This window comes from Haliotis rufescens, unplaced genomic scaffold, assembly GCF_023055435.1.
Source record: "Haliotis rufescens isolate VD_foot unplaced genomic scaffold, xgHalRufe1.0.p SCAF_14, whole genome shotgun sequence".
NCBI lineage: Eukaryota > Metazoa > Mollusca > Gastropoda > Lepetellida > Haliotidae > Haliotis > Haliotis rufescens.
The window spans coordinates 5,162,340-5,234,428 of NW_025963824.1; the positions used below are offsets into that span (position 1 = coordinate 5,162,340).

At 40.0% G+C, this 72,089-nt stretch overlaps 2 protein-coding genes across 2 annotated transcripts; one reads left to right on the top strand and one right to left on the bottom strand.

Moving 5' to 3' along the window:
* The first annotated feature begins 23,629 nt into the window (after positions 1-23,629).
* Positions 23,630-25,924, top strand: LOC125379299. The gene is made up of 3 exons (XM_048395574.1): positions 23,630-23,951; positions 24,213-24,460; positions 25,871-25,924. The coding sequence occupies exons 1-3, from the start codon at positions 23,630-23,632 to the stop codon at positions 25,922-25,924; spliced, it is 624 nt and encodes a 207-aa protein (XP_048251531.1).
* Positions 25,925-34,406: 8,482 nt separating this feature from the next.
* LOC125379300 lies at positions 34,407-39,713 on the bottom strand. Its single transcript, XM_048395575.1, has 6 exons — positions 39,690-39,713; positions 36,306-36,371; positions 35,897-35,963; positions 35,676-35,741; positions 35,438-35,518; positions 34,407-35,214 (listed from the first exon to the last, which is right to left on the bottom strand). Exons 1-6 carry the CDS (start codon positions 39,711-39,713, stop codon positions 35,003-35,005), a joined length of 516 nt encoding a protein of 171 aa, XP_048251532.1. The 3' UTR covers positions 34,407-35,002.
* Between the last annotated feature and the right edge of the window lie 32,376 nt (positions 39,714-72,089).

The following is a 72,089-nucleotide window of genomic DNA, read 5'->3' on the forward strand; positions in this document are numbered from 1 at the left end:
TGTAATTTATTGATACCTACTTGGGCGTCCCACTTCTGTTGCATAAGATCTCGGATGTAAGATCGAATCATGGGTTTAAAATCAGTGTATGGGATCAGAAGTGGTGTCACAGATTTGTTGAGTGCTGCTTTTGCAGCAGCATCAGCCATTGTGTTACCAATGATACCAACATGGCTTGGTAAACCAACAAAAGACGATGTCATATTGGCCAGTAGCAAGATCATTAAATAATTCGAGAATTTCGATTAAAAGTGGATGTTTAGGTGACATATTTTTAATCGCCTGAAGGCATGAAAGAGAATCTGAAAACAGTATGAATTGTTTATGTTTAGCTTGATTACTGATATATTTAAGTGCTATAAAAATGGCGTTTGCTTCTGCAGTGAATATGGAACTGTTATCAGGTAAACGTGAAGATATTGTTCTGGATCCAATGACGGTGGCACTAGCAACTGCGCCACCATCCTTGGATCCATCTGTAAAGATAGATTTATAAGTGTCATAATTGTATCTTAATTGACTGTATTCTTGTTGATAAATTAATTCGTTAGTGTCTGATTTCTTTAGTTTTGTTAATGTAAGGTCAACCTCTGGCCGTGCCATTTGCCAAGGAGGTGATGAAAACAGTTGAGTTGGAGCTATATCTTGCAGTTGAATATTGGAAGCAAACAGGGCAGACTGGATTCTGATTCCGAGTGGTGGAACAAGAGATGACTTTTTATTGTAAATATCTTGGTAAAGAGGATTGAAGACGCAATTAAAAGCTGGATTGGACTGATTAGAATATAATTTAGTGACATATTGTAAAGATAATTTTAGACGGCGTTGTTTAAGAGAACGTTCATCCGCTTCTACATATAGACTGTGAATTGGAGACGTCCTGAAGGCACCAAGGCAAAGCCTCAGGCCCTGATGATGTATCGTATCAAGTTTTTTTAAATTACTTTTACAGGCTCCACCATAGACGATGGAGCCATAATCCAGTTTTGAACGGATGAGTGACCTGTATAAGTGTAAGAGGGTTGTTTGATCCCCTCCCCACTTGGAATTAGAAACAACTTTCAATAGATCGAGTGCCTTCAGGCATTTAGCTTTTAGGTATTGAATATGCGGGAGGAAAAGTAAGTGGCTATCAAAAATAAGTCCCAAGAACTTGGCCTCCTTAACAACTTTGATAGGAGTGCCATTCAGAAATAGTTCAGGGTCCTTATGTGGCATATTTTTTCTGCAGAAATGTATACAATTAGTTTTGGATTTGGAAAATTTAAACCCGTTTTCTAGACACCACTTGTTAATTTTATTTAGACATAATTGTAATTGCCTTTCAATTGTGTGCATATTTTTACCACGACAAGATAGATTAAAATCATCCACAAAAAGTGATCCATCAACTGAATCAGTTAAAACTTTTGACAAACTGTTAATTTTTATACTGAATAAAGTGACAGACAAAATACTGCCTTGTGGGACACCCTGATCCTGATTATAATGATCAGACAGGGTTGTACCCACTCGGACTTGAAATTGCCTGTCTGTTAAAAACTGGGACATAAAATGAGGCAGACGGCCTCTTAATCCAAAATCATGAAGATCTTTTAAAATACCATGTTTCCATGTTGTATCTTAAGCTTTTTCTAAATCGAAAAAGATCGATACAGCATGTTGTCTATTTACAATGGAATTTTTAATGAACGATTCTAAACGCATTAAATGATCGATTGTACTTCTGTTTTTCCGGAAACCACATTGTATATTGGTAAGAAGATTATTTGTTTCCAAGTACCACACTAATCGATTATTTACCATGCATTCCATAGTTTTGCAAACACAGCTAGTTAGTGAGATAGGTCGGTAATTTGATGCATCAGAATGATCCCGCCCAGGTTTGGGTATTGGTATAACAATGGTATCATGCCATGAAGTTGGAAACGTCCCAGATGTCCAAATGTCATCGAATATAGTCAACAAAGTTTCAAGGCATGATTCGTGCAAGTGTTTCAGTAGCTGATAATGAATATTATCAGCGCCTGCTGCTGTATCATGAGCTTGCCCTAAGGCAGTAAATAGCTCATGTAGTGAAAATACCTCATTGTAATCTTCACCATTATCAGATGTAAAATTTACTTTTTTCTTTTCCTGTTGGAGCTGATATTTTTGAAATTCAGGAGCGTAATTAGATGAAGAAGAATGATGAGATAAAGTTTCCCCAATGCAATTGGCAATGGCAGATTTATCAGTTAACAAAGTATCGCCATCCTTCAGATGGTTAACTGTAGAATTTAAACCCTTGCCTTTGATCTTTTTAATCATATTCCATACCTTGGACATAGGGGTACGAGAGTTAATTTTGGAGACATAGGTCCGCCAGGATTGACGTTTATTTTGCTTAAATAGACGTCTTGCCTTGGCATTTGAAATTTTAACAGTATTTAAATTATGGACAGTGGGATGTTTACGGAAGTACTTCTCCGCCTTCTTACGACATTTCCTAGCTTGTTTGCAATTAGCATCAAACCATGGTTTACGAACACGTGGGTTGACAGAGGACTTAGGTATTGATTCATTAGGAATTTCATTCAGTTGATCTGAAAAAAACTGAATTGGGTCAGTAACATTCTGAAAAGACGTAGGTAGTAATTTATCTTTGCATAAAGATTGAAATAAAAGCCAATCAGCCTTCACAAAATTCCATCGAGGTGGAGGTGGATCATCAGCGGGATTAATGGGTTTAAGCACCGTGGGGAAATGGTCACTTCCACATAGGTCAACATGGACGGACCATGAGAATTCATTTAACAAAACTGAATCCGTCAAAGACAGATCTAAAGATGAATAGGTACCAGTAGCAGGGTGTAAGTAAGTGTCGGAGACATCATTAAAAATGCAAAGATCGTCATTGGAAACAAAATCCTCGATCACTTTTCCCTTTTGATTAATAGGTGAACTTCCCCATAGAGGAATATGCCCATTTAGATCACCCATGATGACACAGGGCTTTGGGAGCTGGTCGTATAGTTTTATGTAGATCATTTCGCTTAAGACTTGAAGAAGGAGGAATGTATAAGGAGCAAAGTGTGAAGGCAATATGCAGTGTTAGTCTAACTGCAACTGCTTGCAGAGTCGAGTCAAGCAGAACAGGACTGTGAACAACGCCCCGCCGCACTAAAATAGAAGCACCTCCAGTAGCTTTATCTCCTGGAGGAGAGAAGGAATGATATGAACTATATTGCTTTAAATCAAACTTATCTGTATTTTTAAGGTACGTCCATTTAAATCACTTGTTAATAACTGCAGTTCATGAAAATTATGCCTAAGTCCTCTGCAATTCCATTGCATTATATTAGACAATTGAGTCATGGTGGCTCAATTGGAGATCGCTCGCGTGAATGGGAGGAGGAACTACTCCCCTGCCTGTCCTGTGAGGACAGAGTAACCACCATGTCCAGAGGCCCAAAGGAGTTCTGTAAAGGAACCTCTGAAGGTGAAGGGACGATTGGCAGTTGTTTTTTCTTCAATTTCTTTTTTTCTTTAGTCGACAAATGAACAACGACTGGTTGTTTGACTGACGTATGTGATGGTTTCTCAGACTGAATCTCAGTCTGAGATCCTGATCTGGATAGACTGATGGTAGGAATAGGCTGAGTGATTGGAATAGTATCAACTGGTTGATCTGACGTGACCCATGTCAAGTCAGTCTGACACGAAATAGTAGATGTTGTAACAGAGCGGGAGACTGCAGCGGAGTAGGACATAGTTGAGGGGGTAGTGGTCTGAATTTTGAATAGTTTTTTTGCATCCAGATAGGATATGTTTTTTTCACATTTGATTTTCATTATTTTGGATTCCATTTGCCACACAGGGCAAGATTTGGATGAAGCAACATGGGGGCCTGAACAATTTGCACACTTCAGATCATGATTACAGTCAATGCTCTCATGGCTGTCACCACAACGATGACATACCACAGAGTTATGACAGGATTTTGAACCATACCGAAATGTTGGCACTTGTAGCATCGGAGCGGATTGGGGACATACACATCCACTCCGATGTTCATATAACCTGCTTTTATTGACTGTGGAAGGGAAGTTTGGGCAAACGTCATGAGATAGGTATTGGTGTTCCTGATGACACCGTCTTTCTTAATCGTGAAACGTTTTACAGCGGTTACAGCTTGGTCTTCCAATTCAGTAGCAATTTCATCCTCAGACATGTCGGACAGACAACGAGCCCTGTCACGAACAATGCCTCGACAAGAGTTTAAGGTTCTGTGCACAGACACAGCAACCTCAATATTGGCAAATGTAGAAATAGACAACAGATTGAAAGATTGCTGTCTCCGTGCACACTCCACCAGAAGCGAACCACTACAGAGACGGGTGACGTTCTTGACCTCACCACGAATCCCGGACACAGCCTTAGAAATGGCAAAAGGATTTAATTAGATAGGCAGGTTATCAGCAGCCTCAATAACCAGGAATCTAGCCTAGGTATCAATATTTTGAGAAATACTTCCAGACGAAATATCAATGTCTTCTAATCGTCTCTTTTTTTCATTGCGAAAAGAACCAGATTGTTGTTGAGCCATGATGAAAGAATATAATTCAGCACCCCTGTTCCCCACCCGCCATCGAGTGTCAACAAGGACAGTGTTATATTGCACCGGATATCCAGGATGCAAACACCAGGGATACAGGGATGCTATACTCCAGCAAATATGACTTGAATAGCTATATTTATCTACCAGATGTAGTGCCAGGCAGGTTCAGTCCATGACAAGAAACTGGAGACATACAGACTACAGAGGTCAACATCACCAGATTGGCCCATGAGCCACCGCCTTCTGGCGTAAGACTCTAGGCAATTTATTCCATCAAAAATTGGTAATTCATACAAAGTATGCTTGGCCAAGTCCAAAATATACATTATAATACAACACAGGAGTGCATATACAATATTACGCACAGGGCCTGGCATGACCAGCCGATTGATAAGACCGGGCCCATCTTACCACCCGTCTAGGCGAAGTAAGGGTCGAAGTAGTGTGTTGGGCAAACACAGTTCTAGGAACCAGTGCCCTCAACTACCAGACTCCCGTCCTCCGCCGACACAGGGACGCAACCCACGGCAAACGGGCTGCCCACTTTGGTCGCCTCTTACGACCAGCAATGGGGTGCTGTGGAAATATTCTACCCCGGTTCCACACGGGGGAAGAGCTATTAGCGCTACCCAGCACTCACCACGAGGAGGTTGCTCTTCACGAGTGCCGATAAGAACAGAGAAAAGAGTTATTCCATTATTGATGTAATCAGTGCTCTGGGTCAACGGGGAATCTCTTTCCGTGGTAATTGGTCAAAATCTGACCTAAAGGAAGATGGCAACTTTTCTTTCTTTGTTGATTCGAAAAGTATATTTGATCCTGACCTAGCTGAACATCTCAAACATGCAAAGGCTAATGCAAAATACACTTCACCATGGATCCTAAATGAGATCATTTCACTTTGTTAGTCAGAAATCCGTCAGAAAATACTCATGAACATTCCTAAATTCTGGAGCATCATGGCAGACGAAACTCAGGATGGTCTACTACAGAACAAGTGAGCCTCTGTGTCCGTTAAGTCAACAAAGATGTTGAAGTAAGGGAAGAATTTCTTGGTTTTGTGACTGTCAAAAGGATGGATGCAGAATAAATTGCAACTTCAATCCTTACAGCTGTGAGAGGCTGGGGAATGGACATGAACAATCTTGTTGGACAGGGTTATGACGGGACGGCTGTGATGAGTTCTACCAAGAATGGTGTTCAGGCAAAAATAGCAGCAGAATATCCAGATGCTGTGTATGTTCATTGCCGTTCACATGTTCTAAATCTTGCACTGTCTTCTGTATGTAAATCCGCCCCTTCAGTAAGGAACCTCTTTGATCAGGCAACAAAACTTACTTGGTTTCTGTCAGGAAGCGCTAAAAGAAAAGCAGCTTTTGTAAATATTGAAGAAGAAAATGATGACGACCAAAAGGCCGAAATGATTCAAATATTGACAAACACAGAAGATGATAAATTTGAGATCGATCCATCTGTCTTAGAACTGAAGAAAGGATCGAGAAGAAGGGGTGTTCCTACGTTTTGTGCTACACGTTGGACCGCCAGAGTATCTACACTATCTGCACTAATAGCAAAGTATCAGACTGTTATGGATGCATTGGAGCAGATTCAAGCTTCAAGATCTGGTGATGCCAAATCTGATGCTTATTCATACATTCGCATGATGACAGACCCACAGTTTATTGTTGCTTTGGTTGTGACCCAATTTGTTCTCAGTTTCTGCAGCTCTGTTACTATGTCTTTGCAAGTAGCATCGTGTGACCTTGGTACAGCATATTATGACGTTGCTTTGTCAAGAGATTGCATTTCAAATGCTCGCACAGATGATGCATGGTCTCGGGTTTGGAGGAGGATTGAAAACATTGCTGAGATAGTTGAAGTACCAGTCACCAAACCACGTTCCTGTGGAGTACAAAGGAGTGTGGAGTGGAAACGAATCCAATTTTAGGTCAACTTTGCATTCAAAGTACATATGATGACGACCAATCTTAACGTTAGTACTGTTTGTGTTCCTAATTGAACTTATAAGCAAGTTATGGGTGCCAATTGAACACTTTCAGCATCATTCACCAAGTTTATTACACTTTGCAACTTTATTACAAAACGGGTTGTTTTGTGCATTTCACTTTGTGATAAGACTCTCAACCCATTTTGTAGTAATTATTACACTTTGAATCGATTCCAATGTGAGGCCAACTTTGCAGCCAAAGTAGATATGATGACGACCAATCTTAACGTAAAGACCGTTTGTGTTTCTTATTGAACTTATAAGCAAGTTATGGGTGCCAGTTGAACACTTTCAGCATCATTCACCAAGTTAATTACACTTTGCAACTTTATTACAAAAGGGGTTGTTATGTGCATTTCACTTTGTAATAAGACTCTCAACCCGTTTTGTAATAATTATTACACTTTGCAACTTAATTACAAAACGGGTTGTTACAAAGCTTTCGGGTCATTATACCAACATGCTGTGGGAACTGCTCCTTCAAGAAAACAATTGTGTCTAATCCTTTATTCATCTGATTCTTAGTCAGAGCATCTAAAGAGCTTTGCACAAATTTGCAAGAATCTCGGAAGACCAGATCATTATCCACAGTGAAAGACAGAAACTGTTCAGAATTATGGGGTATGATCTGAATACTTCTCTCTCCAAATTCCCGCGCTGCTTCAAGAATGAGATGCGTATCGTAACGCTCTGAATTGTGCAACATCAGATACACTCTCTTTTGAAACTGGAAATTTAGATTACACTTGTTGTGTAATACTTGTCTAAAAGCACCGCTGAGATGGTCATGATCTAACACCCTGTCTTTCCCTAACTCTTTTCCACAAAAATCACACTGAGTTGTGTTTGCTATTGTTACCCTATCCTGATGAGATAATTGCATGGGAACAACATTGGCAAAGATCTCCTTAATTTCATCATATTCTCTTAAAATGTCTTGAATAAAGTGTTCTGCTGCATCTGAACCTACATAGGTTTGAACAGATATCGAATACCGCTCCTCTGTACAAACAACTTTGTAAGCATAGGCGCCAGGAACATGTCTGTTCAAATGCGCAAGCATGATTTTCCACTGGTAACAGCAAACTTTCAAAATCGGCCAAGGCACTCGTGAAGAGCAACCTCCTCGTGGTGAGTGCTGGGTAGCGCTAATAGCTCTTCCCCCGTGTGGAACCGGGGTAGAATATTTCCACAGCACCCCATTGCTGGTCGTAAGAGGCGACCAAAGTGGGCAGCCCGTTTGTCGTGGGTTGCGTCCCTGTGTCGGCGGAGGACGGGAGTCTGGTAGTTGAGGGCACTGGTTCCTGGAACTGTGTTCCTTTGCCCAACACACTACTTCGACCCTTACTTCGCCTAGACGGGTGGTAAGATGGGCCCGGTCTTATCAATCGGCTGGTCATGCCAGGCCCTGTGCGTAATATTGTGTATGCACTACTGTGTTGTATTTTGATGTATATTTTGGTCTTGGCCGTGAATAACTTGTGTGACTTCTCCATTTTGGATTGAATAAATTGCCTAGAGTCTTACGCCAGAAGGCGGTGGCTCATGGGCCAATCTGGTGATGTTGACCTCTGTATTCTGTATGTCTCCAGTTTCTTGTCATGGACTGAACCTTCCTGGCACTACATCTGGTAGATAAATATAGCTATTCACGTCATATTTGCTGGAGTATACCATCTCTGTATCCCTGGTGTTTGCATCCTGGATATCCGGTGCAATATAACACCGTCCTTGTTGACACTCGATGGGGGGTGGGGAACAGAGGTGCTGAATCATTTTCTTTTCACCATGGCTCACCCACAATCTGGTTCATCTCGTAATGAAAAAAAGAGACGTCTAGAGGAAATTGAAATTTCAACTGGAAATCTTTCGCAAACTATTGATTCCTGGGCAAAATTCCTGGTGATTGAGGCTACTGATAACTTACCTATCAAATTGAATCCTTTTGCTGTTTCTAAGGCTGTGTCCGGGATTTGCGGTGAAGTCAAGAACGTCACCCGTCTCCGTAGTGGTTCGCTTCTTGTGGAGTGTGCACGGAGACAGCAATCTCTCAATCTTTTATCTATATCTACATTTGCCAATCTTGAGGTTGCTGTGTCTGTGCACAGAACATTAAATTCTTGTCGAGGCATTGTTCGTGACAGGGCTCGTTGTCTGTCCGACATGTCTGAAGAAGCAATCGCTACGGAGTTGGAAGACCAGGCTGTTACTGCAGTTAAACGTTTTACTTTCAAGAAGGACGGTGTCATCACCAATACAAACACGTATCTAATGACGTTTGCTCGTACAACCCTTCCCCAGTCAATTAAAGCAGGTTACTTCCACATCGGAGTGGATGTGTATGTCCCCAATCCGCTCCGATGCTACAAGTGTCAGCGTTTTGGTCATGGCTCCAAATCCTGTCGAAACTCGGTTGTTTGTCATCGTTGCGGTGCCAACCATGAGAGCACTGACTGCGAAGATGATTTGAAATGTGCAAACTGTTCTGGCCCCCATGTTGCTTCATCTAAATCTTGCCCTGTATGGCAGATTGAATCTAAAATAATGAAACTGAAATGTGAAAGGAACATACCCTACCTGGATGCAAAGAAACTATTGAAAGATCAGACCACAACTACTTCAACTATTTCTTACTCCGCTGCAGTCTCACGCCCCGTAACAACATCATCTATTTCGTGTCAGACTGACTTGACATGGGTCAAGTCAGAACAACCTGTTGCTACTATTCCAAATTCCACTATTTCCACACCTATTCCTGCCATCAGTCAATCAAGTTCAGGATCTCAGACTGAGATTCAGTCTGAGACACAATCCCAAACGTCTGGGAAACAACCTGCAAATCTGAAAAAAAAAGAGAAAAAGAAATTGAGTAGAAAACAGCCACCTATTGTCCCTTCACCTTCAGAGGTTCCTTTACAGAACTCCTTTGGGCCTCTGGACATGGAGGTTACTCTGTCCTCACCGGACAGGCGGAGGAGTAGTTCCTCCTCACATTCACGCGAGCGATCTCCAATTGAGCCACCATGACTCAATTGTCCAACATAATACAGTGGAATTGCAGAGGACTTAGGCATAATTTTAATGAGATACAATTATTAATAGAGGATTTTCAACCGTCAGCATTGTGTCTTCAGGAAACATACCTGAAAACTACAGATCAGTTCACCTTACGACAGTACAATGACTATCATTCATTTTCTCCTCCAGGAGATAAAGCAACGGGAGGCTCTTCTATCTTGGTGCGACAGGGGATAATACATAGTCCTGTCCCTCTTAATACCAATCTTCAAACTGTTGCTGTTCGTCTGACTCTGCACATTGCTTTTACGCTGTGCTCTTTGTATATCCCTCCTTCTTCTGATCTTCGACAGTCTGATCTTCAAAATCTGTATGACCAGCTCCCAAAGCCCTGCATCATCATGGGTGATCTGAACGGACACAACCCACTTTGGGGAAGTGCAAATACAAGTTCTAAAGGAAAAATCATTGAGGAATTTATTTCTGACAACAACCTGTGTATTTTTAATGATGATTCTGCCACATATTTACATCCAGCCACTGGAACTTATTCTGCCCTCGATCTGTCACTCACAGACTCAAACTTGTATAATGAATTTGCATGGTCAGTCCATGATGACCTGTGCGGGAGTGATCATTTTCCCACAGTACTTAAAACTGTTAATCCTACTGATGAGCCACCATCATGCAGATGGAACTTTACCAAGGCTAATTGGTCCTTATTTGAGGTACTGTGTACTGACACATTAAAACATCACATTTTCCAGAATATTCCAGATCCGATACAGTTGTTTTCGGATTTACTTAATGACATTGCTGACCAAACCATTCCTAAGTCCTCTGCGATTCCCCATATTCGTAAACCATGGTTTACAATTGACTGCAAACAGGCCAGAAAGCGTAGGAAGAGAGCAGAAAAATATTTTCGCCGACATCCTACAGTCCATAATTTGGATAAGGTTAAAATTACAAATGCCAAGGCACGACGTGCTTTTAAACAAAACAAGCGACAATCTTGGAGGAACTATGTCTCCAAGATAAATTCCCGTACACCCATGTCCAAGGTGTGGAACATGGTTCAGAAAATAAAAGGCAAAGGCTCCAAATCTTCCGTTCATCATCTTAAGGATGGTGATCAGTTATTAACTAATAAAACTGACATTGCAAATAAGCTTGGAGAAACGTTAGCAAAACATTCTTCAACATCAAATTATGTCCCGGAGTTTCAAAAAATTAAGAAACAACAGGAAAAGATCAAAGTAAATTTCACTTCTGATAATGGTGAAGACTATAATGAAGTCTTCTCATTTCATGAGCTACACACAGCCCTTGAGCAAGCTCATGACACAGCAACGGGTGCTGACAACATACATTATCAGCTTTTAAAACATTTACCTAAATCCTGTCTGGAGACACTTTTAGATATATTTGATCAAATATGGATATCTGGGAATTTTCCTCCTTCATGGCATAATGCTATTGTAGTTCCAATACCAAAGCCTGGCCGGGATCATACAGATCCCTCTAACTATAGACCTATATCCTTAACAAGTTGCGTGTGTAAAACCATGGAACGAATGGTGAATAATAGATTAATTTGGTATCTGGAAACCAATAATCTAATTACAAATATCCAATGTGGTTTCCGAAAAAATCGAAGTACTATCGACCATTTAGTACGCTTAGAATCCTTTGTGAAAAATGCTATTGTAAACAAACAGCATGTAGTGTCAGTCTTTTTCGATCTTGAAAAGGCCTATGATACTACTTGGAAGCACGGCATTCTAAAGGATTTACATGATTTTGGTTTGAGAGGCCGTTTGCCTCATTTTATATCACAGTTTTTAACTGACAGACAATTTCAAGTCCGAGTGGGTTCAACCCTGTCTGACCATTATACTCAGGATCAGGGTGTCCCACAAGGCAGTATTTTGTCTGTAACATTATTTAGTATCAAGATAAACAGTCTGTCAAAAGTTTTGAATGATTCCGTTGATGGGTCGTTATTTGTGGACGATTTTAACATTTCTTGTCGCGGGAAAAACATGAACACTATTGAAAGACAATTGCAGTTGTGTCTCAATAAAATCCAAAAATGGTCGCTTGCTAACGGCTTTAAATTTTCTAAAACAAAAACTAATTGTATACACTTCTGCAGGAAATATAGACAGCACAAGGACCCAGAACTATTTCTATCTGACACACCCATAAAGGTAGTTGAGGAGACTAAGTTCTTGGGGCTTATTTTTGACCGCCACCTGACATTCTTGCCACATATAAAATATCTCAAGGCAAAATGCCTAAAAGCATTAGACTTATTGAAAGTCGTCTCAAACTCTAAGTGGGGCGGGGATCAGACAACCCTTCTCCATTTATACAGATCTTTGATCCGCTCAAAATTAGACTACGGTTCCATCATTTATGGTGGAGCCTGTAAAAGTAACTTACAAAAACTGGACTCAATTCATCACCAGGGCTTGAGGCTCTGTCTTGGAGCTTTCAGGACCTCGCCTGTTGACAGTCTCTATGTGGAGGCTGATGAGCCTTCATTAAAACAACGCCGTTTAAAACTTGCTTTACAATATATCACAAAATTAAAATCAAATCCGTCTAATCCAGCCTATGATTGCATATTTAATCCTCCCTACGAGGACTTATTCCATACAAAACCGAAGCTTGTTCCTCCACTAGGGATTAGAATAAAAACTCATGTAACAGCAGCAAATATTGATCTTGATTTTGTTGCACCGTACCGTTTACTGTCTACCCCTCCTTGGCAACTAGTCCACCCCGTTGTAGACCTCACACTTACTAATTTTAAAAAATCAGACACAAATCCGTTAGTCTTTCAGCAAGAATATCTCCAGTTGAGATCAAAGTACGATTCTCACCGCTCCATTTTCACTGATGGATCCAAGGATGGTGGCAAAGTTGCCAGTGCTACCATCGTTGGATCAAAAACTATTTCTTCCAGATTACCAAACAATTGTTCTATCTTTACTGCTGAGGCCAAGGCTATTCAAACAGCTTTGGAATATATTCAGACACAAAATATCTGCAAAAACTTCATCATCCTCTCTGATTCTTTGTCATGCCTACAGGCATTAAAAAATGTCCGCTCAAATCATCCACTCACTCTTGATATTTTAGAATTACACAATACTCTTGCCACTGGCCAATACGACATCGTCTATTGCTGGTTACCCAGTCATGTTGGAATCACGGGTAACACTATGGCTGATGCTGCAGCAAAAGCAGCTCTCAACAAATCTGTGACCCCACTTCTTATACCATACAGCGACTACAAACCATTAATTAGATGCTATATCAAAGTCCTTATGCAAAAGAAGTGGGACACCCAAGTAGGTACAAATAAATTACATGCAATAAAACCAACTATCGGTTACACCTACTTGGGTTGTCAGTCCAGATTTGAGGAGGTCATTTTACGACGATGTCGTATTGGCCATAGCAGATACACTAACGAATATTTGTTGAAAGGTGAAGATCCTCCATTTTGCATCCCTTGTGATGAGAGAATCACGGTCAAGCATGTCCTGCTTGACTGCATTGATTTTTCCATCACAAGGGATAAATATTTCAAAATTACATCCATAAAGGATCTTTTTAATCAAATCAGTGCTCCTTTAATAATCGGTTTTTTAAAAGAAATAGAATTAATAGATAAATTTTGATTATAATATGTACAGTATAAAGTAAATGATTTTTAATTTGGTGGAATGAAATCATAACTGAGATTGTTAGTGGCTGTATCTTCACAGGGGGTTGAAGTATCGTAAAATAATTGTCCCCCTGGGAAGGTACGTAAGTCCAGTATCATTCAAGATATCATTTCCTTTCTCTGTGATTTTAATCGTAGTATTTTTGTTGATTTTAACTCTTTGGCTAATCTGTCTGATAATCGCCAGTGCCCAGAGGGATGGTGTAAATCCTGCTGGGGTACCATGTAGGTAGCAGAAGTACCGTAAGTCCCCATGGTCCCTAGTATGGTGGCCTAACTTTGGTTGCTGGCGATCTACAGCCCGTTTTTATATTGTATTGTTTGAATTGTATCTGATTATTTTATTGCTCTAAAACTAGTTTTAAAATTATAATCTGTGATATATTGCTGGTTGTTGTACTGTCCTTCGATGACAGCTTTTAATATATAATATCAATGCCTAACTTGTTCAAGTCACGATATGGCTGAAATACTGCCGATGTGACTTTAAATATTAACTCACTCAAAATCGGCCAAAATAAGAAATTTAGCCCTTTCTGTTTGAGCTTCTGATCGTAAACCAAACTGATAGACTGCTTTCTCGGGTTGAGGCATATTGACACGTTGGGCCAAAACAATACCCCTTGTGCTTATTCAACCTTTCTTGTGAGCTGTATGTCCACAAACATTTTCTACAAATATGATACTGGTTACTACGTTTTTTCTCAGGTTTTTTGACAAAAAAATTCAACTTAGTGATCAAACAAAAATGGGTGTCTGGTTTCGTTTCTACATCCATAAGTTCATGACCCTCTTAGCCTAAGAATCCTTCAAAATCTTCGGGCTCGTTCTCTTGTGAAAACATCAACAAATTAATATGTCTGTCTGGTTCTATGTTGGATACGTTGCTTATGTAAAGTGGATAGAGAGTCTTATCTTCGAAGCCATACACATTGATACTCAACTGATTGACTTGTTCAAACCGTGGGATTTGTTTGAGTGTCATCAGAAAAGTAAACCCATCCAAATTCAATCTGTTCAGGCACTCGTGAAGAGCAACCTCCTCGTGGTGAGTGCTGGGTAACGCTAATCGCTCTTCCCCCGTGTGGAACCGGGGTAGAATATTTCCACAGCACCCCATTGCTGGTCGTAAGAGGCGACCAAAGTGGGCAGCCCGTTTGCCGTGGGTTGCGTCCCTGTGTCGGCGGAGGACGGGAGTCTGGTAGTTGAGGGCACTGGTTCCAGGAACAGTGTTCCTTTGCCCAACACACTACTTCGACCCTTACTTCGCCTAGACGGGTGGTAGGATGGGCCCGGTCCTATCAATCGGCTGGTCATGCCATGCCCTGTGCATAAATGATATTTGCACAAAATATATTTTTGAATTGTCCCTCACTTTAGGTCTTGGCCCAGTTTGGTTATAAACTTCATTTTGGACTATGTCAAATGTTAAATTTGATTGTGAAATATTTACTTTGCCTAGAGTCGTATGCCAGAAGGCGGTGGCTCATGGGCCAATCTGGTGGATTGATTACTTTTTAGTTAGTCTGCCTGAGTATACCATCTCAGTATCCTTGGTGCTGCCAGTTGGAGATCCACTGGTATGTAGCATTGTCCTTGTGATACTCCATGGTGGGTGGGGAGCTGGGATGGTGAACCTTATTTCATTAACCATGGCTCAACCCAAAAAACACAAAAGAGCATTGGATGAGTGTTTGTCTTCTGATGAGGACTGTAATTCACACAGATCACCTGATAAGTGGAGTAGATTTTTGGTTGTATCTTCAACTGATGGGGAAGCACTAAAGTTAAATCCATTTGCAACATCAAAAGCAATTTTTGGCATCGCCGGTGATGTACAGGCTGTCAAAAAGATCAGATCGGGCTTTCTTCTGATTGAATGTAAAACGGCGAAGCAATCTGCAACTCTTCTCGCCACAAAGCACCTTGTGAATTCTGAAGTCTCTATTTCACCTCATAAATCTCTAAACAGCAGCAAAGGCATTATTAGAGACTGGGACCGCTGGCTCTCTGATATGAGTGAATCCGAACTCGTTACAGAATTACAAAGTCAAGGTGTAACACATGTTAAGCGTTTTACATTTAAGAGAAATGGAGAAAATGTTAAAACAAATACATACCTGCTTTCATTTTCACAGCCAAAGCACCCAAAATCTATCAAAGCTGGCTATTGTAATATCGAGGTGGAACAATATATACCGAATCCACTTCGGTGTTACAACTGTCAAAAATTTGGCCATGGTGCCCAATCATGCAGAAATCGTATGACATGTTTCCGATGTGGTGAAGCTGCACATGAAGGTTCAGACTGTGTGTCACCTCCAAAATGTGTGAATTGCTCTGAGGACCATACGTCTTCTTCAAAATCATGTCCAATCTGGAAGCATGAGTATGAAATAAACAAACTCAAAATTCAAAAGAGTATTACTTACCATGAAGCTAAACTTTTGATTAATGCAACCTCCCCTCCAAAAGCTGGTATGTCATACTCTGCAGTTGTTTCTCGCCCAATTGCCAAATCAGTTAAGTCTGTGGCATGTCAGACTGACATCACCTGGGCAAAGACAGAGAGGTACACAGTTACGACATCAACTTCAACTGTAGATGAGGTTATTGCATCAACTGAATCTCAGACTGATCCTCCTCCAAGAATTTCATCTCCCATTGTGAAAAATGCAAGTAAAAAAGTTGACTACTCAAAACAGTCAGATCGAGTGCCCAAGGGTTCGCGTGACCCTGTGCAGGTTTTTAATAAATATCAGATTCTGGAAGACATGGATGTCTCCCCCCATCCCCGAGCTCGCAACAGAAGCAAGTCACCTCGAGCTGGGAAAAGTAGATCTCCAGTGCTTCCACCTCCAATAACATGACCAATTATAACTCCCTAATTCAGTGGAATTGCAGAGGTCTAAGGACAAATTTTAATGAAATTCAATTACTGGTACAGGATTTCAAGCCATCAGCAATTTGTCTTCAAGAGACATATCTCAAGCAAACAAATACTTTTGACTTTCGTCAGTACAGATCATATCATTCATTTTCTCCTCCAGGTGCTAAAGCCACTGGAGGATCCTCCATTCTGGTGCGACAGGATGTGATTCACAGTCCTGTGTGCCTGGATACCAATCTCCAAGCTATTGCAATACGTCTTACTTTGCACATTGCATTTACTCTGTGTTCCCTATATATTCCTCCCTCCTCTAATCTGAATCGTTCTGAACTACAATCACTATATGATCAACTTCCTAAACCTTGTATCATAATGGGTGATCTGAATGGTCAGAATCCCTTATGGGGAAGTGTCAATCTAAATTCTAAAGGGAAACTCCTTGAGGATTTTATCTCGGATAATAACATATGTATTTTTAATGATGGTTCTAATACTTATTTACATCCTGCTAGTGGGACGTATTCTGCGTTAGATCTGTCACTATCAGATTCTGACTTGTTAAATGAATTTACTTGGTCGGTCCATGACGATTTGTGTGGAAGCGACCATTTCCCTACAATTCTGAAAACTATTAACCCAACTGATGTTCTGCCCTCATTACGGTGGAATTTTAATAAGGCCAACTGGTCTTTATTTCAAAATCTCTGTACTGACAAGTTAACACCCGAAATTTTCAGGGATGCTCCTGACCCTATTAAGTTGTTCTCTGAACAACTGAATGAAATTGCTGATGAAACGATACCAAAGTCCTCTGCAAATCCACACATACGAAAACCATGGTTTGATAATACATGCAAACAAGCTAGAAAGATAAGGAAAAAGGCTGAAAATTATTTTCGCCGACACCCTACTGTTCATAATTTGAATCATGTTAAAATTACAAATGCAAAAGCACGACGTACTTTTAAACAGAATAAACGCGTGTCATGGAGAAATTATGTCTCCAGGATCAATTCCCGAACACCTATGTCCAAGGTGTGGAATATGATTCAGAGGATAAAAGGAAAAGGTTCCAAATATAGTGTTCACCACCTCAAAGATGGTGATCGTCTACTGACAAATAAAACTGATATCGCAAAACTCACTAAACATTCTTCATCAGCGAATTATGCTGAAAAATTTCAGAAATACCAGAGTCGAGAGGAAAAGAAATATATTAATTTTACCTCAGACAATGGTGAAGATTATAACGAAGTGTTTTCACTCCATGAGCTACATACTGCCCTCGGCCAAGCTCATGATACTGCGACAGGAGATGACAATATACACTATCAACTACTGAAGCATTTGCCTCAGTCATGTCTTGAGACACTTTTAGACATTTTTGATCAGATTTGGACTTCAGGAAATTTTCCATCCTCTTGGCATAATGCCATAGTCATCCCTATACCAAAGCCTGGCCGGGATCATACAGATCCTTCAAATTATCGACCTATATCTTTAACTAGCTGTGTCTGTAAAACCATGGAACGTATGGTAAACATTAGATTGGTTTGGTACTTGGAAACCAACAATTTAATCACTAACATTCAATGTGGTTTCCGTAAAAACAGAAGTACCATCGACCATTTAGTACGTTTGGATTCGTTTATAAAAAATGCCATTGTAAATAAACAGCACGCGGTATCAATCTTTTTTGACTTGGAAAAGGCATATGATACCACATGGAAACATGGTATTTTAAAAGATTTACATGCTTTTGGTTTGAGAGGCCGTTTGCCTCAATTTGTATCTCAGTTTTTAACTGACAGGCAATTTCAGGTCCGCGTGGGCTCAACCCTGTCTGATCATTATAATCAGGACCAGGGTGTCCCACAGGGCAGTATATTGTCTGTCACTCTGTTTAGTATTAAGATTAACAGTTTAGCAACTGTATTAAATGACTCAATTGATGGGTCATTATTTGTTGATGATTTTAACATTTCGTGTCGTGGCAAAAATATGCGCACTATTGAAAGACAATTGCAGCTTTGCTTAAATAAAATTCAGAATTGGTGTGAAAAAAATGGTTTCAAATTTTCAAAATCCAAGACAAATTGTATTCATTTTTGTCGAAGTTATAAACCTCATAAAGATCCTGAATTGTTTCTTGACTGTACTCCAATCAAGGTTGTAGAGGAGGCCAAATTTTTGGGACTTGTTTTTGACCATCATTTGACCTATTTGCCTCATATTAAGTATCTGAAGAATAAATGCCTGAAGGCTTTAGATCTACTGAAAGTCGTATCAAATTCTAAGTGGGGAGGGGATCAGAGAACCCTCCTCCACTTATACAGATCTCTTATTCGCTCCAAATTAGATTATGGCTCGATTGTATATGGTGGAGCCTGTAAGAGTAATCTCGAAAAATTAGATACAGTCCACCATCAAGGCCTGAGACTCTGTCTTGGCGCCTTCAGGACATCTCCTATTGCTAGCCTTTATGTCGAAGCTGATGAGCCTTCTCTTCACCATCGACATATAAAATTGTCTCTTCAGTATATTGCAAAACTGCGTTCAAATCTATCAAATCCTGCTTATGATACAGTTTTTCATCCACAATATGAAGAACTGTTTCAGAAGAAACCCAAACATATTCCACCTCTTGGGATTCGGATGAAATCCCATATTACTGCTGCCAGGATAGAACTTGATACCGTATCTCCACACAGACTTTTATCATCTCCTCCATGGCAATTGGTTCGACCGACAGTGGATCTAACGCTTGCTAATAACAAAAAATCAGAAACTAATGACTTACACTATCAACAGGATTACCTACAGTTGAGAAGCAATTATGATTCTCACCGTTCTATTTTCACCGACGGATCCAAGGACGGTGGCAATGTTTCTAGTGCCACTGTTGTTGGATCTACAACTATCTCTTCCCGATTACCCGACAATAGCTCTATCTTCACAGCCGAATCTAAGGCAATACTCACAGCTTTGGAATACATTCAACAGCAGTCCATCCACAAACAATTTATAATATTTTCTGATTCGCTGTCCTGTCTTCAGGCGATTAAAAACATGTCTTCGGGTCATCCATTCATCTTGGATATATTAGAAATGTACAATGACCTTGCCACTGGCCAATACGACATTGTCTTCTGTTGGTTGCCCAGCCATGTCGGCATTGTGGGTAACACACTGGCTGATACTGCTGCAAAGGCAGCACTCAACAAATCTGTGACCCCACTTCTTATTCCATACAGTGATATTAAACCTGTTATTAGATGTTACATCAGGGACCTTATGCAAAAGAAGTGGGACACCCAAGTGGGTGTAAATAAGCTACATGCCCTAAAACAAACCATCGGTTACACTTACTTGGGTTGTCAGTCCAGATTTGAAGAGGTCATTATGCGACGATGTCGTATTGGCCATTCTCGTTATACACACGAATATTTGTTAAAAGCTGAAGATCCTCCATTCTGTATCCCTTGTGATGAGAGAATCACCGTCAAGCATGTTTTGCTTGATTGTGTCGATTTCTCTCTCACTAGGGATAAATATTATCATTCATCTTCATTAAAGGATCTTTTTAATAATGTCAGTACTCATTTAATTCTTGGTTTTTTAAAAGAAATTGAGTTAATAGATAAATTTTGATTGTATGTATTGTAAAAATAAATGCTTTTAATTTGGTAGAATGATTCGATAACTGTGATTGTTTGTGGCTGTACCTTCAAAGGGGGTTGAAGTATCGTAAAATGATTGTCCTCCTGAGAGGGTGCGTAAGTCCCACTTCCTTCAAAGTATGTTTCATTTTCCTGGATTTTAATCGTAGTATGCTTGTTATTTTTAAATATTTTGGCTTCAACTGTCTAACTATCACCAGTAGCCAGAGGGATGGTGTAAATCCTGCTTGGGTCCCATGCAGGAAGCAGATGTACCGTAAGTCCCCATGGTCCCTAGTATGGTGTCCTAACTTTGGTTGCTGGTGATCTCTAGCCCATTTTTATAATGTATTGTTCAGAGTAGTCACATTTTTATGATAACATGCTAGTTTTAAATCTATATCTGTGATAGACTAGTACTTTTACTGTCCTTTGTTGACAGATTTTAATATCTATGTGAATGTATTATTCCTGTATAACTTGATTTAGTCACTATATGGCTGAAATATTGCCGATGTGACTTTAAATCTTAACTCACTCACTCACTCAATCTGTTCACAAAAGGTTGATAATGCTTCACTCGTGTTGGATGATGTGGAGCGGGTAACAGTTTGGCTAAAATACTATAGACAAAACACATCTCATCTTTGTTGTCTACATTCTCAACGCTTTTAGTTTTGTGTGCAATTTCTTTGGGAAGAGGGATGTATGTACCGCCTTTAAAAGGCTTAAATTTAACGATGATCACTTTCATCATTGCAATGTCTACCACGTTTAAATAGAATGTTCCCCCGGGTAATTATCTAGTGAATGCAATATCTTGTGCATGGCTTCGAGGTATTGATCAGCCAAATTGGTTCCTTGTGTAGCTATGACCATTGTGCTTCGAAAGTAGGCCTCATGAAAATTAGCTGTTTCATCCTAAGTAGGTTTAACCATTCTTATGTGAAGGCACAATCCCAATTTCACTGACTGTTTCTCTCTGAGTTCTGCCTTGATCACATCAATAATGACAGCTTGTTGATTCACCATAAAATGTAAAGCATCTGTAGCACCCTGCCCTTTAAACTCATACTCTCTCACATCTCCTCATAAAGATTCACTGGTACATGGGCGAGCATGATCAGAAGTGTCACCAACAGGTTCAGGATTGGAAGGAGTACCTGGTGGGGAGGGAATGGGAGGCAATGAAGGGTTGGATGGTTGTACAGATATTGTGGCCGTTTTTTTCCTACTTAACTTCCCTTTGCCACCACCACCCCATATCATGTCCTGTTCTATTCTTATGCAGTCGCAATGCTTTTGAATCTGGAAACATTGTCTGACAAGTCAGACAGGATACATCATTTTGTGAAATCACGTTTATGAAGTAAGGTTCGGGATAAGAAGGAGAAACATCAGGGGCAGGAATGGGCGGTGGTGGGAGGTAGGGGGAAGGAATGGGAGGTGTTGATGGGGTGGAAGGAGGTATGGATACTGTAGCCATGTTTTTCCTACTTAGCTTGCCTTTGCTGCAGCCCCCAATATCATGTCCTGTTCTAGTCTCATGCAACTGCAATGCTTTTGAATTTGGGAAAACTCCATGACAAATCTGACAAGAAAAATCATATTGTGAAGTCCTGTTTAGACAATGTGGTAAGTGTGATTGAAAAGCAAAGTGTTGAAAGCACAGTGAACATTGGCAAACGAAACGATTGTCTACTTTTTGACAGCTTTTCACATGACGTTTTAAACTATCTTTTCAGGAAAAATATTTTCGACAATACTGACATGAAAATTGCGCCCGAACTTTCCCACATATGTGTTGATGTCTTGTTAAATTTCTTTTATTACCAAAACAAGTGTGACAATTTTCACAGTAGGAGTCTCTACTCGTGGTGTACATAGACATATTAGGTATTCACCAACTAAGTGTATATGTGTTGGTAGTTACCTGAAAACAAACAAAAGAACATCTTCTAAGCATTAAATTAAATTGGTTACTAACAGTTTTAAATATTATGTCGCGATATTAAGTTTTAAATAATATGTCAAGTGTATAAGTTTTAAATAATCTAACAAATGTATAAGTGTAAGTATGCAGTAAAAGTTGAGTACTTTCTCTTTTGCTGAAGATTTCTAGCCTAAGGATGCAAGTTAATGGTTAACGTTTCCTGTACACTTTTGGTTGATGTTGCCTTGGCAATTCCTCAGTAGGAAATGGTGAAAATATATAAAGTGAACAGACTTCTTATTCAAAAACTATACATTTTGGAGTTCTATAGAAATATAAGTTCAAACTTAAGTGCAAACAGCTGCACACAATGAACATGAGTGGTTTGGCTGCTATTCAAAACAGTTTCAGATTGCTTCAAGACAGATGTATAATAGGGTAGTACTAAGAACTGCTGAATCACCTTGACCGAGTACACAAGCTATACAATATTTATGAGAAAATGTTTAACATGGGTTGGTACTGAAAACGTGACACTTTAAAAGCACAGGTGTTCCATTATGAAAGTCTACATAAAAGGGATACACTTAATGAAAGAGCTGTATAGAGAGTGTGTTACTAAAAACTCGATATTGATTAAAAATGAGAGAGTAACAAGAGGTGACTTTGTGGATTCGTCCTTGTGAAGTCAATAGGGCGGCTGTCTGGTCAAACAGGAGAGTATCTAGAAAACGTACTAATTAAAAATCGTATACCATCACTCACAAGCAAAGTATTGTGAGTCAGAAGTAAAATGTATACACCATTTGGGTGTAAAAGTTGACACCATTTGAAAAGAACAAGGCAACATAATGAAGTAGTTTTTCCCGTGAGAAAGTGACAACATGCTGAATCACCTTACTTGAAGTGTGAGTTTAAATATAACGTGTTAGTTGTTCATTTCGGGAGAAGACACTTTACTCGAAAATGTCTGACGTTTGAGTGGGCTGCTGGCCATTGGCTGTCCATCAACTTGTTCCGTGATGATGCTTGGGTGCATCTTTCAAACTTACAACAGCAAAAAGGAAAGGAAAACCATTTCCTTGAAGAGCAGTGTATTTAGAAAACTGATTGAAGATCGCGAACAAATTCCATCTGCTTTGGAGGACTATGAGATGGCATGCGAACTCCAAGACATTCCGGGTATTCCTCAGACGGGAAGTGACATGGCCCACCCACCTCCTCCCTCTTATCCTGCTGCTGTTGCTGCAGGCGGATTGATGACTGCCGGAACAACCGGAACGATGGCTGCTCGAACGATGTCTTCCGAAATAAAGGCGCCTACCGGAAATATGCCTGCCGGAACGATGCCTGCTGGTAAAACGCTGACAATAGGAAAAACAATCCGGTAACTAACCAACTGAAGCAGACTTATACTGAAGGTAAGTTAGTTTGATATAATACTAAAAAGTGTACATGGTGTGCTTAAATGTTGTGGTTACAACAGTTTAACATTCAGAACAAAGCATGCGCAGTAGTTTATTATGATTTTAGCACTGTATTTGCATTTTCATGTCATAAACTTTCGTTCAGTAGTGTATTTAATAATGGTGACTAATTTGCGAGCAGTAGTGTACAGTCATTTGGGAATCAGTTTTAGTACTGCACACTCAGGTATGATATTATTATCCCCCGCCACGAAGTGGAAGGGGGATATAGGAATGGGTGCCATCTGTCCGTCCTTCCGTCCGTCACATTTCGTTTCCGGAGCAGAGTGACAGAGCTCGCTGCCTGTCCGACATGTCCGAAGACGATATAGCCAAGGAACTTGACCAACAGTCCGTCACAGCTGTCAAACGATTCACTGTAAAGAGGGATGGTGTGGTCCAACTGACCAACACCTACCTCTTCACTTTCGCCCGAACTACTATCCCTGAATCTATCAAAGCTGGTTATTGTAACATCGGAGTGGAGGTGTATATCCCAAATCCACTCCGGTGCTACACCTGCCAAGCGTTTGGACATGGATCCAAGTCCTGCCATGCCTCCGCTGTTTGTTACCGATGCGGTGACAAACACGAGGCCACTGACTGCAGGAAGGATGTGAAGTGTGCAAACTGCGGTGGGAACCATATGGCTTCTGCAAAATCCTGTCCTGTGTGGAAACGCAAGTCCCAAATTATTAAAGTCAAGACAGAACAAAATGTCTCGTACCACGAAGCTAAGAAGAGGGTTGTGGGTCTTCCCTCAACCACTTCCACTCTCTCTTACTCTGCTGCTGTCTCCCGTCCTCCTGTCACTACTGCCTCTATCGACTGCCAGACTGATCTCACATGGGTCAAGTCTGTTCAGCCACTTCCGACTGCTTCACTCCATAAACCAGCTGTGACACCCTCGTCTGTGACTCCTCCCAAAAACAAAACTGTAAAAAATGTTGAGTCTCAGACTCCTAAACCAACACATGAACCCGAAACAGAACCAGAACCAGAAATTACCAAACTTACAAACAGGGAAAAGAAATTATTGAAAAAGAAGCAGCAAAAACAGCTGCAAACACCAAAGGCCACCTCTCCTTTAGAGGTCCCAGTACCAGTAGAGGTCCATAACTCCTTTGGTCCTCTGGACATGGAGGTAACTCCATCTCCACATGATACCGATAGGAGTACTACAAAGTCTTCCTCACGTTCGCGTGATATTTCTCCTGTGGAAGCCCCACCATGAATCCACAACACATTGTACAATGGAATTGCAGAGGTCTTAGGAAGAATTTTAATGAAATACAACTTTTGATCCAAGATTTTAAACCATCAGCTTTTTGTCTCTAAGAAACATATCTGAAACACACAGATTTATTTGATATCCGTCAGTACAGTTCTTACCACTCGTTTTCCCCTCCTGGTGATAAAGCTACAGGAGGTTCTTCTATCCTGGTGAAGCAGAGCATAATCCATAGCCCTGTTCCACTCAACACTACTCTTCAAGCTGTTGCTGTCCGTGTTACTTTGAACATAGTGTTTACACTGTGTTCACTGTATCTTCCACCTTCCTCAACTATCCGTCAATCAGATCTTCAGACTTTGTACGATCAGCTCCCGAAGCCCTGTATCATCATGGACGATTTAAACGGTCATAATCCCCTATGGGGGAGTACTGACATAAATAATAAGGGAAAAGTCCTTGAAGATTTTATCTCAAACAATGATTTATGTATCTTCAATGATGGTAATACCACATATCTTCATCCTGCCACTGGCACATACTCTGCCCTTGACCTTTCACTGACAGATTCAAACATTTTAAATGAATTCGAATGGTCGGTCCATGATGACCTTTGTGGAAGTGACCATTTTCCAACAATACTTACAACTATAAATCCGTCTGACGAACCACCTTCAACAAGGTGGAACTTTACAAGGGCCGATTGGTCTTTATTCCAAACACTATGTTCTGAAAAACTAAAACCCGAAAGTTTCAGGAATGTTCCTGATCCTATACAACTTTTTTCAGATATATTGAATGCTATTGGAGACGAAAGCATTCCTAAGTCCTCTGCAAACCCTCATATACGTAAACCATGGTTTGATAATAATTGTAAACAAGCTAGGAAAAATAGGAAGAAAGCTGAAAAATATTTTCGACGACATCCAACTGTCCACAATTTGAATAATGTTAAAATCACAGGCGCTAAAGCGAGACGTACCTTTAAACAGAATAAACGTGAATCCTGGAAGAACTATGTTTCAAAAATTAATTCCCGCACACCTATGTCCAAGGTGTGGAACATGGTTCAAAAGATTAAGGGCAAAGGATCTAAATCTGGAGTTCACCATCTTAAAGATGGTAATACCCTTTTAACTACTAAATCCGAAATTGCCAACAAACTTGGTGACACTTTGGCAAATCATTCCTCATCATCAAACTATAATCCTCAATTTCAGAGGTTTCAAAAACAGCAGGAAATGAAAAAAGTCAATTTTAACTCTGATAATGGTGAGGACTATAATGAAACATTTTCACTCCATGAATTATATACTGCCCTAGGGCAATCTCATGACACTGCAGCAGGAGCCGACAACATCCACTATCAGCTCCTGAAACACTTGCCCGATTCATGTTTGGAAACGTTACTTAGTATATTTGATGAAATATGGACAACCGGAAATTTCCCTTCTTCGTGGCACAATGCTATTATTCCAAAGCCAGGACGGGATCATACAGATCCATCCAACTACCGTCCAATATCATTAACTAGCTGTGTTTGTAAAACCATAGAGCGCATGGTCAACAATCGATTAGTCTGGTACCTGGAGACCAATAACCTCCTGAGTGACATCCAGTGTGGTTTCCGAAAAAACAGAAGTACCATTGACCATTTGGTGCGTTTAGAATCGTTTATAAAAAATTCCATTGTCAACAAACAACATACTGTATCAATCTTTTTCGATCTAGAGAAAGCATATGATACAACGTGGAAACATGGTATTTTAAAAGATTTGCATGAATTTGGATTGAGGGGCAGATTACCTCAGTTCATATCTCAATTTTTAAACAACAGACAATTTCAAGTACGAGTGGGCTCTACCCTGTCTGATCATTTTGATCAAGATCAGGGCGTCCCTCAAGGCAGCATACTATCAGTCACCCTTTTCAGCATCAAAATAAATAGTCTCACTAAAGTATTAAACAATAGCATTGATGGTTCACTTTTTGTGGACGATTTCAACATTTCTTGTCTTGGTAAGAATATGAATACAATAGAAAGACAGCTACAGCTCTGCCCATTTTTGAATTTTGTTAAGACAAACGAAAACGGCTTTAAATTTTCTAAATCCAAAACAAACTGTATTCACTTTTGTTGTAAATACAAACCTCACAAGGATCCAGATTTATTTTTAGATGGTACTCCTATCAAGGTAGTAGAGGAGGCCAAATTCCTGGGCCTCATATTTGACCGCCATCTCACATTCTTACCACACATTAAATATCTCAAGGCAACGTGCCTGAAGGCTCTCGACTTGTTGAAAGTCGTTTCAAATTCCGAGTGGGGAGGGGATCAGACCACCCTCCTTCACTTGTACAGATCATTAATACGCTCCAAACTGGACTATGGTTCCATTGTCTATGGTGGAGCCTGCAAAAGCAATTTAGAAAAATTGGACACTATACACCATCAAGGCCTAAGACTTTGTCTTGGAGCTTTTAGGACCTCTCCCGTGGACAGTTTGTATGTGGAGGCCGACGAACCTTCACTCGAACTGCGCCGCATTAAACTTTCACTGCAATATATCACTAAATTGCACTCAAATAAATCTAATCCAGCGTTCAATTGTGTTTTTCACCCTCAATATGAAAACCTGTTTCGAAATCTATCAAAATTGGTTCCACCACTTGGGATCAGAATTCAACCACACATCACTGCAGCTAAAATAGACTTAAATATTATATCACCCCATCGTCTTCTGTCTTCTCCTCCATGGCAGATGGTGAAGCCAGAAGTAGACCTCACTCTAACCAATCTAAAAAAGTCGGCTACCAATCCTTTGGTATATCAACAATCATATAACCAATTACGCACCGAATATAATTCTCACAGGTCCATTTTTACAGACGGGTCAAAGGATGGTGGCAAAGCTGCAAGTGGCACCGTCGTTGGATCCAGAACTGTCTCCTCAAGAATCCCAGATTTTAGTTCAATTTTTACTGCTGAGGCCAAAGCTATCCTAACAGCTTTGACCTATATTAAACAACAAAACCAATCTAAAAATTTCATCATCTTCTCTGATTCGTTTTCTTGCCTTCAGGCACTTAAAAGTGTCTCACCATATCACCCTATTATCCTTGACATTTTAGATCTCTATAATGATCTTTCCACTGGCCAATGTGACATCGTCTTTTGCTGGTTGCCAAGTCATGTAGGCATAACAGGTAACTCAAAAGCCGATGCTGCTGCTAAAGCAGCTCTTGACAAACCGTTATCTCCACTTCGTATCCCGTACAGTGATTTCAAACCTACCATCAAATCTTATACTCGGGATCTTATGCAAAAGAGGTGGGACACCCAAGTAGGAAGCAATAAACTCCACGAATTGAAACCAACAATCGTTCATACCTACTTGGGTTGTCAGTCAAGACATGACGAGGTCGTTTTACGACGGTGTCGTATTGGCCACAGTCGGTTTACACACGAATATCTGCTTAAGACAGATGAGGACGAACCTCCTAAGTGTATCCCTTGTGATGAAAGGTTCACCGTTAAGCATATATTGCTTGACTGTATGGACTTTGCAATCGCAAGGGATTCACATTATCAAAGTGTAAATCTAAAAGATCTCTTTTCCCGTATCAGCGGGCATCTCATCATAAATTACTTGAAAGAAATTGGTCTGTATAATAAATTTTAAATATGTATGTGAATAATTAAATGCTTGTTTTTAAATTTGGTGTGATGCTATTAGCAACTGACATTATTAAAGGCTCTGTCCAGGAGGTTAACGTAGCGTAAAAATATTGTCCCCCTGTGTGACACGTAATCCTATAGTAATTAATGTAACTATCATCAACCAGTGTTTTAAGCCAACTCATTGATGAGTATTTTTTAATATTGGCTAGTATTGTGCACAACCACCAGTGGCTAAAGTGATGACGTAAATCCTGCTAGGGTATCATGCAGGAAGCAGAAGTACTGTAAGTCCCCATGATCCCCAGCGAGGTGGCCTAGCTTTGGTTACTGGTGGCCTATAGCCTGTTTTTTAAACTGTATTAATGATATTGTAATGCTCATATGTTTCATCAATTGTTTATAAATATAGTATGCTCCAATATGTTTGATAAAGTGTTTTTAAATATGTCATTGCATAAATGACTTAATTGTATATATATTAGCTTGGTCTCGTCGCTATATGGCTGAGATAATGCCGATGCGACGTTAAATTTTAACTCACTCACTCACTCCGGAGCAGAACACAAAAACCGTGAGAGATATCTTAACCAGACTTGGCACAAAGATAGGTCTAGTGGTGAACTGGTGCCTTTTGATAGTTTGGGATTTTTGAAAACATTATTTTTTTAGTTTCCATGGCAACGATTTTCACTTAGACTGAAAATGGTAGTAACCCTCGTTTCCGGAGCAGATCTTGAGAACCGTACAATATTTCCTCACCAAACTTGGCACATAGATAGGTCTAGTGGTGAACTGGTGCCTTTTGATAGTTTGGGATTTTTGAAAACATTATTTTTTTAGTTTCCATGGCAACGACTTTCACTTAGACTGAAAATGGTAGTAATCCTCGTTTCCGGAGCAGATCTTGAGAACCGTACAATATTTCTTCACCAAACTTGGCACATAGATAGGTCTAGTGGTGAACTGGTGCCTTTTGCAATATTCCTTCACCAAACTTGGCACATAGATAGGTCTAGTGGTGAACTGGTGCCTTTTGATAGTTCGGGATTTTTGAAAACATTATTATTTTAGTTTCCATGGCAACGACTTTCACTTAGACTGAAAATGGTAGTAATCCTCGTTTCCGGAGCAGATCTTGAAAACCGTTCAATATTTCTTCACCAAACTTGGCACATAATAGGTCTGGTGGTGAACTGGTGCCTTTTGATAGTTCGGGATTTTTGAAAACATTATTTTTTTAGTTTCCATGGCAACGACTTTCACTTAGACTGAAAATGGTGGTAATCCTCGTTTCCGGAGCAGATCTTGAAAACCGTACAATATTTCTTCACCAAACTTGGCACATAGATAGGGTGGACTGGTGCCTTCTGATAGTGTGGGATTTTTGAAAACATTATTTTTCGAGTAACCATGGCAACGACTTTGACTTAGACTGAAAATAGTGGTAGTCCTCGATTCCGGAGCAGATCTTGAAAACCATGCCTTTTGATAGTTTGGGAGTTTTTATGAATGTTTCCTTAGCAAGAGCATAACTCATTTACATATTCTACAGAAACAACTACACAGGGTTGTCTGAGAACTGTTACCATAATAACCTAATTGAGATGTACACAACTTGACAAAGGGACTTTGACAAGGTATATGGTGAATTATTGTGAAAACACAATTTACAAGTGGCACCCGAACCAGCCTATTTCATCACAGTGCTGTCTGAGAACTGTTACCATAATAACCTAATTGAGATGTATACCACTTCACAAAGGGACTTTGACAAGGTATATAATGAATTATTGTGAAAACACAATTTACAAGTGGCACCCGAACCAGCCTACTTCATCACAGTGCATGGTAGTAACATGAACAGTGGCACCCGAACCAGCCTACTTCCTCGCAGTGGGTGCCGGTAACATGAACAGGGGCACCCGAAGCAGCCTACTTCCTCGCAGTGGGTGCCGGTAACATGAACAGCAAGAAAAACATGGTGATTATATTTATTGTTGTATGGTGTGGCCTTTTCCTAGCCTGTGGTTCCTGTAGACTGTTACACACAATCCATTACTGCACTTATTCCTGTCAAAAAGCTTAATTCACCTTTGTAGTCTATCTTTTAATGACAAACCTAGCATGAACAATATACTTCCTAATTATCCCTAATATGCTTCATACACATTTGAATACATATTTTGGTTAATCACCTGAACCCGTATCTTCCTTTTTATGGCTAAAAGGCTGCATATGATTAACTCTGCATGTTTCTTCCTTTTTATGTGTACTATTTTTCACAACTGAGTACACAAGAGTTGCTGACATTAGTAGCGGTGTCATACTTCTCCAATGCATTAGCATATCATGAATATATTTCATGTACAAGTATATATTCACAAAATAAATGTATATGTTCTGAAGTGTTTTTGCATCTGTAAAGATAAATGGGGAATGCAGTTTTTATTTGAGAGCTACATGGCTTATGTTGTAAACGTGATACACCTACATGTGTGCTTGGAGTATTATGACATCCATATCTCAAGAATGCCTTTCCAAACTATTGATAATATTTTCTACCATTTTCAGTTGTCATTTGTGGATCCCTATACCACAAAAATGAATCCTTCTGTTACTTACCTTTTTCTGGTTGAGGAAGTCATGGATGATATGTCATTGATAATTGTAATTGTTTTTCAGTATATTTTCTGCATGTTCATGTGACGCAGGCATTGGATTATTCAGCTTAAAATTAGCTGTCCTATAAAGGAAATGATTACGTTACCGGTTTACTATTAATATTAATGATTCATCTTTGTTGTAGAATCTTCCTGTAATCCAATACAAAGGGATATGAATATTAGCTGTGTAATATTTCACCTTCATTTATTTTCACTTTCCAATAAAGGACATGATTACGTTCCAGGTTTACTATTAATGATTCATTTTGTTGTAGAATCTTCCTGTAATCCAATACAGTGAATATGAATACACCAACAAAGCGCCCCTCACAAGGAACCAACCTCTCTCCTCTGGGCACACCATCAAAACTTACCAGATACCAATCTGCCCAGATTCTCCCCAACATTAAATCGTTAGTATCTGGCACTTTGGAAGAGGTGGACATTACTTTGTCTGCAGCTCAGTTCAAGCTATCACAGAACAATATGAGTGATGCTCAACAACACCTTGGAAGATGTTATTCTCATGTTTCAAAGGCTAGGAAGCAGTTCGCTTCTGAAATGCAGTCTGCTGAGGACAAAATATCCAACTTACAACATCGAGTTGATATCCTCACACAGAGGATCACTGGTTTGGAGAGAAACCAGAATTTTCTGAGGAAGAAACTGGCAGAAAAGACAACTCTTGATACACCATTCTCCATTGCTGATGATGGGGATGACATGGCTCTGCTGTCGATGGATGAGGGAACCCCTGCTCCTGAGACCCCTAAGAAGGAAGAAACTAAGACTGCATCTGCAGCATCCACTGCATGCAGCAGAAAAACAGCTGAATCTCCTTCCTCTCTTGCTGAATCTCCTTCCTCTCTTGCTGAATCTCCTTCCTCTCTTGCTGAATAGAAGCAGATAATGGCTTATCAACATTGACTTTTTGTCATTTTCATGTTGTCATCCATTATGGTAGAGTAGAAGCTGAAAACGACTGTTATCAACACTTGACATTTTGTCATTTTCATGTTGTCATCCATTATGGTAGAGTAGAAGCTGATGATGACTGTTGACTACCCTGAACACTTATCATTGCTTTTAAGTTGCCTTTCAAAAGGATCAGTAGGACTTTGTTATTTTATACAATTTGACTTTTGTGTGTTTAGAATTATAAATCATTTGCAATGTGTTTAAACGATTGAGGATAGACACACCAGTTCTCTATCACCATAATCCATTGCAATAATTATTATTTTCTATTTAGGCCAGACCAAACTAGTTCCTTGTCTTACGACACCCACCCGTCCTAGTTTTGAAAACCCAAGTTCATAATTTTTTAGGTTTTTTTTAATTGATGTGACTGTAATTACACTATTGCAAAATTTGAATCACTGCTCGTGAACACTAGACCAAATTTGTCTTTCTTTTTCTCCTCCTTCATCTAGACATTTCCCAAAACATTGTCACTAACACAAGTAATTGATTTGATCTGGCCTTACCTTCATATGCAGATATTCATTGCTGATGTTCAACACATTATGTAATGATGGTGGTGAGAATTATTTCATAGTGGCATGGTACATGTAGATCTATGTAACACTGATCGTGGATGATGATTCAAAATGCATGCGCAAAAAAAATAAACTTATTAGTGTAAATGAGTACAGTGTATTTCACGACTGGATGTTATACATGTAGATTCTACATATGGAAACAAACTGTTGTTATATTCTAGTTTCTCGGAAGAAACATGATCCGATTGCCGACAGTGCATAACAAAGCTGAACAAGCCTTGTAACCAAATGTGTGACAAAGGCTGTGATTGTTTAATATCTGATGACATGTCAAAGTTATGAAAACCCTGGACACTGCCGGCTCTCTGTATGCACCTCATGTACATTATGTGTACAACTAAACAGTTATGGTAATTTATTAAAATCCAACAAGCACAAATGTAGATTTGAGTGGATGGGAGATATATTTTATTCTATAATCAGTAATAATTATGTACAAGGAAACATGTTGTGAAATAGTTGAAAGTGGCACTTACAACCATGCAACTGGTATGTGTACATGCACTAATGAACACGTTATTTTTTACTATTTAAATGTTTTTACTGTCCTGTTCCATTGTTTTCAGTTGTGAGGAACATTGTACAGAATATATATAGAAGGTGGAGGACGAACAGTAACAACAATTTCATACATGAGTGGGATAACATGAGTAACAGAAGGATAATACTGTAACAACATGATGGATAGAAAACACATTGGTGGACACTGTAACAACATGAGGGACAGAGAACACATAGGTGGAAGCCAATGGCTTACATGTAACCTATCCTGTTTAATTGGCTTCATTCGCTCGTCACTCCGAAGACCCGGGTTCGAATCCCCACATGGGTACAATGTGTGAAACCCATTTCTGGTGTCCCCCGCCGTGATATTGCTGGAATATTGCTAAAAGCGGCGTAAAACCATACTCACTCACTCTTTAATTGGCTTCATGTCCCATTGGCTTCCACCTATGTGTTCTCTGTCCATAATGTTGTTACAGTATTATCCTTCTGTTGTCATTACTTACTCATGTTATCCCACTCATGTATGCAATTGTAACTGTTAATCCTCCAGCACTATATATATTCTGTACAATGTTCCTCATTATGTCTTGCTTGACAACGGTATAAGGATCTGAACTGAAACATCGCCTTTACAGTTTTAAAGAAGTTGTTGTCCATAAATTGTGTCTACTTTGTCATCCGCCACTGGAAACTGTGTATTAAAATGACTATACTGTCTTATGTATCACCATAACGATCGAGCTGTTAGTAATAAACACTGAATCGATAGAATGGAAGTCTCGTGTTGTTTGTGTGAATGTTATGCGGTATATAGAATCGCAGTACGCAGTCAAACACGGTCTTTGGGGTGTGGTGGAAACCACCCGAGAACCGCAAAGTCGTTTGACCCATGCAACGACGTTGGTGTACGTTGCAGTTGTTTTGGCGCCGGAAGAGACGTTCGCACGTGGGACACTGGTAGCGTTTACAATAGATGTTCATATTGGAAATGTTTTACCTGAACAGTCAGTTTTTTACCTCTGAATGTGATATATGACTGAGATTTTAGTGATTTTCGACATCACTTTTATTCTATTGGTTGATATCTGATTATGAAAAAGACATTTCTCGCCGCGAATAGCTGCAAAATTCCTGATGGGGCGTTAAGCAATATTCACTCACTCACTCATATTGGTAATGAGGGATAGGTGATTTTCGAATTGATTTAAGTACATGTGTTCCTGATACAACCCTCTAGATTTATACACGGGTTGAGCTATCCCCGTCACGTCTAGAGTGAACACGCTCACATTCACACGGAAACAGGCTTCAAAGTGACACAGGAGAGAAGGGGGGAGACCCACGTACTCTTCGGGACGAACTTGATACAAAGACTGGAGATGATGGTCCCGAGAGTATGCGACCCACTGATAGTAAAGAGCTTTGGTAGGTTTTTCTAGTGATCGTCGAGCGGATGGATCTCCATACAGAGCCAGACACCGGAAAGAGCAAAGGTGATCATCATAAAGTTTCTTAGTTATTCTGTTATAATCTAATGCTATAATAGCTTTGTGGTGTTTCAGATAATCGGGGAGAGCAACAGGGGGATGGCCTAAAGAAAAATTCATTCTGTACGCATAAAACTGTACATTCGTGATTAAAACGGGTTCCCATTTGGCTTTGGGGCGTTGTTTCAATAGATAAGACATCACATCTAAACTTTCCAGTCTCTGACGCAACCGTTCGAGATCCCTCAGCTCGGTGATATAGAGAGGAGTAGTAAAGAGCGGATCGACAGCGTAAGGGTGGAAATAGCGATAGCGTCCCGTCTCCACGTGACGCAGGATGACACCGAACGCTAGATTGAACCTAAAACTATAACTTAACGATTGATAGATTTCCCTAGCGCATTCCATCAACGCACCTATCGAAAAGTTGTTGCTGACGGGGAGGTTGTAGGTAGAAAACACCTCCCCTGGTTGGTCCCGTGCGAGGATGTAGGGAGCGTCCGAGTGATAGGCTTCCTGGAGTCCGGGCTCCGTCACCTCGCCAGTGCTCTCCTCTACCCACGGGGCGGGACCTTCTCCCCATGGGCGTGGTTGGAGCTCACTACCAACAGCATCGGTATCCATACTCCCGCCGGTTGCGATGGTAGGACACGGTGTCCCTCTATCATCTGATGACGGTAGAGAGACAACCGATCCTCGAAACGCCTATGACACGTCCGGCAGGTAGTACAACCATCCGATGCTGCGATGCGGGACGATGAGGGAGCTGGTGATAGAATAAAATTTAATGTATGAATACTGGGCTCGCCTATAACAGCATCGTTCACTCACTCACTACGAGCTCTTATGCTTCAAATAAATATCATGACTAACATATTGTACAATACTTCCAAAGCAAATACATATGAACACCATGACGGATTGAATTAATACATATAATTCAGGGCTAGCTAAAACCCATAGCTTATAAAATACTATTCAATATCTACCTCCACTAGCACGAGAGTTTCCCGCCCTTGCAACCTGCCCCGAGGAGGTGGACGGTGTAGGCTGGTTTGTTGAGGTTGTCCCTGAAATACAAAACAGTTTACTGAAAACATCCCAGTCAATGCTATCTACAAACACACGACACACATATAGTGAAACCCTATGCGGTATGAACCTCCTTAATACTAACACTCGTACATGGATGAATGAAGTGATAGATAGATACAAAATAGAACTCACCTCCACTAACCGGTACTGCTCTAGAGGTAGACGGCCGTGCGTCATGACGCGACGTCTGTGTTGCGCCTGTGGAGAAAAAAGATATGTTCAATCTATAGCATCTGAGCATATTTTATTCGAGTGAAATGATAAGCTCGAAGTCACGAATGTGATGTTTTCAATACAATAACCCATGTCTTTCACACTTTTACTTCAGATGGCATTATGAACATTCAACTTACCGCTAGAATGACACCGTCGAAAATGCACGGCCAAGTCACGGGGAGAGGGGAGCACCTCGCGGCATTTCTGTATGTAGAAATAAAGCAGTGTTCTTAAAGGGACTGTACGAGTTTAGTAATACTCGTACTAACATAACACGATGTCCTTGTTTTCAACATAGAATGAACCACATGTGTTTAAATGAAATTACCTTTTAAAAGCATAGGAAGATAAATAAAAGTCCCACACATATTCGCTTAAATCTAATGAAATAACCCTTACATTCACGAAAATAAACTTACGCTACAACGGTATTCCGAAAGCCGGTGTTGCGAGCAGGCAGCGCACTTGTGCTTGTTAAGTCTTTGATTTGATGCAAAACTTCTGGAGCATTTCTCGCAAGCAAAGCGCTGCCCTTCGTGAACAGACCTCCTGTGGCGGTTCACATTCCTTTGAGAGGAATATAAGTTTCCGCACACAGGACAGGTGAATGGTCTGAAAGACAAAACATTCCTTTCAATTCTCGCTAGAGATACAACATTGTTTTCTTCATAAAGTTGGTAATGAGAGTTACTCATAATCACTTTTACTAACACATACCTTTTCACCTAGCCTGAAACATGTGTAAGCTGTATAGTATTCTCATTTAATATAAACGAAATAAGTCATTAAGAAATACACTTACCCGTTTGATGAATCCATGTTTCCTTGCTGACTGTTCAAACTGAAATGACGCTCTGATATTCGGGGTGGTGTTTATATAGGCTGCCTTCAGGGTTATAGTCAATGCAGGGTGACGTGACTACCTCGTTGTTGCGCGCTAAACGTAATTAAACGACACCGCTAGCTTGCTGATTGCGTAGTCTTATCTATTTTGTCTATATTTCTTTTCTATAGGGGTTGTCTAACGTTCGTGATGTACGTGGTCACGTGAGTTGTCAAGCGCGCTCAATTCAAACTGGGCTGCTTGTCTATTCAGGGCAGCATGCCAAACGCATAGCTCTATTGAATACCCTTTACTTTTGTTTACTTACGAATTCTTTTCTGTCTTATAAACACACACCTTTCATTCCCCGCCCGCGCTGTTGATGCATGAGTCATCCTATCCGATCACGTGACTTGGATCAGCCAATCACCTTCGCATCCGCCTGGATCAACCGGATCAACCAAAATGGCCTTCTGCGGACTTAGACTATACTACTGTCATTATTAGACAATTTTTAAAACGGAAAGACAGTGGAATGACCACTCCCGCATTCATCAATGTACACAACGCACATTTGGATCGCGAATCTGTACAGTGATTCAGTCTTTCAGTTGCATACCAGTTTCTCCAATGTTATGCTCACCACATCCCGCACATGTTAAAAAAACATGAATAACATCTTAACTGCGACATTTCATGCTGGTTTTTTTACAGTAAATAGTTTATCTTGGCAAAATTGAAATTTGCAGTCTTCAATTATTATTGAGCAAGTTCGACATCGAGGTGTGTTACACTTTGTTACACTGACGGTCTTTGTATATATACATATATCACGCGAGTGTGTTTTGGGATGGTAAATATCCTGCATTGGGAATAAACAGTGTATTTAGCGAGCTCTGATATGTGTGTGAATAAGTATATACTAATCTAGACGGGCAGTTTTTAATGAGCTCGGCTAAGATTTGCTGAAATAATGAGCAGTCTCCAAGCAGTGCCTTTAAGACAGATGTAGCTAGACTTGCCTAAAATAATAGATTGTGTACAAGGCCTAATACATATATGACAGATTTACATAAATTTTGTTTGTTTGTCTGTTGTTTAACGCTGCACTCAGCAATATTCCAGCAAAATGACGGCGGTCTGTAAATAATCAAGTCTGGACCAGACAATCCGGTGATTGACATCATGAACATCGATCCACGCAAATGGGACACGATGACACGGACAACAAGCTGAGTTTCACGACATGCATGGGTTGCTGAAGACCTGTTCTCACCTGATCTTAACGGGTCGTTAACTTAAATAAAAGTTTCAACCAATCTATTAAACTATGCAGATACAACTTTTGTCTTTTTGAATAGTTTTTCTGAGAGATGGTTCATGTTACCTTAGGCTAGTATTTATCTTAAGCTTTAACGGAAACTAATATTTTGTATCTGCACTTTCCCTGGATCCTAATAAACTTTAAATCTTCAAATTAACGCGAGCGTTAATTAAATGCGAAAAATGCGAGTGGTCTTGGCTCGCATTATTAAACATTGCATGTTTATCAACTATAAGACATTTTGGACAGCAGAAATACCAACTAAGACATACGCTGAAAACAAACAACTATGTTTTCCACATCACTGTAAACAATGTCATTCAAACACTAATTACATCCTGTGAATTGTCACTCCTGGGGTCATGAAAAGAGTTCTACTCACTTATGTCATCACTGTTCACACCTGCAAGTCCAGACAGACGCCACCCACGCAACACGGTGACTTTCAAAGACCGACAGCAAAAGTACTGTAAGTCCCCATGGTCCCCAGCGCGGTGATCAACCTTCAGTTGGTGGCGATCTATAGCCCGTTTTTATAATGTGTTGTCAAATGATTCTGTTAGTTACCTCTTTTAACATATTCAAACTAGTTTTACGACAATCTGTGCTATGCTAGTTTTTATACTGCCCTTCGTCGGCAGAATTTTGTACTACTTACTATATATTGTTAATGTCAATTTTGTTTCGTCACGATATGGCTGAAATATTGCCGATGTGACGTTAAGCTTTAACTCACTCACTCACTCACTCACTCAAAGACCGACACGAGCCAGCGCGCATGCATTGTTGTAGCGGAAGTACAGTACTCAGCGCTAATAAGCAGTTCTATTTGGTGTGTGATTGGATTAATGTAACATTGGATTAAGATGAGGATTCTCCTGTAGACCTGACAGGGTGAGTGAGTGAGTGAGTTAAGTTTTAAGTCACATGGGCAATATTTCAGCCATAACGTGACTAAATCAAGTTATATATTAATACATAGTGACAATAAAATCTGTCGACAAAGGACAGTAAAAACACTAGACTATCACAGATGTAGATTGTAAAACTAGCATATCAGAATAAAATTCATAACAATTCAAAACAGTACACAATAAAAATGGGCTTTAGATCACCAATAGCCAAAGGTAGGTCACCATACTAGGTACCATGGGGACTTACGATACTTCTGCTACCTACATGGTAACCCAGCAGGATTTACACCATCCCTCCGGCTACTGGTGATTGTCGGCAAGTTTAAGCCAAAACATTTAAAAACAACAAGAATTCTACGATTAAAAACATGGAAAATGAAAAATACTTTGAATGAAATGGGACTTACATACCTTCTCAGGGGGACAATTATTTTACGTTACTTCAACCCCCTTTGAAGGTACAGCCACTAACAAACTCAGTTATTACGTCATTCTACCAAATTAAAATCACATACTTTTTACAATACATGTACATATCAAAATTTATCAAGCAATTCTATTTCTTTTAAAAAACCAAGAATTAAATGAGAATTAATATGATTAAAAAGATCCTTTAACGATGAAACTTTGAAATACTTATCCCTTGTGATGGAAAAATCAAGACAGTCAAGCAGGACATGCTTGACCGTGATTCTCTCATCACAAGGGATACAGAACGGAGGATCTTCACCTTTTAACAAATATTCATGTGTGTATCGCGAGTGGCCAATACGACATCGTCGTACAATGACCTCTTCAAATCTGGACTGACAACCCAAGTAGGTGTAACCGATGGTTGGTTTTATAGCATGTAATTTATTAATACCTACTTGGGTGTCCCACTTCTGCTGCATTATATCTCTGATGTAGTTTCTTATTACAGGTTTATAATCGCTGTATGGAAGCAGAAGTGGTGTCACAGATTCGTTGAGTGCTGCTTTAGCAGCAGCATCAGCCATTGTGTTACCTGTGATGCCCATATGACTCGGTAACCAACAAAAGACGATGTCGTATTGGCCAGTTGAAAGATCATTGTAAAGTTCTAAAACATCTAAAATCAGTGGATGAGTGGAAGATACATTATGCAGTGCCTGAAGGCAAGAAAGGGGAGCAGAAAAGATGATAAACTGTTTACATGAAGACTGGTGTTTAATATATATCAAAGCTGTAAGGATAGCATTGGCCTCAGCAGTGAAAATAGAGCTATTGTCAGGTATTCTAAATGATATGGTTTGTGATCCAACGACAGTGGCACTTGCTACTTTGCCACCACCCTTGGATCCATCAGTAAAGATTGAACGGTGAGTGTCATATTTGTTTCTTAATTGTAAATATTCCTGATGATAAACCAGTTGATTTGTTTCAGACTTGAGAAAGCGTGTCAGTGAAATGTCTACTTCTGGCCTCACCAACTGCCAGGGAGGAGTAGACAAAAGCCGAGAAGGAGAGATAAGATCCAGATCAAGATTTGCAGCAGTAATATTGGATTTGAGCCGAATCCCAAGTGGAGGAACCAGCTTCGGTTTCTTCAGAAATATATTTTCATATAGGGGGTAGAATACAGAGGCATAAGCAGGATTAGAGGGGTTCGAACGTAATTTAGAAATATATTGAAGAGACAATTTAGTACGGCGTTGTTTTAAAGAAGGTTCATCAGCCTCCACATAGAGGCTGTCAACCGGAGAAGTTCGAAAAGCACCAAGACATAGACGTAGTCCTTGATGGTGAATTGAATCCAGCTTTTTTAAATTGCTCTTGCAAGCTCCAGCATACACAATGGAGCCATAGTCCAATTTAGAACGGATCAATGATCGATATAAGTGAAGGAGGGTTTTCTGATCCCCTCCCCACTTTGAATTTGAAACGACTTTTAACAAATCTAGGGCCTTCAGGCATTTGGTCTTCAGATAAGTAATATGTGGCAAAAAGGTTAAATGATGGTCGAAAATTAATCCTAAAAATTTGGCTTCTTTTACAATCTTGATTGGAGTGCCATCTAAAAAGAGTTCAGGGTCTTTATGGGGTTTATATTTCCGACAGAAATGTATACAATTGGTCTTCCTCTGTGAGAACTTAAAGCCATTCTCAAGACACCATTTATGAATTTTATTAAGACATAATTGTAATTGGCGTTCAATAGTACGCATATTTTTACCACGACATGATATATTGAAATCATCCACAAACAATGACCCATCAATTGAATCATTTAATACTTTTGATAAACTATTTATTTTTATACTGAACAATGTGACAGACAAAATACTGCCCTGTGGAACACCCTGATCCTGATTATAATGATCAGACAGGGTTGATCCAACACGAACTTGAAATTGTCTGTCAGTTAAAAATTGCGATATAAAATGAGGCAAACGGCCTCTTAAACCAAAGTCATGTAAATCTTTTAAAATACCATGTTTCCATGTTGTATCGTAAGCTTTTTCTAAATCGAAAAAGATCGATACAGCATGTTGTCTATTTACAATGGAATTTTTAATGAACGATTCTAAACGCACTAAATGATCGATAGTACTTCTGTTCTTCCGGAAACCACATTGTATATTGGTAAGAAGATTATTTGTTTCCAAGTACCACACTAATCGATTATTTACGATGCGTTCCATCGTTTTACAAACACAGCTAGTTAAAGAGATAGGGCGGTAATTTGATGGATCAGAATGATCCCGCCCAGGTTTGGGTATTGGTATAACAATGGCATTATGCCATGAAGGTGGAAACGTCCCAGATGTCCAAATGTCATCAAATATAGTCAACAAAGTTTCAAGGCATGATTCTGGCAAGTGTTTCAGTAGCTGATAATGAATATTATCAGCGCCTGCTGCTGTATCATGAGCTTGCCCTAAGGCAGTATGTAGCTCATGTAGTGAAAATACCTCATTGTAATCTTCACCATTATCAGATGTAAAATTTACTTTTTTCTTTTCCTGTTGGAGTTGATACTTTTGAAATTCAGGAGCGTAATTAGATGAAGAAGAATGTTGAGATAACGTTTTCCCAAGTCTATTGGCAATATCAGATTTAGTCGTTAGCAAAGTATCGCCATCCTTTAGATGGTTTACTGTAGAATTTGATCCCTTGCCTTTGATCTTTTTGATCATGTTCCATACCTTGGACATGGGGGTACGAGAGTTAATTTTTGAGACATAATTCTGCCAGGATTGACGTTTATTTTGTTTAAAAAGACGTCTCGCCTTAGCATTTGAAATTTTGACGATGTTCAAGTTATGGACAGTGGGATGTTTATGGAAGTATTTCTCCGCCTTCTTACGACATTTCCTAGCGTGTTTGCAAGTGTCATCAAACCACGGTTTACGAACACGTGGGTTGATCGAGGACTTAGGTATTGATTCATCAGCAATTTCATTCAGTTGATCTGAGAACAACTGAATGGGGTCAATAACATTCTGAAAAGACGTAGGTTGTAATTTATCTTTGCATAAAGATTGAAATAAAAGCCAATCAGCCTTCACAAAATTCCATCGAGGTGAAGGTGGATCATCAACGGGATGAATGGGTTTAAGCACGGTGGGGAAATGGTCACTCCCACATAGGTCATCATGGACGGTCCATGAGAATTCATTCAACAACACTGAATCCGTCAAAGACAGATCTAATGATGAATACGTACCAGTTGCAGGGTGTAAGTAGGTGTCCGAGTCATCGTTAAAGATGCAGAGGTCATTATCAGAAACAAAATCCTCGATGACTTTACCCTTTTGATTAATGATAGAACCTCCCCATAAAGGATTATGTCCATTTAGATCACCCATGATGACACAGGGCTTTGGGAGCTGGTCGTACAGTTTTTGTAGATCATTACGCTGAAGATTTGAAGATGGAGGAATGTATAAGGAGCAAAGTGTGAAGGCAATATGCAGTGTAAGTCTAACTGCAACAGCTTGCATATTCGTGTCAAGCGGAACAGGACTGTGAACAACGCCCCGCCGCACCAAAATAGAAGCTCCTCCAGTAGCTTTATCTCCCGGAGGAGAGAAGGAATGATACGAACTATACTGCCTTAAATCAAATGTGTCGGTTGTTTTAAGGTACGTTTCTTGTAAAGAAATTGCTGATGGACAAATATCCGTTGATAATAATTGCAGTTCGTTAAAATTGTGCCTAAGTCCTCGGCAATTCCATTGAATTAGATTCGAATGATTCATGGTGGTTCTACCGGAGATCGTTCACGTAAACGTGAAGAGGAGTCACCACTGCTGTGGTGTGAAGATGGGGTGACATCCATCTCAAGAGGCTCAAAGTAATTGTGAACATCTACAGATGTTTCAGTGAGAGTAGGGATCTTTGTAGAAATTTTCTTGTTTTGTTTCTTCTTTTGTTTTTTTGGCATTTCAGTTGATGGTTTGTTGGTAGCTGGTTTATCAGGAGTGGGTGTAGATGGGGCCACAACCTGAGTCACAATGATAGAATCTGAAGACATTTCACCTGGGCTGACAGAATGAGTTGTTTGACTGTCACATGATGTTGTCAGAGGCAGCGGGTGTTCAGAATGTGTCCACGTCAAGTCCGTCTGACATTCTATAGATCTACTGGTTGAAGGGCGAGAGACAGCAGCAGCAGCAGCATAAGATTGTTTGGATGAAGGTGTCCGGCTATCATAGAGTTTTTTCGCATCAAAGTAACTGACGTTGTTTTGACATCTGATTGTCAAAATGTCTTTTTCACGTGTCCAAAAAGGACAGGATTTTGATGACGCTACATGTTGACCCTTACAATTTGTACATTTCAGGTCTGCTGTACAGCCTGAACCATCATGATTTCCACCACAACGGTGGCAAACAGTCGGACGATCACATGATTTGGAGCCGTGCCCAAACTTCTGACATTTGTAACACCGGAGTGGATTGGGGACATACACCTCCACTCCGATGTTAAAATAGCCTGCCTTAATAGATTGTGGAATTGTTGAAAGAGAAAAGGAGAACAAATAAGTATTTGTTGGAATGAAATTTTCACCATCTTTTCTATTGAAACGTTTCACTGATGTGACATTCTGTGATTTAAGTTCTTCCAAAATGTCATCTTCTGACATTTCAGCCAGGCAACGAGCTCTGTCGCGGATGATCCCTCGACTCGAATTCAACGTTCTGTGTTCAGAAACAACAACTTCTGTGTTAGCAAAGCTAGTACATTTTAAAAGATTAATAGCCTGCTGTCTCCGTGCACACTCCACCAAAAGAGAGCCGCCCCGGAGCCGTGAAACATTCTTCACCTCACCACAGATACCTTCAATGGCTTTAGATATTGCAAAGGGATTGATTTTCAAAGGTAGTTGATTATGTGATTCCACTACGATAAACCGAGCCCAAGAATTTGAAGTTCGTGAAATAGAAGCATCGTCGTCAGATGAGAAAATCTCAGCTTCCAGACGTCTCTTCTTGTCAGTGCGGTTTGAACCAGAATGATTGTGTGCCATAATGATAGTAATTGATTCAGCACCCCTGCTCCCCACCCACCATGGAGTGCTACAAAGAGCGATGTTTTCCTGCACCGGATCTCCAACATGCAAACATCAGGGATACAGAGGTGTTATACTCCAGTAAAAACAACATGAATAGCTGCATTTGTCTAACAAATAAAATGCCAGGCTGGTCCGGCCCATGACAAGAAATTGAAGACATACAGAACTCAGAGGTCGAAAGTACCAGATTGGCCCATGAGCCACCGCCTTCTGGCGTAAGACTCTAGGCAAGGTATTCAATCCAAAAGTTAGAATACACATAAGTTAGGGACGGCCAAGGCCAAAATATACATTAAAATACAACACACGTGTGCATATACAATATTACGCACAGGGCCTGGCATGACCAGCCGATTGATAAGACCGGGCCCATCTTACCACCCGTCTAGGCGAAGTAAGGGTCGAAGTAGTGTGTTGGGCAAAGGAACACAGTTCCAGGAACCAGTGCCCTCAACTACCAGACTCCCGTCCTCCGCCGACACAGGGACGCAACCCACGGCAAACGGGCTGCCCACTTTGGTCGCCTCTTACGACCAGCAATGGGGTGCTGTGGAAATATTCTACCCCGGGTCCACACGGGGGAAGAGCTATTAGCGTAACCCAGCACTCACCACGAGGAGGTTGCTCTTCACGAGTGCCAGACCTGACAGGGAACATTTTCTTCAGATAACATATCCACCGATGCTTGAGAGGAGGGGGGTGTCGCATTCATATTGAGTCGCATCATTTTTGACAACGGGCCGGCGTTCGCATTCTTTTGGAGATGCATTAATTTCACGATTTACAGTATATCACATGCTGTTCTTTTATAATATGAACATTTGTATAAATGTAACACCATCATAATTACTAAAAATGCTTGCTGTGGGTCTGGTTATTACATCAAATCTTAATATACATGCTGCAATAAGATGCATACTTCACACAGGGTGACCCGTGAAGATCCGGGGTAGACTTGTTTCATTTAAGGCTTTTGCATTACAGGGTGGGCAGAGGGGAAAATAATATGGTTCAAGCACACAGTGAGTGAGTGAGTTGGGTTTAACGCCGCTTTTAACAGTATTCCAGTTATATCGCGGCGAGTCAGCTTAATGTGGGAGGAAATCCCGAAGTGATGCAGGCCTCAGACGTTTACCACTTCGGTGAAACCCACGAGCACGGGTATGGTGCTCACAAACCTAGAAACATAATCGGGACGAACCCCTCAAGCACTCAGCAATATTCCAGCTGAATGACTGCAGTCTGTAAATACTTAGGTCTTGACCAGGCAATCCAGTGATTGACATCATGAACATTGATCTACACAGTTGGGATACGATAACATGCATCAACCAAGTCACTGAGTCAGAAAATCAGATCCTGTTAGTGGCCTCTTATGACAAGTATTTGTTGCTGAAGATCAATTCTAATTGGATCTCCATGAGTAGAATCTAGTATGAGTGAGTGAGTGTGTGAGTGAGTGTGGTTTTATGCCTCTTTTAGTAATATTCCAGGAATATCACGGCGGGTGACACCAGAAAGGTAATGTTCATATGTGTAAATATACAAAAATGAAATAAATAAATAAATAAATAAATAAATAAATTATGTCATGAACAGATTATCCCGCGGGATTAACTCATTGTGACCATCCAAATACAACCCAGTGTCATACAATAATATGATATTATATTTATTGTACCATATTTACATTAAATGTGTAAAAGCATTAAACTGACATATCTAAGCTTAATTATTGTGAAATGTTCTAACATGAAGAGCTTATAAATGTCTGCTTCAGTTTAATGTGCTGGATAATTGTGTGTTATTGTCATGGTTAAAAACAAAACGCAGTCACAACGTTGTCGTTTTCATTTTAACAATATCTGCAGTTCTACACTGACCTACTTCTTCACGATGAAATGAGTGAGTTGAGTTTAACGCCGTTTTCAACAATATTCCAGTTATATCACGGCGTGTCAGCTTAATGTGGGAGGAAAGCCCGAAGTGATGTAGGTCTCAGACGTTTGCCACTTGCGTGAAACCCACGAGCACGGGTATGGTGCTGACAAAGCTATAAACATAATCGAGGCGAACCGGGGTTCGAACCTACAATCATAGGTTTCTGGCGTGCCCAAGGGACGCAACTCTGCACAGCGAATTGCGACGCCTTAGACGACTGGGCCACCCGTGCCCCTTCATGATGGAATGATATCACAAGACTGTGGCTATTCCTTAATACCCATTGTTCCTTGAAAACAATAACAAATGTTTCAGAGGGTCAGGCTCGCTGACTTGGTTGATGCATGTCATTGATCCCAATTGCGTGGATCGATGCTCATGATGTCAATTACTGGATTGTCTGGTCCAGACTCGATTATTTACAGACCGCCGTCATAAAGCTGGAATATTGCTGAGTGTGGCATTAAACAAACAAACAAACAAAACTTTGCTATCAAAATATTTTTGTGCCACGTTGATACTCTGGATCAATGTTATCCAGGCCTCGAAGGTGCGACTAAAACTGTCGCTAATGTGACCTAATTTTCAATTTGTCTACTGTCTAAAATTTAGAGGTAGACAAATGACTACCTTGAACAATATCATGTGGCAACTAAATTCTATTGCTACACATAGTTAGACACAAAAATAAACATGTTTGCTACTAATTGTACTCGCAAATAATTCCTCCTAAAGTCAACAATGAACCAAAATACATAAATATTAATGTAATTAGTATTTTATTTTAGTTGATAGTGTATTAGATAAGAAAGGGTATACCTATATAATCTTCTAACATTAAAACTGCATCATTGTTCGAGTCACAAATAACAAAACTGAAGTCAGTTTCCACTGATATACAATAATAGTTATTTGATCAAAGATAATTTCAAATGCTTTGGGCTACCTACACTATTGGCTTGACTTCTTAATTTTACCACTGGCTACCTGAACAAAAATACTTGTAGACATACCCGATCCCGTTAGTTGCCTTTTACAACAAGCATAGTCGCCTTTTACGGCAATGTAGCCATACGGCTAGTTGGTAAAAGATTAAACATTAAGGCCTGTTATCTTGGACAGGAAAGCTGGGTTTGTATTTATACTGAACCAAATTAAAAACGTCACAATTCTAAAATTTTAACATTTTGACCAGTTATCATTGTGGGCCCTTATTGTGTATTTAAACAGTAATGGCCACGTATTGTCTGCGGATAACACCCGTTTTTGTGCAGGGGAATCGATCAAAATCATGTGCACAGCACTATAGTGGCAAAAGTGTTTTTTCACGTGCAACTGGTCACGTGGCCATGATACCGCATGTGTTTTCAACCATACTTGTTAGCAGTCATTAACAAAAAAAGAAAAACACAAGAAAACAAAAGTCTTTACGGCCATTTGTCATGCCACGCCTTTCAAATGTGCAACGTGAACGTGCCATCGGCATGTTGCAGACGGGAACGTCCGTAACTGAAGTCGCAAGGACGATGGGTTGTAGTCGATGGACTGTTTATGATTTACAGACGCGTCTACAGCAAACGGGTACCATCACCGCTGATCGCCCACGGCCAGGTCGACCACGTGTCACGTCACATGCAGAGGATCGTCAGATTGTCTTACGTCACCTCCTAACCGATTTTTGACGGCTACATCAACTAGAAATGAACTGTTTAGGGGTAGACTGAGTGCACAAACTGTTCGAAACCGTCTGAGAACTGCTCACCTTCCAGCACGACGGCCATACGGCAGGCCGATTCTGACTCAATTACACAGACGTCAACGTCAATTGTGGGCACAGCAACACATACGATGGACTCAGAGGAATTGGAATCAAGTCGTCTTCAGTGATGAATCCCGATTCAATCTTCGATTTGCTGATGGTAGGGCGAGGGTGTGGAGGCGCGGTCATGAACATTACGCCCAGTGCTGTGTACAGGAAGTTGACAGATTTCGAGGCGGAAGTGTCATGGTGTGGGGTGCTTTCTGTGGCAATGCACGTTCCAGGCTTCTTGTCATCCTTGGCAACCTCAACGCTGCTGCTTACTGCGACCAGGTACTGGCACCTGAACTTTTGTCTTTTATGGCAGCACATGGACCCGGTTTGATCTTCCAACACGTCAATGCCAGACCCCACACAGCAATTTTGACAAGGAATTTCCTTCAGAATGCGGTAGTCAACGTCATTGACTGGTCGTCAAGGTCTCCCGACCTCAATCCCATCGAACACGTCTGGGATGCTCTTGGCAGAAGTCTGCACACTCTCCAGGACCAACCACAGAATTTGCAAGATCTTGGCACCATTTTGTATCAGCAATGGCGTCGTCTTCCCAATTATGTGTTCACAAGCATAACAAGGTCCATGCGGAGGCGTTGTGTGCCAGTTTTCAACGCACATGGTGGCCATACACGCTACTGAACGTGTGTGCCGTCAGATTCTCGTGCTTGGGACTTATGATTTAACTGTTGATGTTATTACAAATTATGGTTACCACCGTTAATTAAAATCCTTCTTTGGACATTTATGATTAAAAATTACCTTCCCTGATACATTTGTCCGTTGTTTATCATATATGGGATTACTTTTGAAAATGTGAATCAGAGCCTCCTCCTTCAGAATAGAAAATGGTCACTCACTCATATATAATTTGTATTTTAATCGGGCTATTACATTTTTCATTGGATAACCAGTATTTTTTCACTCGTCTATTCATCACTCTATTGGGTTTGACACGGAAAGTAAATTTGCTCATAATCGTGTTTCGCAAATTAGCTCATTTGTACCCATGCTAAAAAGAATTCATTGGGTATTTACACGTGCTTCTTTTATATATTTGAGTTTTTCATTTAAAGCATGTGTCTCTGTACGCATGCTTACTTTCAAAATGTCATATAATGCGATTGTTTCAAAATAGGACACAGAACCCATAATTGAAATACTGTTTGAAGATCAATGTACACAATGTTCAAACCATTAATCGTGTCACCTAGACAGACACACGTACACGATACAGTTAATGTCACAGGGGTACCGAAAATGTCAGTATCGGTTGTGCCCACCAACGTGCATCAATCACCGCTTGACACCGAAGACCCATAGATGCAATCAAGTTGTCAATAACACGCTGTTGGATGTGTTGTCATTTGACAAGCATGCAGAATCAGAAGCTCATAAGATGGCTGCTGAAAAAGCTCTTATTTACACAAGTAAACATCAAGGTACCGAAAAGCGTGATAAGAACAGAGAAAGGAGTTATTCCATTATTGATGTAATCAGTGCTCTGGGTCAACGGGGAATCCCTTTCCGTGGTAATTGGTCAAAATCTGACCAAAAGGAAGATGGCAACTTTTCTTCCTTTGTTGATTCGAAAAGTATATTTGATCCTGACCTAGCTGAACATCTCTAACATGCAAAGGCTAATGCAAAATACACTTCACCATGGATCCTAAATGAGATCATTTCACTTTGTTAGTCAGAAATCCGTCAGAAAATACTCATGAACATTCCCAACTTCTGGAGCATCATGGCAGACGAAACTCAGGATGCGTCTACTACAGAACAAGTGAGCCTCTGTGTCCGTTAAGTCAACAAAGATGTTGAAGTAAGGGAAGAATTTCTTGGTTTTGTGACTGTCAAAAAGATGGATGCAGAATAAATTGCAACTTCAATCCTTACAGCTGTGAGAGGCTGGGGAATGGACATGAACAATCTTGTTGGACAGGGTTATGACGGGACGGCTGTGATGAGTTCTACCAAGAATGGTGTTCAGGCAAAAATAGCAGCAGAATATCCAGATGCTGTGTATGTTCATTGCCGTTCACATGTTCTAAATCTTGCACTGTCTTCTGTATGTAAATCCGCCCCTTCAGTAAGGAACCTCTTTGATCAGGCAACAAAACTTACTTGGTTTCTGTCAGGAAGCGCTAAAAGAAAAGCAGCTTTTGTAAATATTGAAGAAGAAAGTGATGACGACCAAGGGGCCCAAATGATTCAAATATTGACAAACACAGAAGATGATAAATTTGAGATCGATCCATCTGTCTTAGAACTGAAGAAAGGATCGAGAAGAAGGGGTGTTCCTACGTTTTGTGCTACATGTTGGATCGCCAGAGTATCTACACTATCTGCACTAATAGCAAAGTATCAGACTGTTATGGATGCATTGGAGCAGATTCAAGCTTCAAGATCTGGTGATGCCAAATCTGATGCTTATTCATACATTCGCATGATGACAGACCCACAGTTTATTGTTGCTTTGGTTGTGACCCAATTTGTTCTCAGTTTCTGCAGCTCTGTTACTATGTCTTTGCAAGTAGCATCGTGTGACCTTGGTACAGCATATTATGACGTTGCTTTGTCAAGAGATTGCATTTCAAATGCTCGCACAGATGATGCATGGTCTCGGGTTTGGAGGAGGATTGAAAACATTGCTGAGATAGTTGAGGTACCAGTCACCAAACCACGTTCCTGTGGAGTACAAAGACACATGCTGCTGTCCACATGGAAGCTACTCCCTCTGACTATTACAGAGTTAATGTGTTCTTTGCTTTCATCGAACTGAACTTGACACAAGATTCGATGATAGTCACAAGGCAATCATAGATGCTCAAAATCTAATCCCATGTTATCATCATCGCCTGGATGAAAATTGTGTTGACTCTTTGGTGTCATACTATGAGAAGTTTATGACAATTGCAATGTTATCTGGTATAGCTGCTGAGATTGAAAAAAGGAAACGTTTCTTCTCCCTCAGACCTGAAGAAGAGAGACCAACCACTGCTACAGCTTGCTTGTCCAAAAGAGATGTTTCCGGGCATTCAAATCACCTTAACTGTGTTTCTCACTACGCCTGTTGGTAGTGTAGCCTGTGAGAGACGCCTCAAACTGTGGACAAGATGATCCATGACTGATGAACGACTGAGTGGCCTTGCCATGTTGCACACTTAGAGAGGCACAGATTATTTTCCAAGCCCAAAAGCAGTTTATGAAAGAAAAAGGACTGGCGCAAACTGAAACAGTGTGCGATTGTAGTAACACAAGATCACTCCTCTAGAAGAATAGGATATTAGTAGATTGTTTCATTTAATTGTGTTCAATGTTTTGCTGAATTTTTTTCCAAAGATGTTTCAAACATGTTTCAAATAAATTCAAGATTTTCATTGAAGATTATTCATTTATTACTCAAGTTAACTTTCACAAGGCAAAATGCTTTCTATAAAAAAATCCAGGGGGGGGGGGGGGGGGGAGAACTGGAAACGAATCCAATTTTAGGTCAACTTTCACCCAAAGTAGATATGATGACGACCAATCTTAATGTAAAGACCGTTTGTGTTCCTAATTGAACTTATAAGGAAGTTATGGGTGCCAATTGAACATTTTCAGCATCATTCACCAAGTTTATTACACTTTGCAACTTTATTTTAAAACGGGTTGTTATGTGCATTTCACTTTGTAATAAGACTCTCAACCCGTTTCGTAATAATTATTACACTTTGCAACTTTATTACAAAACGGGTTGTAACAAAGCTTTCGGGTCATTATACCAACATGCTGTGGGAACTGCTCTTTCAAGAAAACAAATGTGTCTAATCCTTTATTCATCTGATTCTTAGTCAGAGCATCTAAAGAGCTTTGCAAAAATTTGCAAGAATCTAGGAAGACCAGATCATTATCCACAGTAAAAGACAGAAACTGTTCAGAATTATGGGGTACGATCTGAATACTTCTCTCTCCAAATTCCCGCGCTGCTTCAAGAATGAGATGCGTATCGTAACGCTCTGAATTGTGCAACATCAGATACACTCTCTTTTGAAACTGGAAATTTAGGTTACACTTGTTGTGTAATACTTGTCTAAAAGCACCGCTGAGATGGTCATGATCTAACACCCTGTCTTTCCCTTACTCTTTTCCACATAATCCACACTGAGTTGTGTTTGCTATGGTTACCCTATCCTGGTGAGAATGCATGGGAACAACATTGGCAAAGATATCCTTAATTTCATCATATTCTCTTAAAATGTCTTGAATAAAGTGTTCTGCTGCATCTGAACCTACATAGGTTTGAACAGATTTCGAATACCGCTCCTCTGTACAAACAACTTTGTAAGCATAGGTGCAAGGAACATGTCTGTTCAATCGCGAAGCATGATTTTCCACTGGTAAAAGCAAACTTTCAAAATCGGCCAAAATAAGAAAATTAGCCCTTTCTGTTTTAGCTTCTCATCGTAAACCAAACTGATAGACTGCCAAACTGATAGACTGCTTTCTCGGGTTGAGGCATATTGACACGTTGGGCCAAAACAATACCCCTTGTGCTTATTCAACCTTTCTTGTGAGCTGTATGTCCACAAACATTTTCTACAAATATGATACTGGTTACTACGTTTTTTCTCAGGGTTTTTGACAAAAAAATTCAACTTAGTGATCAAACAAAAATGGGTGTCTGGTTTCGTTTCTACATCCATAAGTTCATGACCCTCTTATCAGTTTTAACAAATAGTCACCTAAGAAATGGATATATTAAATACAGACTTGGCTTGTCAAAACTTATGATTAACTATGGACGGAATATATCACTTGAAAGAATACAAAGAATTTGTCCATTCTGTAACTCTGCAATAGAAGACGAAATACATTTTACCTTTGAATGTCCTTATTATGCAGAATTACGTACTAAATATATACCAGAATGTTTAGTTATCTAAGACGAGTAGAATAGCTTTTGTTTCTATTTTGTCATCGAATGATGCCGATGTAATGTTTAAACTGTCTTTATTTGTAAAACATGGGATGGAACTACGAAATAACATGTTGAGTGGAAATTCATAATTTAATTACCTCACCCTAGAAAGTCCTCATGATTATCACCGATTGTTAAATGAATGTTATCTTTATATATTTTTTGTTGTATCTCCCAATCTGTAAATTCTCACCCACTGTATTGATCTGAACTTGTATATGGGCTGATGGCCTTTGATACAATAAACATCTTTGACTTTGACTTGACTTTGACCCTCTTAGCCTAAGAATCCTTCAAAATCTTCGGGCTCGTTCTCTTGTGAAAACATCAACAAATCAATTTGTCTGTCTGGTTCTATGTTGGATACGTTGCTTATGTAAAGTGGATAGAGAGTTTTATCTTCGAAGCCATACACATTGATACTCAACTGATTGACTTGTTCAAACCGTGGGATTTGTTTGAGTGTCATCGGAAAAGTAAACCCATCCAAATTCAATCTGTTCACAAAAGGTTGATAATGCTTCACTTGTGTTGGATGATGTGGAGCGGGTAACAGTTTGGCTAAAATGCTATAGACAAAACACATCTGATCTTTGTTTTCTACATTCACAACGCTTTTAGTTTTGTGTGCAATTTCTTTGGGAAGAGGGATGTATGTACCGCCTTTAAAAGGCTTAAATTTAACGATGATCACTTTCATCATTGCAATGTCTACCACGTTTAAATTAGAATGTCCCCCCGGGTAATTATCTAGTGAACGCAATATCTTGTGCATGGCTTCGAGATATTGATCAGCCAAATTGGTTCCTTGTGTAGCTATGACCATTGTGCTTCGAAAGTAGGCCTCATGAATATTAGCTGTTTCATCTTCAGTAGGTTTAACCATTCTTATGTGAAGGCACAATCCCAATTTCACTGACTGTTTCTCTCTGAGTTCTGCCTTGATCACATCAATAATGACAGCTTGTTGATTCACCATAAAATGTAAAGCATCTGTAGCACCCTGCCCTTTAAACTCATACTCTCTCACATCTCCTCCTAAAGATTCACTGGTACATGGGCGAGCATGATCAGAAGTGTCACCAACAGGTTCAGGATTGGAAGGAGTACCTGGTGGAGAGGGAATGGGAGGCAATGAAGGGTTGGATGGTTGTACAGATACTGTAGCCGTTTTTTTCCTACTTAACTTGCCTTTGCCACCACCACCCCATATCATGTCCTATGCTATTCTTATGCAGTCGCAATGCTTTTGAATTTGGAGTGAGTGAGTGAGTGAGTGAGTTAAATTTTACATCGCATCGGCAATATTTCAGCCATATAGCGATGTGAACTAGGTTGAACAAGTTAGGCATTTTTTGAATTTGGAAACATTGTCTGACAAGTCTGACAGGATACATCATTTTGTGAAATCACGTTTAAGAAGTAAGGTTCGGGATAAGAAGGAGAAACATCAGGGGCGGGAATGGGCGGTGGTAGGGGGAAGGAATGGGAGGTGGTGATGGGGTGGAAGGAGGTATGTTTTTCCTACTTAGCTTGCCTTTGCTGCAGCCCCCAATATCATGTCCTGTTCTAGTCTCATGCAACTGCAATGCTTTTGAATTTGAGAAAACTCCATGGCAAATCTGACAAGAAAAATCATATTGTGAAGTCCTGTTTAGACAATGTGGTAAGTGTGATTGAAAAGCAAGTTCATGGGTAAAGTGTTGAAAGCACAGTGAACATTGGCAAATGAAAGGATTGTCACTTTTTGACAGCTTTTCACATGACGTTTTAAACTATCTTTTCGGGAAAAATATTTTCGACAATACTGACATGAAAATTGCCCCCGAACTTTCCCACATATTTGTTGATGTCTTGTTAAATTTCTTTAATAACCAAAACAAGTGTGACAATTTTCACAGTAGGAGTCTCTACTCGTGGTGTACATAGACATATTAGGTATTCACAACTAAGTGTGTATGTGTTGGTAGTTACCTGAAAACAAACAAACGAACATCTTCTAAGCATTAGATTAAATTGGTTACTAACAGTTTTAAATATTATGTCGCAATATTAAGTTTTAAATAATACGTCAAGTGTATAAGTTTTAAATAATCTTACAAATGTATAAGTGTAAGTATGCAGTAAAAGTTGAGTACTTGCTCTTTTGCTGAAGATTCCTAGCCTAAGGATGCAAGTTAATGGTTAATGTTTCCTGTACACTCTTGGTTGATGTTGCCTTACCAATTCCTCAGTCGGAAATGGTGAAAATATATAAAGTGAACAGACTTCTTATTCCAAAACTATACATTTTGGAGTTCTATAGAAATATAAGTTCAAACTTAAGTGCAAACAGCTGCACACAATGAACATGAGTGGTTTGGCTGCTATTCAAAACAGTTTCAGATTGCTTCAAGACAGATGTATCATGCGGGTGTATAATAGGGTAGTACTAAGAACTGCTGAATCACCTTGACCGAGTACACAAGCTATACAATATTTATGAGAAAATGTTTACCATGGGTTGGTACTGAAAACGTGACACTTTAAAAGCACAGGTGTTCCATTATGAAAGTCTACATAAAAGGGATACACTTAATGAAAGAGCTGTATAGAGAGTGTGTTACTAAAAACTCGATATTGATTAAAAATGAGAGAGTAACAAGAGGTGGCTTTGTGGATTCGTCCTTGTTAAGTCAATAGGGCTGCTGTCTGGTCAAACAGGGGAGTATCTAGAAAACGTACTAATTAAAAATCGTATACCAAAGTATTGTGAGTCAGAAGTAAAATGTATACATCATTTGTATGCGGGGTGTAAAAGTTGACACCATTTGAAAAGAACAAGGCAACATAATGAAGTAGTTTTTCCCGTGAGAAAGTTACAACATGCTGAATCACCTTACTTGCAGTGTGAGTATAAATATAACGTGTTAGTGGTTCATTTCGGGAGAAGACACTTGACTCGAAAATGTCTGACACACAACCGCACTATGTTTGAGTGGGCTGCTGGCCATTGGCTGTCCATCAACATGTTCCGTGATGATGCTTGGGTGCATCTTTCAAACTACAACAGCAAAAAGGAAAGGAAAATCATTTCCTTGAAGAGCAGTGTATTTAGAAAACTGATTAAAGATCGCGAACAAATTCTATCTGCTTTGGAGGACTATGAGATGGCATGCGAACTCCAAGACATTCCGGGTATTCCTCAGACGGGAAGTGACATGGCCCACCCACCTCCACCCTCTTATCCTGCTGCTGTTGCTGCAGGCGGATCGATGGCTGCCGGAACAACCGGAACGATGGCTGCTCGAACGATGCCTGCTGGTAAAACGCTGACAACAGGAAGAACCAATCAGGTAACTAACCAACTGAAGCAGACTTATACTGATGGTAAGTTAGTTTGATATAATACAATATAGTCTACATGGTGTGCTTAAATGTTGTGGTTACAACAGTTTAACATTCAGAACAAAGCATGCGCAGTAGTTTATAATGACTTTAGCACTGTATTTGCATTTTCATGGTCATAAACTTTCGTTTAGTAGTGTAATTAATAATGGTGACTAACTTGCGAGCAGTAGTGTACAGTCATTTGGGAATCAGTTTTGCGTACTGCTCACTCTGCTATAGCACAGCATTTGCATTTTCATGGTCTTAAACTTTCGTTCAGTAGTGTATTTTAGAATGGTGACTTACTTGTGAGCAGTAGTGCTCAGCCATTGCTTATATTTCGCGGTTACTACACTTTCTCATTCAGAACAAAGCATGTGCAGTAGTTTATAATGACTTTAGCACTGTATTTGCATTTTCATGGTCATAAACTTTCGTTTAGTAGTGTATTTCACAACGGTGACTAACTTGCGAGCAGTAGTGTACAGCCATTTGGGAATCAGTTTTAGTACTGCACACTCAGCTATGATATTATTATCCCCCGCCACGAAGTGTAAGGGGGATATAGGAATGGGTGCCGTCCGTCCGTCCTTCCGTCCGTCACATTTCGTTTCCTGAGCAGAACACAAAAACCGTGAGAGATATCTTAACCAGACTTGGCACAAAGATAGGTCTAGTGGTAAACTGGTGCCTTTTGATAGTTTGGGATTTTTGAAAACATTATTTTTCGAGTTACCATGGCAACGACTTTGACTTAGACTGAAAATAGTGGTAGTCCTCGATTCCGGAGCAGATCTTGAAAACCATGCCTTTTGATAGTTTGGGAGTTTTTACGAATGTTTCCTTAGCAAGAGCATAACTCATTTACATATTCTACAGAAACAACTACACAGGGTTGTCTGAGAACTGTTACCATAATAACCTAATTGAGATGTATACCACTTGACAAAGGGACTTTGACAAGGTGTATGGTGAATTATTGTGAAAACACAATTTACAAGTGGCACCCGAACCAGCCTATTTCATCACAGTGCTGTCTGAGAACTGTTACCATAATAACCTAATTAAGATGTATACCACTTGACAAAGGGACTTTGACAAGGTATATGGTGAATTATTGTGAAAACACAATTTACAAGTGGCACCCGAACCAGCCTACTTCATCACAGTGCATGGTGGTAACATGAACAGTGGCACCCGAACCAGCCTACTTCCTCGCAGTGGGTGCCGGTAACATGAACAGGGGCACCCGAACCAGCCTATTTCCTCTCAGTGCATGCCGGTAACATGAACAGGGGCACCCGAACCAGCCTATTTCCTCTCAGTGCATGCCGGTAACATGAACAGGGGCACCCGAAGCAGCCTACTTCCTCGCAGTGGGTGCCGGTAACATGAACAGCAAGAAAAACATGGTGATTATATTTATTGTTGTATGGTGTGGCCTTTTCCTAGCCTGTGGTGGTTGGTGTTGCTTGGTGTAGTGCTTTTCCTGTAGACTGTTACACACAATCCATTACTGCACCTATTCCTGTCAAAAAGCTTAATTCACCTTTGTAGTCTATCTTTTAATGACAAACCTAGCATGAACAATATACTTAATACATACATAATTATCCCTAATATGCTTCATACACATTTGAATACATATTTTGGTTAATCACCTGAACCCGTATCTTGCTTTTCATGGCTAAAAGGCTGCATATGATTAACTCTGCATGTTTCTTCCTTTTTATGTGTACTATTTTTCACAACTGAGAACACAAGAGTTGCTGACATTAGTGGCAGTGTCATACTTCTCCAATGCATTAGCATATCATGAATATATTTCATGTACAAGTATATATTCACAAAATAAATGTATATGTTCTGGAGTATTCTAATTCTATTTTGGTATAAAATGAGGATTTCTTTGTAGATATTATCCATGAATGACATGCGTTGCTTGCTTGTGCGTACATTTGTTCTTTGGCATTAGTGTTTTTGCATCTGTATAGGTAAATGGGGAATGCAGTTTTTATTTGAGAGCTACATGGCTTATGTTGTAAACGTGATACACCTACATGTGTGCTTGGAGTATTATGACATCCATAACTCAAGAATGCCTTTCCAAACTATTGATAATATTTTCTACCATTTTCAGTTGTCATTTGTGGATCTCTATACCACAAAAATGAATCCTTCGGTTACTTACCTTTTTCTGGTTGAGGAAGTCATGGATGATATGTCATTGATAATTGTAATAGTTTTTAAGTATATTTTCTGCATGTTCATGTGACGCTGGCATTGGATTATTCAGATTAAAATTAGCTGTCCTATAAAGGAAATAATTACGTTCCCGGTTTACTATTAATGATTCATCTTTGTTGTAGAATCTTCCTGTAATCCAATACAAAGGGATATGAATATTAGCTGTGTAATATTTCACCTTCATTTATTTTCACTTTCCAATAAAGGACATGATTACGTTCCAGGTTTACTATTAATGATTCATTTTGTCGTAGAATCTTCCTGTAATCCAATACAGTGAATATGAATACACCAACAAAGCGCCCCTCACAAGGAACCAACCTCTCTCCTCTGGGCACACCATCAAAACTTACCAGATACCAATCTGCCCACATTCTCCCCAGCATTAAATCGTTAGTATCTGGCACTTTGGAAGAGGTGGACATTACTTTGTCTGCAGCTCAGTTCAAGCTATCACAGAACAATGTGAGTGATGCTCAACAACACCTTGGAAGATGTTATTCTCATGTTTCAAAGGCTAGGAAGCAGTTCGCTTCTGAAATGCAGTCTGCTGAGGACTATGTATCCAACTTACAACATCGAGTTGATATCCTCACACAGAGGATCACTGGTTTGGAGAGAAACTAGAATTTTCTGAGGAAGAAACTGGCAGAAAAGCCAACTCTTGATACACCATTCTCCATTGCTGATGATGGGGATGACATGGCTCTGCTGTCGATGGATGAGGGAACCCCTGCTCCTGAGACCCCTAAGAAGGAAGAAACTAAGACTGCATCTGCAGCATCCACTGCATGCAGCATAAAAACAGCTGAATCTCCTTCCTCTCTTGCTGCATAGAAGCAGATAATGGCTTATCAACATTGACTTTTTGTCATTTTCATGTTGTCATCCATTATGGTAGAGTAGAAGCTGAAAACCACTGTTATCAACACTTGACATTTTGTCATTTTCATGTTGTCATCCAATATGGTATAGAGTAGAAGCTGATGATGACTGTTGACTACCCTGAACACTTATCATTGCTTTTAAGTTGCCTTTCAAAAGGATCAGTAGGACTTTGTTATTTTATACAATTTGACTTTTGTGTGTTTGTGTACACAGATTTGTATTTAGAAATCATTTGCAATGTGTTTAAACGATTGAGGATAGACACACCAGTTCTCTATCACCATAATCCATTGCAATAATTATTATTTTCTATTTAGGCCAGACCAAACTAGTTCCTTGTCTTACGACACCCACCCGTCCTAGTTTTGAAAACCTAAGTTCATAATTTTTTAGGTTTTTTTTAATTGATGTGACTGTAATTACACTATTGCAAAATTTGAATCACTGCTCGTGAACACTAGACCAAATTTGTCTTTCTTTTTCTCCTCCTTCATCTAGACATTTCCCAAAACATTGTCACTAAAACAAGTAATTGATTTGATCTGGCCTTACCTTCATATACAGATATTCATTGCTGATGTTCAACACATTACGTAATGATGGTGGTGAGAATTATTTCATAGTGGCATGGTACATGTAGATCTATGTAACACTGATCTTGGATGATGATTCAAAATGCATGCGCAAAAAAATAAACTTATTAGTGTAAATGAGTACAGTGTATTTCACGACTGGATGTTATACATGTAGATTCTACATATGGAAACAAACTGTTGTTATATTCTAGTTTCTCGGAAGAAACATGATCCGATTGCCGACAGTGCATTACAAAGCTGAACAAGCCTTGTAACCAAATGTGTGACAAAGGCTGTGATTGTTTAATATCTGATGACATGTCAAAGTTATGAAAACCCCGGACACTGCCGGCTCTCTGTATGCACCTCATGTACATTACGTGTACAACTAAACAGTTATTCGGGCAATGTATTAAAATCAAACAAGCACAAATGTAGATTTGAGTGGATGGGAGATATATTTTATTCTATAATCAGTAATCATTATGTACAAGGAAACATGTTGTGAAATAGTTGAAAGTGGCACTTGCAACCATGCAACTGGTATGTGTACATGCACTAATGAACACATTATTATTTACTATTTAAATGTTTTTACTGTCCTGTTCCATTGTTTTCAGTTGTGAGGAACATTGTACAGAATATATATAGAAGGTGGAGGATGAACAGTAACAACAATTGCATACATGAGTGGGATTATAATCATGCACAAGCAGTATGGGATGCCTTTGGCCTTCAAAACCTCGGGCAGTATCATGACTTGACAGATGTGTTAGCTCTAGCAGATGTTTTTGAAAATTTTAGAAACCTCTGTTTGGATGCCTATGGTTTAGACCCCGCCCATTTCTACACCTCTCCCGGTCTTGCCTGGCTTGCTGCCCTTAAAATGACAGGAGTCCAACTAGAATTACTGACAGATATTGACCAACATCTCTTTGTGGAGCAAGGCTTGAGAGGTGGTATCTCCATGATCAGTCATCGGTATGCAAAAGCTAACCACCCAAATGTCCCTGGTTACAATCCTGAACAGCCTAACAACAATATCCTGTACCTAGACGCCAACAATTTGTATGGATGGGCTATGTCACAATCTCTGCCAGTTTCTGGGTTTGAATGGGTCCATACTGAAGACTTTCCTGATGTGACGCAGGTCCTTGATAATGCTCAAGAAGGCTACATTTTGGAAGTGGATTTGGACTATCCAAAGGAACTCCAAGATCATCATAATGATTACCCCCTAGCGCCAGAGTCTATTGGAGTTACAGATGATATGTTATCCCTTTTTGCCATGAATTTGAAAAGAAAGCTGGAGGATGACCTGAGAGAAAATAAAGATAAAAATAAAGAGAATAGACCAGCAGAGAAGCAGTCTGAGTGCACGAAAGATATCAATGCTGTTCAGAAGCTCATTCCCAATTTGCAACCAAAGCAGAAATATGTTCTTCACTATAGAAATCTAAAGTTTTATCTGTCTTTGGGAATGAGATTAAGCAAAGTTCATCGAGTTCTAAAGTTCCAACAGCAGGGCTGGTTAAAAGGCTTACGTAGAGTTCAATACTGAACGCAGAAAACAGGCAAAGAATGACTTCGAGAAAGATTTTTGGAAACTGATGAACAATGCCGTCTTAGGAAGAGAGTGGACGTGAAACTAGTGCAAGGACCCAAGCGAGCTCAGAAGCTGATAGCCAAACCCAGTTTTCAAGCGTTCAGGATCTTCAATGAAAATCTGGTTGCTGTTCATCTGAAGAAACAGAAACTCTATCTCAACCGACCCATCTACGTGGGCTTCAGTATTCTTGACATCTCCAAAATTCTCATGTATGACTTCCACTACAACTATATCAAGCTCAAGTATGGTGCCAGAGCTCAGCTGCTATTCACAGACACAGACTCTCTGTGTTATAGCATCCAGACAGACAATGTGTATGCAGATATGTTGGAGGACCGGGATCTATTCGATACCTCAGAGTATAATAATGACCATCCTCTCTATAGCACCAAGAACAAGACGGTCTTAGGCAAAATGAAAGATGAGACCCATGGTCTCCCCATCCAAGAATTTGTAGGTCTCAAATCCAAAATGTATTCTCTTGTCTATGAAAAGGAGGAGTCGCTGGTTGAAAAGAAAACAGCCAAGGGAGTAAAAAAGTCTGTGATTAAGCATCACACCAAGCATGCGCATTACAAACAATGCTTGTTTGAGAGAGAGGCTCACATGTCAACCATGACCCAGATCAGGAGCTCTGGACATGAGCTATATAACATTCAGCTCAACAAACGTGGACTGAGTCCCTTTGATGACAAACGATACCTGTTGGAGGGTGGAGTTGCCAGTCTAGCTTATGGACATTGGCGTAATTCCCTATAAATAGTCTCAGGCCATTGGAATGTCTTCATCTAAGCCCTGAACACCGAAGAGGCAACATGGCCTTACAACTGTCTACCACATGTCCACTCTGTGTGACGAAATTTTCAAAACCATCTAATATGAGACGTCATTATAAAGAAATCCACGGGTCTTCTACCCCTGCTCCTGCTCTGTTGGCTCCTACTCCTGCTCTGCTGGCTCCTGCTCCTGCTCTTATGGCTCCTACTCCTGCTCCGCTGGCTCCTGCTCCTGCTCCATGGGCTCCCACTCCAGCTCAAACAAAGCTTCTCCAGCACCCATTTACGATGATTGTGTCAGGTCCTACCTCATGTGGGAAAACTTACCTTGTGAAACAGCTGCTAAACAATATGAACACACAACCTACCCCACAACGTATCCTTTGGCTCTATCGGCGCTGGCAACCTCTGTACGACGAAATTAAAACTACTGTATACCCATGGGTGACATTTATACAAGGAATTCCTGCTGACTTGGAACAGGATGCTTTTCTGAACCCAAAAGTTAGGAACCTGATTGTGTTGGATGACCTCATGTCAACAGCCTCCAAAGATTCCAGAGTCACTGACTTATTTAGTGAAGGAAGCCATCATAGAAATTTGTCTGTCATTGCTATCAATCAGAATTTGTACTATAGCAAAAATCCTACCCAGAGAAGAAACTGTCACTATTTGGTACTGTTCAACAATCCGGTGGACAAGCAGCAAGTGATGACTCTGGCAAGACAGATGTATCCAGGCCAGGCACATACACTGATGAGAAAGTATGATGAAGCTACAGCAAAACCCTTTGGACACTTACTCATCGATTTGAAACCTTTCACATCAAGCTCTGAGCGATTATGTCCAAATGTCCTTGCTGGATCTGTAATAAATAGAGAGAGTGAGCATTGGGATATTCATATGGAGCCAGACCTTTAAAGGGAACAGACGTGTGAGAAAGAGCTCTCAGACATGCCTGCTTGTGATGATTGTGGTCTCATCTTTCAAGATGTAAATGGCCTCTAGCGTCATGTCAAGACATGGTGTCCTGAGAATGAGGCGCAACCCTTGAGAAAACGACCTAAAATAGATTCTATGGATCATGAAGATCAAGATAAACTTAGTTCTACAAGGGCAACCACAGATGTCGATAAAGACAGAGAGGTGAAAGGTCTTGAAAACATATGGGAACAAACGCTTAAAGTATGTAAGGAAGATATCTGGAAGAAGAAAGAAGATTATGAAGATCAGGGGAAGAGTGAGAGATGGATTGAAAACAAGTTAAAGAAATGCTTGCAAGCCACTTTTCTAGAAAGACTTGTAAGGGTTGGTTATACGTTATGTCAGCTATTTTGGAAATGGGCCTCTCTTCAAACCTATCCTGGAGAAAGTGAGCCCTAGACCCTGACACAGATCAAGAAGAAATTGATGTAAAAATCAGTCAGTGGATGAAACCCAAAATTAAAGACATCCTGTCACATTTGGACTTATCTGAAGCTGAAGATCTTGAGTTTGAAGAGAAATCTGACAGTGAAGATGAAGAAGCCTGAGGTGTATATATACGGCGACATTAGGTTCTATCAATCATTTCAGCAATGTTGTTGTGAGCATCATGGTCTCCTGGGAACTTTATCTTAAAGATATCTACTACAATCCACAAAGCCCTGCCAGTTTTGCTGGACCAGATAAACTATACAGATATGTGAAGAAAGCTGGCAAGTTTGTTCTCAGCAAATACAAAATACATAAATGGCTACAAAGACAAGAAGCTTACAGCCTTCAACGGCCTGTGAGAACATCATTTGCTAGGAACAGGATTGGTGTCACTGGCATTGATGATCAGTGAGTGAGTGAGTGAGTATGGTTTTACGCCGCTTTTAGCAATATTCCAGCAATATCACGGCGGGGGACACCAGAAATGGGCTTCACACATTGTACCCATGTCGGGAATCGAACCCGGGTCTTAGGCGTGACGAGCGAACGCTTAAACCACTAGGCTACCCGACCGCCCTGATGATCAGTGGTCAGCTGATTTAATGGACATGGTAAAATTTAACAAGTACAATTGGGGAGTCTCCTACATCCTCGTAGTGATTGATGTGTTCTCCAAGTATCTCTGGCTGAGTCCACTCAAAGATAAGAAAGGTCAGACTGTTGCTGAAGCTCTAGAAGATATATTCAAAGAAGGGAGACAACCCACAAGAATACGTACTGATCGAGGTCAAGAGTTTCGTGCCAGACAAGTTCAGCAGCTTTTAAAGAGCAGACACATTCAACATTTGTTGACCAATGATGAAACCAAGGCTGCTGTAGCTGAACGTGTACTGAAGACCATCAAAACCAAACTCTACAGATATTTCACCTATAAACAGTCCTACGTCTATGTGGACAAGCTACAGTCCTTTGCCGACAGCTATAACCATACTTATCATAGAACAATAGGTATGCCTCCTTCCAAGGTGACTGAAAACCAAGAAACTAACATCTGGTGGAAAATGTACTGGCCCAAGCAGACAAAGAACAACAGGAAGACAAGCCAAAAAGTTATCGTTTCAAGCTGGGAGATCAAGTTAGAATATCTCACCTGAGGAAAATATTTAGGAGGGAATAGGATGAACGTTTGACTGGAGAAATATTCACCATCTCTCGTAGGATATTACGAGGGGGACTGCCCATTTATCATCTCAAGGACTACAATGGAGATGATATTCAGGGAACCTTCTATCAATCTGAACTACAGAAAGTAGATGTTCGAGCCGATGATATGTGGAAGATAGAGACCATCTTGAAGACCTGTGGCAAGGGTGTCAATAAACAATATTTTGTCAAATGGCTTCATTGGCCTAAGAAATTCAATTCGTGGGTTAGAGCTAGTGATGTAGATAATGTAAATACACTATAATATATGTCCATCTTATGTTAAAATAGTTTAGTATTGTAGTGAGTGAGTTAAATTTTAAGTCACATCGGCCATATTTCAGCCATATCATGACTATCAATAGTTAAATATAATACATACATTAAAATTTGTATAAAAACCTGCCAACGAAGGACAGTAAAATTACTAGATCATCACAGAAAAAGATATAAAACTAGTACGGAATTTTAAAAGAGAATAGCACTATACATAAACGATGTTTAGTATTGTAAAGGTCTGTGTGAGATAGGTCCCCGACTCTATCAGACCTGAATGTACTGGGGATAATAAATTGTACATAGAAGTCGCATACTCTTGTCGTTTATATTTAGATGAGATGTTTGTCACGCTTGTAAAAATACATAGTCGCTCGGCTGCAGCCCGAGGGGTGACCTAGATCAGATAGAGAGAGGTGTTTTCCTGTTGAGTGACGTCATGGGATTTTCCCGAGCATCCCTTTGGGAGGCTCGCTAAAGAGGCTCGGTTTTTGCCGTTAGTTTAATATGGGGAAAACTGTCCTCAAACTGTCCAATATACAACTACTAAGGTTGTCATTATGAACGTTTGAAAAGCAGCTGACGTTGCAAAGAGGCGATATTTACAAGAAATTTTGATTTGTTTTCATTCAAAGTCGGTCGTATCACGTGGGTTCTTTGTGAAGGGATTATCCATTATGGTCTGAACAGCTGTTAAGTGATCGGTGGAGTAACACTGTTACCATACCATTGTTTTGGAATGTATTTATTGCTTAAGGGCATTACTTACTTCTTAGCTGTAGTTTAGGTTGAATAGTGTCATAAAATCTTAATTGCAGTGCACATGTCTTGTTTGGCACTGAACGGCTCATTGATTTCTAAATGTTTCCTGATAGATATCTGTAATAAATAAGACATTAGAGTCCTCGGCATGCTCTTTAAACAATTGAAGTAATTAAAGTGTAGTTTGTAAATTGTGACGCAGTTGAATGTTGATAAAGTATGCAAATGTTGATAAAGTATGCAAGATGTTTACACTTATATTGAAGACTGGTGAAAGCAACAAGTTTTATTTTCTAATATTGAGGTTGTTGAACACACATGAAGTATCATGCAGGATAACATCATCTATAATAAAGAGCGAGGAGAGGAATTAATTGTTAATTTCTAAATGGATGATAAAAAAAATATTCATGACAATTACAATTCCAAATTGTTATCTTCCATGGGGAAAACATTTCTTGCTTCTTGAAATTTGAAAATTAACAGCTACCACTGAACTCAATGCACCCTGTGAAATACATACCAACAGATTAAAACCAACGTTTATACTTTCTAAATATTGTGCATATCGCATGAAATAAGAATGTCACTTATTTTCAACCAATTGGAACTTGCCAAACAAACCTCAGGCAACATAATCGTCGTGTTCATCTGTGGTCACATTACCTCGTATTTATTTTAAAACAACCATCAAATCTCAACCCCAAGCTTTGCCGCCCAGGTAAACAAGAAAAAGATGGCCGAAAATAACGGCGCTACACGAGCTTGACGTCGTCAAACGTTTCTGATTGGCTGAAATAAACATAGTGGATCGAAATATGAGCTCACAGGGAAAGGAGGGAAATTCAAAACCGTCAATGAAGGGCCTGTTTGCAAAATGTTGGGGTTGACAAGGAAATCTATAGAATAATTAAACATTTCGAAGCACATTATCATTGACAGTCTTGAGTGTCCCTGCCTTCACCATGTGCTAATATTATGATACACATTCTAACCAATCAGAAACGTTTGCTGAGTGTAGCACCGTCCATCTTTTACTTGTTTACCTCAGTGGCGCAGTATAGAGGTGACATTTGATGGTTGTTTTAAGATAAATATGAAGTAAGGTGAAGTAAGGTGATGAATATAATTGTTTAGCCTATGGTTTGTTTAGCAGGTGCCAATAGGTTCAAATAAGTGACATTCATATTTCATGCGATATCGAGCTGTTATACGAACCGAGTGCGAAATCTTGAATAAGAACCAAGATGGCGGGTGTCACTCCTTGTCTTTATGTATATACAGGGGTGTGATTTTTTTCCTCTTTTCGAATATATTGTGTTATACACGCTATCATCGAGTTCCTGTGACTCAATGCACCCTGTGAAATACTGTGAACAGCGATGTGTTTGCGACCGTTTTATTAATGCGAGTTTTGCGAACGAGACTCAGTCGCAAAAATTAAAACCGCAAAAATAAGTATAAATAATACATACATACTTTATTCATTGCAACACGTCATCAAATGTTGAAATCATCAACCAGAACCACAAGTTACTCAATAAGTTAAAAACACAAATGAATGCAGAATAGTCACACAATACATCACAAATGACAGTCAGTGTAAACAGACCAGTTAGTGTCACTGTTACCTCACAGTAATCCTGCCTTCTTCCAACCTCGCTTGATTGCGTCAGTGGCCTTTGCAATTTTGTCCACAATTTTGTTTCCATTCAAACTCACAGTCATGACACTGAGTTGAGTCAATTATCGCATTTGATAATTGGTCGCAATCCCACCCGGTAAACTTTTCGGCCAACTCAGATTAACTAACTTTTGAGAGATACTGTCTATTGTTTGGTAATCGAGAGGTCATTTCAACATGGCAACTCGCAAAAATATCTCGTCGCAGTATTGTCTTTGGTGTGGTATTCGCAATATTTTAACGGCGCAGAAATAAAGCTGTTTAGAGTACATAACAACAGATTTAAATCAGCCCTAGCACTTTCAAAATATTGTACATGCTAAAATATGAGGAATGTGTACATTCCTACTTTTCTTATTCACTCAAGTACTAGTATACTGATTATTTCATCAGGATTACTGTACAAGTTTATCAAAGCTGTTTTCTTCTTTTCTAGTACTCTACCGCCAATCCAAAACCATGGCAGACAAACACCACGAAAGAGAGCTCACGAGTCCATGGAAAGGAAAGATTACATGGGATTTCTTCATCATATATCCCCAGTTAAAACGAGCAAAAGAAATGTCAAGTACTTCAACGGTGTTCTTCAATGTGAAGAAGACAGATATTGAGACATTATTGTCTACAACGAGAGAGTCCATGACCGCTTCTCTAATTCAGAGAAACAAAAGTAAGTTAACTTTATCAGCTTCATCAGTCCTGTCAGTTACGTTGTGATGTAGGCAATTTATTCGTGGTTGATCTATGTCTTTCTTAGGTGCTTGAAGCTACGCATTTATAGCGAAACATAATTTGCATTTAGGAAAACATAATATGTTTCCTTATATTATTGTTGCTGTAGCTATTATAACTGACGAATTCTAAGGGCGTTGTAACAAACTTATGCCTAAAAAAGCAATTTGTGTAGAGATACAAAATATTAACAAGTATTTGTCACAGAAGTGACGACATGTCCCCCGCCTGTATATACACCAAAATACCAAATATGAAGACAATCCAGCGATTAGTTCTTGAGATATCGCGGCAACACCGTTTTCCAACTCCAAAAGCAGATTTACCTGCTGTGACCTTGAAAATGGGGTCAAGGTCACCAAAACCGACTGGTGTCTGCGGAGTCTGTATATACACCATAGTTCCAAATATGAAAACAATCCAGTGTTTAGTTCTTGAGATATCGCGGCAACTCTGTTTTCAAACTCCAAAAGCAGATTTGCCTGCTGTGACCTTGAAAATGGGGTCAAGGTCACTAAAACCGACTGGTGTCTGCGGTGTCTGTATATACACCATAGTTCCAAACATGAAAAAAAACTGCGATTAGTTCTTGAGATATCGCGACAACCGTTTTCCAACTCCAAAAGCAGATTTACCTGCTGTGACCTTGAAAATGGGGTCAAGGTCACCAAAACCGACTGGTGTCTGCGGTGTCTGTATATACACCATAGTTCCAAATATGAAGACAATCCAGTGTTTATTTCTTGAGATATCGCGGCAACACCGTTTTCCAACTCCAAAAGCAGATTTGCCTGCTGTGACCTTGAAAATGGGGTCAAGGTCACCAAAACCGACTGGTGTCTGTGGAGTCTGTATATACACCATAGTTCCAAATATGAAGACAATCCAGTGTTTAGTTTTTGAGATATTGCGGCAACAAACAGGTGGGGCGTACGGACGGACGTACGGACGGACGTACGGACGGTCGTGAATACTATATCCCCCGCTTCGCGCTTTCGCGCGGCGGGGGACAAAAATAAAAACAAAACATATGTGCCAACTTATGTTTTTGGGCTCTTCATGCACAGTTTTTAGGTTGTCATTTCATGTTCATTAAGATTTATTTAGAAAAGAGTATTCTTCATGCACAGTTTTAAGGTTGTCATTTCATGTTCATTAAGATTTATTTAGAAAAGAGTATTTAAATGCTGCAAGTGTTCCTTATCAATAAAAGCTTTGAGAGTAGAAAAAATGTAGTATGATAAGAAAACATCATTTGTTTTTTTCTGATTTCAGAAGCCCCATCAAGCTGGCGAACTGCTCAGTGTTGCCTAGCTACAGGAACCTTTCACAAATGGATGTTCACTTTGGTGCAGAGGCCCATTTGTCCTATGTTGAGCATCTGGATTTCACGTTCAGAAGAGTTGAAAACGAGAGAGACACCAAGCCCGTGGTCCAAAGAACCTTGGAGGAACTCATGTCACTGGAGTTGCTAACAAAGGTATGTGCATGCAATGTAAATATGAATGGTTGTTTACTTGTTCACCCACATTATCAAATAGAAAAGTTATGTCCTGTATCTGGTGACACTTTTACTTTAAACTGATGTGCATCACTGGTTATTATTTTCCTGTTTCTGTATCCTTGTCTATTATCATAGGCAGTTTGGCAAGGTATATAGGTTTTAACAGGGAGTCTATATGTTTTAACAGGGAGTGTATATACGTTTTATATATTCCCTTAATTAAGTAAGTTGATTATAATATCTATTTAAATAAACAAAGTGCTGCCAATACAAATTATAACAGCAGCTGGGGTATCATTACCATGGCCAGCAGCACAGAGTCATGTGCGGGTCAGCGGGTTGTATTTAATGCCAGAGAATGGCCGGTTGGCCACTGAAGCTTAACTTTGTGGATGAGGTGCGGGATACTGCAGGCTGACCATGTATGTAACGTAACACGATACATTGCAGTCTGACAGTGAGGGTTAAAGATAGTACGCTTTCTGTTAGTCGGGACTTGCCCCTCGGACAGCGGCTAGGCAGGTTGGCTCTCTTACGCCTCAGAGATGCTGCTTGGCCATACTACTATGTAGTTATATACACATATTAAGATCACGAATAAACGTTGTGGACCCACAGACGGACTTGTGTGTTGTCATAAGAGAAATATCCGGTAGAGCACCAACGTCTACCTAGGATATATTGGTGGAGCTTCGATCCTCGGTACCTCAAACCCAATGCAACAAGATAAAGAAGTTTGTCAACACAAAGTGAATCGTTATTTCGTCTGGAGTCCACACCAATCACGACAACAACCAACAACCAGCATTCTGGTTCGTCTATCCTCAAGCTATTCTGTGCTCATCATTATTGTCATCATTGTTCTTACTCGGAGATATTGTTACCATCCTAAAAGGCCAACCCCTTAAGCCGTCCCGGGGACCAGCAACTTTTCCCGGATACAACAGAAAAAGAACCCAGGATGCCTTGTTTCGTCACACCCATCCCTCAACCATCAAGAGGTGATTTCAAAGACTGACATTTTCATCGACGACCACTGTGTTAACAACATCAAGTTCCACTTAACCAAGACATTTGTTTCATTCCGGTAATTCCTGTGTGTTTGTGCCAGCCACTATCTCAAAAGAAACAGTCCTCAAAGGCATTGTGATTTGCAGTGAATATTTGTTGTAATTAATGTGCTATAGCCCTTCATATTTGTTACATTCGTAGGAACAGTTTTGGTAAGCATTATTTCATATATTGTATTACAATCAACAAGAATGACTTTTTACGCTCTGAAACCCCTCAATGCCAATGAACGTCTTCCCCTATCCTCCCCCGAATTCTTGAGTCCTCCCATAGTATAGCAATCCTTACAGTCTAGAAATGGTTCAACCCAACAAGAAACTATTTTCACTCCCCGATGGGAAACCTTGTATGCAACCGGGTCACCACGACCTCGTTCACCACAGCCTCAACACCCCCAGGACCCCCAACAAACTCCCCCATCTTACTTGCCTCCTCCATCACAGTGTACCTCCCTCTCCTCCCCACCCCCCTCCCAATCTGAAATACCTCAAACATGTCAGCTGACCAATCGCCCGAGACCCCACGCTGATAATCCTTCGTCCACTGATGATCGCACCTCTTTATTAAGACTCATTAACTGCTCCCGCTTCCCGCTCTCAAGGATTCCATTGCTGCTGTTTCATGGCTGAAACGCTTTGAAAACTTTGCTTCAGTACAAAAGTATTCTGAAGAAGACCAAACAAAAATATTCCCCCTTTTTTTTAACTGATCTCGCAGCTGAATGGTACGATGGTATCAACAATATTTCACTTATGTCTTGGTCTGAGTTGAGACAAGCCTTTTTACGGAGATATGCACCTTCCGCAGTAGGTCTTGTAACTCGACAAAATGATTTATTGGACAGAAAACAGAGGGAAGGTGAACCTTTCCGATCTTTCCTCCAGTCCATAAGACATGAGGC

Bases quoted from the DNA above. Each gene is read 5' to 3' on its own strand.
- LOC125379300 (XM_048395575.1), bottom strand. From the start codon at position 39,713: ATGCAGCAGAAGTGGGACACCCAA. The intron at 35,964-36,305 runs GTCTGTTCACGA...TTCTACATACAG, and splicing joins AATGTGAACCGCCACAGGAG to AAATGCCGCGAGGTGCTCCC. The intron at 35,742-35,896 runs GTAAGTTGAATG...TTTTCTCCACAG, and splicing joins TCGACGGTGTCATTCTAGCG to GCGCAACACAGACGTCGCGT.
- LOC125379299 (XM_048395574.1), top strand. From the start codon at position 23,630: ATGTCCGAAGACGATATAGCCAAGGAACTTGACCAACAGTCCGTCACA. The intron at 23,952-24,212 runs GTGGGAACCATA...TCCATAAACCAG, and splicing joins TGTGAAGTGTGCAAACTGCG to CTGTGACACCCTCGTCTGTG. The intron at 24,461-25,870 runs GTAACTCCATCT...ATACTGCCCTAG, and splicing joins TTGGTCCTCTGGACATGGAG to GGCAATCTCATGACACTGCA.